Raw genomic sequence first — 68,991 nt, 5'->3', positions numbered from 1 at the left:
ATAAAGTTTGGAGTAAATAGTTAAAAATATGATATGATTAGTCACTATTTCTTTTCCGGTAGTTTAGTGGCTACTCACGGGAATGGATCATCTCCGGTGTGATTTCCACGGGAGGAATTAATGTTTTTATCTTAACCTTTTATCTCTTTTTTTATACTATGTATTTTCCACAACAACAACAAAAAAATTGTAGTTGAGATTTCACTAAAACCACTTTACAATGGAGAGGATCCTCTCCCGGCTACTCACATACAAAGAAGTAGAAAATTTAGAGTTCAAACTCCGGCCCCTCTAATAATGTTTGTAGTAGCTACTAATTAAGTTGCGCTTACGTTACAGATTAGTCACTATTATTTTTTTTGTCAAAGTTGTCTAGTGATTAGAAATGCGTCCCTGAAGCGAATAAGTGAAAATCTCGAATTCAAACACCAACCCTACATATATAATGCAATCTCTGTATTAACTGAATAAGGATCGATGACTTTAATACTATTTTTTCTAATTATTTCATCTATACATCAGAAAATTATGGTAATTTATTAACAGTAAAATATTTTAAAGCTCAAGTGTGTAAAAACTAAATTATAGCTTCCCACTGTATGGGACCCTATGCATAATACATAAAACTCCGCAAAAGACAAAAGTGTTGCATCACAAAGAAGAGGAAAGAGCACATTAGATTCCAGCAGCGAGAATCAAGAACCATGAAATTAAGATATTATTTTATTTTAACATAGGAGTGGGGTATAAATATTTATTATAAAAACATTTTAGAAACTATTCCACCAAATTAATGAATTGCTTCAAGTGCAGTAATAATTTTGGTCCCTTTGGTCAGAGATTTGATTGGTGGTTCATGTATATGAGAAAAATTCAGTTGGAAATGAAGAACTCATATTGTGTGTTAGTCATCGCTAGTACACAATTGGTATACATATTGAAACATTGATCCGTATGAATTTGATATTTCAAATTTGTACATATTTAAAAGTATGATTTTATACTATTTATCTATTTTACGATGTCATTGCATATTTTTTTATCTTGTTATCTTTTATTTCGTCAGAATTTGATTATATATCGTACCGTATAATGTATCTTCTTAACATGTGCCCTTAAGGGCACAAGTTAAGATTCTCCTTATTTTTTATATTCAATGTGAAAAAAGACAAGGTGAGAATGGAGTAGGAAAAAATATTTACCACAAAATAAATGAGTGAAGACAAGAGTATGGTGTTGAATCGACCAAGATAGGAATCAGCTAAGAAACCACCAAGCAAAGGGAACAGTGAAGAAACACCAACCCATGTGTTCACGTTTTTCACAGCTGTAGTTGTTGGTTCTTTAAGAAAATCTGTGAGATAGTTTACTAGATTTGAAGCCAAACCTTGGTATGCAAATCTCTCAGCAAATTCCACAACTATATAATAAAAGGACCATAATCAATTATTAAAAATTGGAAGGGGGGTGCAAATAAGAAATTTGGAGAAAATAATTGAGGAGAAAGAAGAAATGGGTGTTGGAGAAAATTGTTTAATAGAGAGTTGAATTGAAGTAGAACTTACATATGATGAAGATTGCAGCATTCCAACCACCCTTTGTGGTTGTGGTATGGTGGATGAGGGAATTGCTCTTGCTTTTACTTGGGCTATCTGCCATAATTTAGTTGTGAATTTTGTTTGGATGAGTTTGGATTATGAAATATTAGTGGTGAATGTTGATAATAATGTTAAGGGAAATCATGTTTTTGAAGAGGGTAGTTGGGTCTCTTATATATAGGGAAAATTATGGGAGTACTATGTTTGGATTTTGGTTTGTGGGGGTGAGAAAAGGGGCACTAATAGAAATTTGGGGTGGGGAATATAAAAATGGTTTGATTTGGTTCCTTCTCTTTCTATCTCTTTACTATGCTCATATTGGACTTAATTCATGAACATGATGAGTATGCACAATTGAAAAGAAAGGAAAAACAATAAAATAAAAATATCATAAAAGGGACTTGACCAAAAAAAAAATATATCATAAAAGGGAAGAAATTCTTAGACCATGTATAATGGTTACCAACATTCAATACTATTTTTTCACTTCTCAACACTTCATATCATTTTTTCTTTCTTCCACCTAATCATTCAACATACATTTAACTTTTATCTTCTCCAATAGTTTTTTTATTCAACATTCTACTCCAACACTTTCTCTACCCCGCCATTTTTTATTTCATATTCTTATTTAAATTTATATTTTTATTTTTATGATTACATAAAATTACAATTATCGATTAAAATTAAATTAAAATAATAAACATTTAACAATTTTTTTATTTTTTTTAATAAAAACAAAATTTATTTAAATAATTTATACAATACAAATCATTTTAATTTAATTTAAAATACAACACACAAGTAACGTAATTAGTACGATACAAATAATTTGAAATGCAATACAACACACAACCAAGATAATTAGTACGATACAAATAATTTAAATTTGCAATACATTTTTGTTGGGATTTTGATAATTGTTGGGATGATTAGAAGAATTTTGGGTGTTGTTGAAGTGATTATTGGGATCCATTTCACTAAAAAAAAAGACTAATACTTCAAGATTAACACTAATAGGAAGATAATAATAAGATTATTATAGTGAAAAAATTCGTTTTTTTTCTTTGTCCAAATCAAATTAACCAAGTCTCTATTTATAGAAAAAAAGATCATGAATTTTGGTAAAAAAATAAAAAATTATTTTGTGATAAAATAATTGAATTCAAAATATTAATGTGATAAGAAATCGCCCAGCCAATAAGATGTTCACACGTGTCCCTATCTTCTTCTTTCTCCACGTGAAATCGCCCAGCCAATAAGATGCTCACACGTGTCATTTTCAACACTCTTTTAAACACCTTATTGCACTACTTTTTATTGTTGAGTCTTCCTTCAACATGACCATTGTAAATGGTCTTATATGAAAATCTCATCAATATTATTGATTTTATCATAAATAAATAGTTTTAAAATGTTAATGTTTGATATTGGCTCTATTTGGTAAAAAAATAGCGGATAGCTGATAAGTTAGCTTATAACGTATGAGTTTAGAGCGAATAACTTATAAACTAGTTTTGAGCTTACGGTGAATAAGCAAGCTCAAAGCTAGCCGATTGAATTTGTAGTATTTGATAAAATTAGCAGTTGAACTAGTTTATTTATAATTTCAATTTTGAGTTTTTCATAAGGCTTAAATATGAAAAATGTCCCTGCAATTACGACTTGTTTTGATTTTAGCTCCTGCAAAATAAAAAGTTTGATATTAGTCTCTGCAAAATACCAAAACTTTTAAAAAGATCCTTGAGGTGAATTTTTGGCTCACATGTCAAGTAATTGATGATTTGGCAAATGCTGACTAGGATTTTTGACAACGTGGAATTAACATGTCATTTTCATTTAAAAATAGAAAAACAGAAAATAACATGTCAGATTTAAAAAAAAAAATAGGAATAGAAACTTAATATACTTACAAAAAAAATTAATATATTAGATTTAAAATATATTAGTTTTAAAAAAAATTATCAAATAGAAGAAAGAAATCACGCAAAGAAGAAACACACGGAGAAGAAAATGCAAAGAAGAAAGGGGCAAAAATTAGGGTTCCTGAATCAAAGTTGCGAATGAACACCAGAGTAAATCGCACGAACTCAAGAAGCAATCTCAGCCGTCGATTCCTACACGAAATCGTACGTGAAGAACATATTCAATCGCAGTTGTTGATTCCTACATGAAACAACACACGAAATTACGAAAACGAAATTGAGATGAACAAAAACAAACCGTAGAAGAATTCACGAAGAAGAACTCTGTGATTTGAAGAACATGAACAAGTTTTTCTTCTCTGCGTGTTTTCTTTCTTTCTACAATATTTGATAATTTTTTTTATATCTAATATATTTTTAAATCTAATATATTAAATTTTTTTTTGTAAGTATATTAAGTTTTTATTTCTATTTTTCAATTTTTTTTAAAATCTGACATGTTATTTTCTGTTTTTCTATTTTTAAATGAAAATGACATGTTAATTCCACGTCATCAAAAATCATAGTCAGCATCTGCCAAATCATCAATTACTTAACATGTCAGCCAAAAATTCACCTCAAGGACCTTTTTTAAAATTTTGGTATTTTGCAGGGACTAAAATCAAACTTTTTATTTTGCAGGGGCTAAAATCAAAACAAGTCGTAATTGTAGGGACTTTTTTCATATTTAAGCCTTTTCATAATAAGTAGCTTATTTATAATGGAGCTACTCATTTTTGAGGTTTTTCCTAGGTCTCACGTGTAGACATCAATCATTTATAATTTTTAATAATAGTACTTAATAAACACTGAATCTCTCCAACTCGACACCTCTTAAAAAATTCTAAGTGAATCTCAATAATAACTCAACATCATTATAGATGGGTCTTACTGAAACGAAAATGTATCAATGCTTATTTAAGAAGTAGTACCTATTCCGTCAAAAAAAAAAAGTAGTACCTATTAGTACCCAATTGTGTTTTGCTCTAATGGGGGTACCTATTAGGTACTAGTACTTCAAAAATATGTACCCACCATTGGAGATGGTCTTAAATATGAAATGACATAAAAAATATATGTTTAATTAATTATTATTTTTTCAAGTAAGATGGCAAGGGTAAAATTGGAAGAAAAAAATATAAACTATAAGCTACTTCAAAAAGCATTTGAAAAGTAAGCTATAAGCTGGTAAAATAAGTTATAAGCTCTTTTTGAAAAACGTTTACCAACCAGATCTTTTTTAGTCATATGAACTTAAAAGTTATAAGCTCAAAATTTAGCCTTACCAAACAGAATTATTGTATACTGACAGCAGTCTGGCAAGTGGACCAGTATGTCGTCGAGTAATAATTCACACTCTAGTGTTTAGAATGAAATGGTATCCACAGGGATCGTGCCAAGGCGACTAGTTTCGTTTAGGAATTAAGATAGTTTTGTTTTTGCTTTGTTTGTTTGAAAAATGTTGAGACAGAAGTTAGATAATATAAGACTAAAGATAAAAGAAAGAGTTCAAGATGATAAAAGTAGGTTAAGTGCTTTTCGAATCCCTCCCATATTCCTGCTCGGTAACTGGCGCTATATCTGCTTACTTTATTATCTGGTAGATTAATTTCTATTAAGATAAGTTCAGTGTTACCATTCATTACCTCTATTGCAATTGACTAAGTGAAATCAACCGCTGGTAGGTTTCCCCCTTGTTTTTATAGTATCTCTACCCTTAAGTTCAACGTTTAACAAATTATGTTTTTATAGTATCTTTACCCTCGAGTTCGACGTTTAACAAGTTGTCATGTGTTCTCCTACCTTGTTTGATTAACTTAATCATCCAGAATTTAATTATGTGCTAATCTTAATCACAAACCTAACCTCAGATACTGAATTTAATGGTCTCATGTTGGTTGGTTATATTATCTCTTTAGTTTGGAATCTCAGATGTGTCACGGGATCCACTTCGACTCTAGTTACTAACAAAATATGTGGTCATTTATATATGAAATTGTATAAATAAGCAGAGACAATAACAAATAATAACTAAAGAGTAATTGTATATAGTCTTGTTCAAATCAAATTACATGACTGAGAGACATTAGGGAGTTCATCTACTCGACCTAACCTAAAGGTACTTAGCTATTATTAAGCATATTGAAAAATAAAGAAAATATGCATAAAAATAACCTCGATTCCTTGCGGAGGAAGTTTCGTCTCCCGATGGTGGGGGAGAGTCTCCTTCCCTTGAGAGCTCCTTACCCCTCCTTGCTCCTCCTCCTTTGCTCCTTAGAGGCTTATAGCTCTCTAAACTTCTGAATGAATAATTGTGAAGGAGGAGAGCTCTATTTATAGTTTTTCAGCTGGGTTTGGGCTTTTTCATGCGACCCATCGTATCCACCGTAGCCACGATGGCGTTCAAATTCACCTCATCGTGGCCACGATGGATATTATCGTGGTACGATGAAAGATTTGCTTCAAATATTCTTTGTTGTTAAACCGCCTTTCATCGTGCTGCGATCAATCTCATTGTGGGCACGATAGTTTGTGCGTTTTCGGCTATGTTTGCTTGTCATCGTGACCACGATGTAATTGTAACCCATCGTAGCCACGATGGCGTCCATAACTTTATTTTTTCTTCAACACGAAAGTTGTAGCTCTTTCTCTTAGCTTTCCAACGCATGGTCACGGTCCTCAATCTGACAATCGTAGCTCCAGTTATGGCGTTTTTGGTACGATGTGGTTTTGAGCGTATTTCTTCCGTTTTTTTTGCCCATTTTTATGCATTTTCCACTTTTCTTGCTTCTTGGTCAAGTAACTTCGTAACTTTAGGTATTTGCTTGGATTTGGTCTTCAAACACTACTAAAACTAGTAAAAACTAGCGTAAAATACTAATAAAAACATCATATAATTGACTGCCATACATAATACTATAAGTGTCATGCTTGTTTAATACAAATTCAGAATCGCTAAAAATTTAAAATGATGAATTTGCAAACAAACTCACAGCACCCATGTTAATAACATACAACAGCAAAATGCCTACAAATGTGACAAAGCCTACAAATGTGACGAAATTGAAATGCTCAAAATACTTATGTCTCCTAGTCTGCCATGTTGACGACGTCGAAGTCATTGATTGAATATGCACTGAGTCGAATCTAATATGTCAATCTTAACCTAACAAACACCGCACCAAGACGCAAAAAAAAATAACGCCGCAACAAGACAACAACCAATACAACGTCACACTAATAAGACAAAATCACAAAAAGAAATATCAAATATATGTAAAAATCACTTATTTGATTGAAAGGAAAAACAATTTAGAGATGTGATTTTGGGTCAAAAATTGACCCTAAAATTATGGTAAGTTTAAAAAACAAATTGTTCCCCTGGGTACAGATATTCACTATTACATATTTAGTTGACACTAAAAGCGGTGAATCAACTCCATTATTAAATAGGTAATGAAAGTACCGATTATTAGTTGATCCAATAGTGATTGATGCTGAACTTGGTAGGGATAACCACGGTTCGATCCTTCGGAATTGAAAAACGTGGAAATGATAGTCCTTTTAAGATGAAAAAAATATTATTTTAAGTGAATTATTACACATGAAAAAATATCTTTCTTTTTTATAAAATTTCACATTAAGTGGTTGAACTTATGTAGTTAATAAGATGAGCACAAAAAAAAAAGTAGTTAATAACATTCACTAAAAACAAATCGTTTAAAAAAATTCGAGTTATATTTCAATTTATATTTCTGAGTAGGATAAGCTTTTGTCAAATTTTACTTATCTTTCGACCAAATGTAAATTACATGTGTCTCCTTTCTCTAAGAATCGAAAGGGTAACACCAAATAAATTCACATTATTATACAAATTTAGTGGTTCATGCAACATGGGTTCAACTCCCGAGGTTAGTGTAAATATATATATTTTTTTTTTACGGATTGTGAAGATTTCTTTAATGGGTGATTTGTAAGTATTTTTATAGCATTATTTCAATCTTGAGATTTATCCTAATTATGATGAATCCTGAAATTCAACTCATCTAAAAAAATTATTCCAAATAATATATTAAGTCATATTAACTAATTTCAATTGTGTGAAAAAATCTATTAATTTTTTGCCAAATTGACTTAAATTAGAAATAAATACTCAAATTAAAACATTTAACTCAAGTAGTTAATAAGTTTTACCCAACCCGAATCATTTGGAAAAATCATAGTTTGATTTCTAATCGAAATAATTCTTGACCAAAGTTTATTTATTTTATAATTGAACTTTAAATTATTGAGCTAGTGCTTCTTAAAAGTAAGAGTTAATTAAAAAAAATTACTCAAACCAAACACTTTGACTTTGGTATTTTTTTATTTTTTTATTTTTATATTTTACAATCTTTTAATTCTTGAGAGTTGAAACCATCATTTGTCTCCCAAAGAAGCCATGTAGGTGCTGCTAATCTCTATCCGACACAAGCTTGGATTGCCAGTTTTCACTGCAGGTAGTCCAGTGCACAATCAATCATTTATTTTTTAAATAAAAAATAAAATTGCAATAATAATAGTGTTTACGTGAAAATTTAATTGGTAAACAACCGCTAGTTTAAGTATTTAAACTCGCGAGACCAACTAGTAAATCTCAGGACAATTTTGTGTTTTGTTTACTTAGAAAAATGTTTGAATGTTCGCTTTAGGAAGAAAACAAACACTTAAAAGTTGAATCATTTTCGAGTAACACAAGAGAAACTAGTTCGAATCGCCTCGAAACAACAGTTTCTCAAACAAGTATTCAAATTAAACTAAAGAAAAATCGCTGGAAAGTAAATTGCATTGAATGTAAAACAATTACAAATAGATGGTTCACAAAACATACATTTCTTCTCAGGTATTCCTTTCGTTCGAACGCTGAGTACTTAGAATTTCAGAGAAAGTTTTATGCAAAATTTTGTGACCCCTGTTCTGAATGAAAAACTGCTATAAATACTACAACGAAGTGGTAACTACTTCTTGATCATCTGGACGCTCTTCGATCTGCCACGTCGACCCACGTTCTCCACTTTCATCTTTCATTCCTTCAGTGCGCGCACCAATCACTACTACAATTTTGACATATAATAGCGCTAATTTAATAGCGTTTTTTAATAAAACGCTGTTAAAAATGACACACATAGGCTTATAATAGCGGTTACTTTGTCGGGCGCTATTATATGGTGATAATGAAAATAAACGGATGAGTTTAATAGCGCTTTCTGTATAAACGCTATTATATGGTTACCTCTTTGTTAACGCTTTTTGTAGAATCGCTATTATAGGACTTTCTACCTAGTTAAATAAAAATATGGCCCAAAATATCTCGTCAATCTCGAACTACCTTCTACCCTCATCGAACTCACCACTATCTCGTAAATCTCCTTCTTTACCTTCTTCCCCCAACATGTTCACCTAAACAACCCTCCATTCTTCTCTCCGTCGAACTCAGAAACCTTCTTTCTCTCAATCGTCCCCTCTTTGAACCCTAGAACTCAGAATTTCCAAAATTCAATTGAAACCCTGTTACCGATTCAATCCGTATCAAACCCTAAAACTCAATTGAACCCAGAACTCGGAAATTGATTGATTTGTTTCCCATAAATTGAAACCCTAAAACCAATATATTTGTACAAATGGTTTAATCGCGCTTTATGCTCGGGCGCTATTAAAGATATGACAATAATAGCGTTTTTAAAATAAAGCGCTATTAAATCCCATTTCTGAAGCACTCTCTGGCAACGACAGTTTACATATGACAGCGTTTTTCAAGATAAGCGCTATTAAATGTCCATATTTGATAGCATTTTAAAGCGCTATTATAGCCACTCAGACATATAATAGCGGTAACAGTAATAGCACTTTTAAGCGCTATTAAAAGCCAAAACAAGCGCTATTAAAAGCCCTTTTTTGTTGTAGTGAATGCTTATTGGGCCGTTGTTGTTTCTTTTTTGGGCCTAGCCCAACTTGCCCTTCGACTCAATTTTGTGCTTTCGACAGGTTCCTGACAAAACCAAAACCAAATGTGCCTTCCAAAGCCTTCGAGGCGCTCCTTTGCTTCGATATAATTAGACCTCGACACATAATTTGAAAGTTTTATTTTGACAATATAACCTTCAAATAAATGTTGGACCCACCAATTATATTTAATTGATAAATACCAAATTTATATCCAACAAATAGTTATTGGATATTCATACATACAAGTAGAGTTTGAATTTCAACTTCAGTTATGACCTTTGAACCAACAATTTTTTCATTTTTACTAGTTGAATTAAGATTTATAAATAAGTAATATGTATTTTTTTTCTTATATAGAATTAGAATTAATCTTGTATTATCATATTATAAATATGTGCACCATATTAATTTTAGTTTCTAAAATATAAAACTGTATTTATAGACTAATGACTTGACAACATGAAAGTTTTATATGGATAGAAAATATAAGGGGCGTTTGAATTAGCTTAATTGAGTTTATGCAAATAATTTATGTAATTTTTATGTATTATTGTAAGTTTGTCAAGGTAGTTTATAACAATTTCTTGGTCATATTTTACTTACCTCGCGGCCGAACTCTGTAATATTAGGGTCTCTTTCCTCTAGGAATCAGAGGGTTATAAACAAAAAAAAATAGCTTATAAAAATACAATTTTCACTAGTATGAACTTATAAAATAGCATAAAACTTAATTTATATTGCATAAGCTCAAAAATAAGCTAATCCAAATAGACCTTTGATAATTAAAATCACTTTATTCTTTAACTCTCCATTTTAATCACCAAGTCAATTTTTTTTTTATAAACAAAAAACTTATTAGAGTATAAGAGATATTCTAACCCGAACAACAAAAATAAATTCGGACTCAACATCACAGTAGAAAAAAAAATATAAACACCTTTTATGAAGGGCTACAAGACTCCATCTTATCATGTGCTAGAAAATTGGATACATAATATACATGTTGTTACAAAGATAACCTAGTACACAAATATCACACTTTACAAAGAAACACCCCATGCTAACAAATATTTAAAGGGCCCTCCTCAAATCCTTGAACTACCACCAATATATTTGTATCAGCCCTTGTCAAATCCTTTTCCTCCAAAGTAATAAAGCCAATCCTAATCACCACATGTTCTATTTGACGCCAAATCTTCAAAGAACTTTTGTATTGAATAATCGTCAAAGTTAATTTATATTCCATGCACATGCAAATGTATCACTTTTAACCTCCACTTCAGTGATTTAAGAAAACACCTTAGTAAATTAAAGTGCCTTTTATAAATACACTATTTATTTTTAACAATTAAGTGGAAATTTAGTTTCCCTAGACAAGTTATAATTTAATCAAACTATAGGTATATTTAGCAACAAAAAAAATGTAGGTAATTTGATCTATAAGTAAATTAAAATATTAATCGATCCTAAAATATATTCTTTTTTCACAATAGTTTATATCAATTTTTTTACTCTTAATTTATATCAACTCAAATCTTCAAATATTTCCTTAAAACAGAGAAGATCTTAAAAGCACTTACAAATATATAATTTTATTAAATTGAATAAGACATATATAAGAGATGCCAAGACAAGAGAACTAATTTTATAAATAAAACAAGGCATAAGACATGCCAAGACAAAAGCAATGTGACTTTACATATATGTAATTAAGCACTTACAAATAGTACTACATAGTATATCTCCCTCAAAGATTCATTTTCATCAATTGTTAAAAGTCAAATCCAGTATTAATTATGGTCACCTATTAGAATGAAAAGTTGCATATTTTAATTAAGGTGGTGTTTGGCCAAATTGGTAAATGTCAAAACAACTTTAAAGTTAAAGCAAATTAAAATAGAACAAAAAAAAAAGTCAAAGTTGTTTGCAAATGTCAAAGAATTCTATCTTAAAATCAATTTTCAATAAAATGTTGTTTATAGAATATTACTCCCTCTGCTTGTTATTATAAGAACAAATTTATTTTTTAGATTCTTTTATAACTGATATAACTATTCTATAATATAGTTCAAATATATAGTATCAATTATGTAATTAATTTAAAAGTTAACTTTTTCTCACAATAAAAACTAGATGGAGTAATAAATTTTTGGATATTGCTAAAAATTACTTCAATTAAATATTTAAAAAGATAAAAATTCTCAAAAAGTACTATTACCAAAATACTATCATAAGAAGATTGAGAAATGAATATTTAGACATAAGAAGATTGAGAAAAAAATTCTCAAAAAGTACTATTAGCAAAATTACTTCAATTAAATATTTAGATTGAGAAATGATGTTTAGACATAAGAATATTGTTATCAAGTGTTTTTTTTTTGTGAGTGTATTTTAAACATGTGTGCAAAGTATATATAATAAAAATTAAGAGATGTATAAAAATATATATAGTCATTTTTTTATGTTCAAATAACTTTCATATAGTTGATTAATTGATTCCATACTTACCTTCTTTAATAAAATCCACTGAATGACAATTCTATATTGGGTCGATTCCACAAAGAAGCATATATGATATATTAAGCAAAACATTAATATTCCTTTTTCAAAAGACAATAGTAAATATTCATTTTTTGTTTGTATGAATTTTATTGGTGAGCAATATTCTGCAAGTATTTAAACCAAAAAAAAAAATATTCTGTAAGTATTTCTACTGATGTTTTCAATCTTTTAGCATGCTTTGAGCTTAGAGAAGTTTTAAAATTCAATTCACTTAAACTTTATTTTATATAAAAAATGAAAATAAATCATTCGTCTCATGGGAGCTCATGGTTTGAGCAATATTTGATCGCGAGATAAGTAAAATATGACAATGAATTATTCATACCAGGAATCGAACTTGAATTTTCCTAAATGATTCAACTCATATCTGTTTGTCATTTTTGTTTATAGACTTTCTTAGGGGTGTATTGAATTGAGATTTTAAAGGATTTTAAAAAACTCCCCTTATATCCTTTTTTTCCCGTGTCATTATTGATCGTTCTCTCTCATTCGACATCCTTTATCTCCACCTGAAGGTTGCTAGGGAAGTGACGGAACCCTTCCACCACACTTCCTTGACCTGAAGGTTGCCAGGGAAGGGACGTAACCATTCTTTTTTTCCACCTGAAGGTTGCGAGGGAAGGGACGTAACCATTCTTTTTTCTCCACACAATATTTCTATTCCTATGAAACTCAATTAATCAAAACGATTTTCTAATTATGGTTTTGATTGATCTTTTGTGCTGCCTTTTTTTTTTCTTCTTCTTCGGTGCTCCGTTGTTGCTTTTCGGAGATCTCAATCTTTGTGTTGCCTTTTCTTTTTCTCTTCGAATTGGTATTCTTTCGATTAGTAGATTTGTATTCCTTCGATTAGTAGATCTATGAGTCAGATATCAAGTCTTCAAATAAAAAAATTTGAGTCATTTGAAATTTTTAAAATCCATAAATACTTTGAAATCTGGACTTTTAAAATTCCTAATTGTAAACGGACTTTTAAAAATGTCTTTTAAAATCCCACAAAGTTAATATAATCTTACAAAATCTTTTAAAATCTTTAAGTTTTTTTTTTCAAAATAGTCTCTCAAAATTTCAATCCAATACACCTATCAGTAACATTTATATAAAAAAAAAAATAGTAATCATGTAAAAAAAACTATTCTCTATGACAAAATATAAGTAAAACTTACCTTTTTAAGTTTTTTGAGCGACAGAGTGTAAAACTTTAGAATCATTTACTTTTAATCCCTTCAAATATTCAAAATAGTAATATGACATATTTAAAATAAGATTAATTGTTTACACATTTCATTTTTTAAATAACAAAAGGAAAGTTAAAATAAATTTTTTTAGGTGTTATCTTATAATTTCATGTGAATTGAATATTTGAAGTGATTTATTGCAAGGGTCTGTTGGAAAGTGAATTGGTCTGTGTTGGTGGTCGCGGTTCATTTGCCTATTTTTATACTTTGGTCGGACTTGCCTCGTGCTTGACAATAATCTGTTAGACTCTATTAGATTGATTTCATTTAATTTGTGCTGATTTTTAAATTTATATCACCCGTTAGGGTTGACCTGCATTTTACTAGATCAGGTTTTATGAGACTATGGTAGACGATGAGAGCATGTAATTATCTTGTACTTTTTTTATTATTATTATATTATATATTATTATGAGATTATTGTAGACGATGAGGGCATGCTATTATCATGTAATTTTTCTTTTTTTATTATACTATTTATCTTGTCAAATTTTTTTTTATTATATTATATATTCTCTTAACTTATAAAAAGAGTAAAAAAAAAATATTTCAGACCAACAAATCATATAACATGCCATTATGTTATATCAAAAAAAAGTGTTATATTATTATTTGGGTAAATGATCATTTACCCCCCTGCAAAATAAGCAAATTTTCGTTTACCCCCCTGTGCATATTTTTTTTCTGTTTACCCCCCTGCAAAAAATAAATTCTCTCATTTTGCCCCCTGGCTGTACAGCAGGACATGTGACTGTGCAAATCTGCTGACGTGGCTTGTACACATGGAAAAAATCATTTATATTTTTTTAAAAAATTCCACGTCAGATATTTTTTTTTATAAAAAATAAATTTTTTTTCCTACAAAATAAAAAAACCAATTTTCTTATTTTCTTTTCCCAAAATTAAAAAAAATTCCTACAAAATTTTAAAAATTATATTTGTTTTCCTACAAACGAATTTAAAAAAAAAAAATTCCTCCCAAAATAAAAAAACGAATTTTCTTATTTTACTCCCAAAATAAAGATTTACTCCGAAATAAATTTTATTTCCAAATTAAATATTTTAAAGATTTATTTTCAAATCTCTTTAAATTAAAAAAAAAACATAATCTTTAATTTTTAAAAACAAAACTTTATTTTTTGTGTTAATCTCTTTGAATTAAAAAAAAAAATAGAAGAGGAAGTTTTATTTGTGTTTTCCTCTTCTACCAAAATTATATGTGATATTAAATTATGCAGCAAAAAAATTAAGCAAAATTATGCTTCAATTCTTATGTGATATTAAATTGTGCAGCAACCTTAGCTTGTACTATATCTGCAGCACTAAATTACGCAGACAAAAATAAAGATTCTATTTTTTTTAATTAAAAGATATTTGAAAATAAATCGTTAAATTCTTTATTTTGGGGACAAAATAAGAAAATTTAATTTTTTATTTATGCAAAAAAAGTTATTTTTGTACGAAATCTTTTTTTTTTTTTATTTTGTAGGAAAAAAATTATTTGTAGGAAATTTTATTTTAAATTTTGGGAAAAAAAATTCGTTTTTTTTTTGTAGGATTTTTTTTTAAAAAAAAAATTATGTGACATGGAATTTAAAAAATAAATATAAATGATTTTTTCCACGTGTACAAGCCACGTCAGCAGATTTGCACAGTCACATGTCCTGCTGTACACCTAGGGGGCAAAATGAGAGAATCTATTTTTTGCAGGGGGGTAAACAGAAAAAAAATCTGCATAGGGGGGTAAACGAAAATTTGTTTATTTTGCAGGGGGGTAAATGATCATTTACCCTTATTATTTTTAGTCTAAAAGTCTATGAGAGAGACTAAAACCAAATAACTATAACTTTGTGAATGAATTAATTGAGGAGTACCAAAAATATAATTAATTAGGTATTTTTACTATATACACTTCACTATAAAACATATTTACGTGTATATTCTTTAGATCCTTCTAAGATATAGTATACCATATAGTCATTGTCATGGGAAAGGGTCTTCAAGTAATGATGAAAACATCTTTACTTTTGGAAATGGGACAACCATATAGTCAATGCCTAAAAAATTTCTTCCATTTGCTAGCAATATGAAAGTCATATCATAAGTGCTTTATTAAAAAAATGATCATATATATTTAAATAATTTTTCATTACTTTTTCTAGATACATGCATGTAACTAACTCTCTTCATCTTTCCTAGGTTATGCCGACTATACACTATAACACAATATCCATAATTCTATTATCCACACACAACAAACACTATAATTACATATGTAAGCATTTTATATTTTCCCAATTAAGCACCAAAGAGATAGATGATTATCAATTCACCAAATTTTGCTGACATAACATGTTATTTGAAGGTTTTGCCGACTTTCACAATTTGCATCTTTATGATGTATAAATTAAGATAAACATACACTCATCAAATTAGAGTTTCTCATTAGGTATCCGACTCGACACATGTTATTACATTCAATTATTTCATTTTTTAAATTATAATTTATGTCAACATATCAATATATGATGGATGCGTCTGAAACTTCGTAGCTAATGATAATAAACTTAGCATATCCCACATGAGTTGGTCAAGATTAGAGACTTTGGAGTGTGTTTTTTTCTAAGGTCTCAGGTTACAATTCTTTTAATGTCATTTTTTGTGTTGTGTCAGTCCATAAATGAGTCTTAAAAAAATAAGAAACATGGTGTTAAATAAATCTCTCATCGCTTGCGAGATGACCTGAATAAGTGTTTATAAAGTAGAGACAATTCTCACCTTATAAGCCGATTTTGTAAGGATGAGTTAGACCTCATACTCAATTCTAAGACATGGTGATCCTCACACGCTCTAGCCAATGTTTTAGAATTTGGATGCAATTGAACATTTCGAGTAGTTGAAACCGTATCAAATACAAGTGGAAATGAGTGTGCATGCAAATCGAGAAAATATTTGGTCCGATTTTTTTATTTGTAAATTTTATTAAGACCAACTAGTATTCTCTAGAAGCAACCGCACTTCACACACTTCTTCTGGCTCAGTTCCAAACGTACCACTTACACAACACTACCACCACAGAGTACTAGATATTGAAATTAAGTGGTAGTAAGTGAGCACCTGAAGAAAACTCTGAATAGGGTCCATCTTTCTCATAATGGGGTATCCAAGTTCAAAATTTCAACAGCTTTTGTGATATATATATATATATATATATATATATATAGAGGATGTATATTATGAGAATGATAAAGATATACGAGAATATGAGAATGAATAATAGACCATCAGATTAAAATTAAGGGTTGAGATTAAAACACTTTTTAATGTGTCATTTTCACTCAATTACAAACCCCTCTAACTTCTCTCTTCTTTCTTCGCTGAATCTTTCTCTCTCAGACCTTACCATCGCCGCCGATGTTCATCTCTCATTCAACCATCAATCCCACCTCCTCTGTTTCAGTTTCACACCCTCTTGATTCAATTGTTTATGCACACATCGACAAACTCATCTTCCTCTTGTCCAGCCTTCACCCTTTCATCTTCTTCGATCCACATCACATGTACTGTTCAACTTCCTCTATTGTTTTCCTTTCTTTCTTCTCTATGGTCACGCGTTTTGTGGATAACATCAAGGTCCGCCGTTACCACCCATCTTCCCGCGACGGCGTTTCGTGGTTCTGGGTTTGATTTTTTCTGCGTTTGTTCATCGACCTCTGTTCTGGGTTATTTTAATGTGATAGAAATTAAACTCTTTTAATCAAAGGCAGATGACGATGACGGTCATGAATTTGAGACGGCGACGGTCGGTGGAGGTTGCACAAACAATTTCCGCCGTGAATTTGTTTATTATTAAATAAATTAAATTAAAAATTGATTCTTTCATCATAGTTTAAGATTTTTCCAATGGAGGAAACTGAAATTAAAAATCAAGCTTGTAATTGGAACCAATCAACAAAAAGGAGCGGAAAAAACAAAACTTTATCTCATAAACTCATTCACCTGTTGTTCATCTTCTCCAACTCACTGATTTTTTCTGTCTAGAATTGGAATCAATCTCACATCAAAGTTAATCTCATGAGAAAGGAAAAGAAAAATAGAAAAGATTAGATGAAGAAACCCAAGGCTGTTTTAGTTTATTGTTCAAATTGCATAACCAATTGAAACTCAAATAAATAGATTGATTTTAATCTCCTTGATTTCAAGCACCATTGTTGATGGTATTGGTGGGTGTGGCGTCATAATGGGAAGAAGGCGGTGGCCGGAAAGCATACGACGGCCGGAAAGGAGAAGGAGCTGGAGAGACGGTGGGAAGAAGCAACACGCTGAATCATTCTGATGATGGTGTGGAGGAGAGAGAGATTTGAATTGAAATTATAATGTCACGTGACTCGGTTAATGATGTTCTAATCCTACTCCTTCATTTAAATTTAATGGCTACGATTAATTCTCATATTCTCATATAACTTTACTATTCTCATAGTATACATCCTATATATATATATATATAGGGGTTTTCTAACATAGACCCTAGTTAGGTCTAAGTTAGCAAGGTGCACCTTTTCAATTGGACCAAAATACCCATTCTTTTAATTTTTGAAAGAATAGAGCAACAGGGGCATTTCTGTAATTTTACACCAACATTACACGCGCCCCACCTTCTGAAACCATTAATAGACGCGGATCCAGTGTCGCGCGCGTACCGAAGGACCATGGTTACAGATCGTTGATTTTTATCAGACAGCCAAGATCTGATCTCATCAAGACTGTCTGATCAATCAGACAGCCCAGATCATCCTGATCCATCAGATTCCATCGCCTGCGCCACACTGGATTACAACCTGGAGAGAGAAAAATTTGCTTTTAAAAAGTAGGACACGTGTCACACAATGGTTGGCTGGGCGTGATTTTTGTTCATTTAATACTTTGAACTCAATTATTTCGTTGTAAATTAATTTTTTATTTTTTTATTTTTATACCAAAATTCATAATTTTTTTTTGTCTACAAATAGAGACTTGGTTCGTTTGATTTGGACACCGAAAAAAAAAACGCAATTTTTCACTACTTAATCTCATTTTTTGTCTACTAAATACGTTACTTGTGTGTTGTAATTTAACACGCACCACTCAACCAACTCACTGAAACCATTATACCAGGAAAATAGTAGATAATATTCTGGAACTTTTGGTATATTTTATGAAATTTTTGGAGACCTGAAACTATTTTTAGTTAATTAAATGAGATAAAACGGTAATTAAAAACTAATGTTTGCTTCTGAAACCATTTTACTGGTAGAATGGTTGCACATAGTTGTATTCTGAAACCATTTTACTGGTAGAATGGTTTCAATGAGTAATTTATTAATTGTGTTTGCTTCTGAAACCATTTATCTGGTACAATGGTTTCAGAGAGTTGTAATCTGAAACCATTTTGCTGGTAGAATGGTTTCAGTAAGTTGATTATTAGTTATTTGCTTCTGAAACCATTTTACTGGTAGAATGGTTGCACATAGTTGTATTCTGAAACCATTTTACTGGTAGAATGGTTTCAATGAGTAATTTATTAATTGTGTTTGCTTCTGAAACCATTTATTCGGTACAATGGTTTCAGAGAGTTGTAATCTGAAACCATTTTGCTGGTAGAATGGTTTCAGTAAGTTGATTATTAGTTATTTGCTTCTGAAACCATTTAGCTTGTAGAATGGTTTCACATAGTTGTATTCTGAAACCATTTTACTGGTAGAATGGTTTCAGTGAGTAATTTATTAATTGTGTTTGCTTCTGAAACCATTTATCTGGTACAATGGTTTCAGAGAGTTGTAATCTGAAACTATTTTGCTGGTAGAATGGTTTCAGTAAGTTGATTATTAGTTATTTGCTTCTGAAACCATTTAGCTTGTAGAATGGTTTCAGAGATTTGTACTCTGAAACCATTTTTCTGGTAGAATGGTTTCAGTGAGTTGATGTAAGGGAGTGAAAAATGAGATTAAGGTAGTGAAAAATTGGGTTTTTTTTTCTGTGTCCAAATCAAACGAACCAAGTCTCTATTTGTAGAGAAAAAAAAATTATGAATTTTGGTATAAAAAATAAAAAATTAATTTACGACGAAATAATCGAGTTTAAAGTATTAAATGGAAAAAAATTAACGCAGCCAATCATATGCTGACACGTGGCCTGCCTTTTCAAAAGGCTTTCTCTCTCCGCGTTTGGCCTTCACCCACGCGCGCCTGTCGGCGCGTGTGATGCACGCGCGTGATTTTTGTCCAATAATAGCGTGACACGTGTCCTGGGGGGTGGGAAAAGAAGGTGGGGGCGCGTGTACTGTTGGGTAAATTACAAAAATGCCCCTGTTGCTCTATTCTTTCAAAAATTAAAAACATGGGTATTTTTGTCCAACTGAAAAGGTGCACCTTGCTAACTTAGACCCAACTGGGTCTAAGTTAGCAGCCCCCATATATATATATATATATATATATATATATATATATATATATATATATATATATATATATATATATATATATATATATATATAGAGTCAGGATCCGTTGACACCAACTAGTTTGACACCAAATGTTACACCTCTCAATAACGTTTTAACCGATATAAATTTTATAAAATCCACCGTTGGATTGAAAGTTTACATCATATAGATCATTTGTGTAAAATTTCAAATAAATCCAAAATCATTTGATATGTTATTGAGATACATCAAAATTAACGGTTTTTGTATTTTTTTAAATGCCGTTAATCTTTATGTGTCTCAATAGCATATCAAATGATTTTGGATTTGTCTGAAATTTTACACAAATGATCTATATGATGTAAACTTTCAATCCAACGGTGGATTTTATAAAATTTATATCGGTTAAAACGTTATTGAGAGGTGTAACATTTGGTGTCAAACTAGTTGGTGTCAACGGATCCTGACTCATATATATATATATATATAGGGAGTGTATCTGGTGAGAACTGATAATTATTGTGAGAAATGAGAACTATTAATAGTAACCATTAGATTTAATTGACGTATCAGATTAAAATCTTCCCACTCGCTTAAAATCTCATGTGATTTTATTTGTGCAGATTGAAAAATCTTCTTATATATAATCTTTCCTAATTCATTTGCAGCTCTCTTCAAAACTTACATGAATAAATTTTTACTTCTCTGTTCAATTTTTTAACACAACAATGCCGTTATACAATTTTCTCTTAATTTCACGAATATAATTTTTTTTTTATAACCAAAAGCATTACGCTTAATATATATACCACCGGTTCTTTTGCAAAAAATTATTTAGAAACACAAAACATCAAGTTAGGAGTGCAAATCAAACAACATGCAACCAATTAATCAATTCCATACCGTCAACAACTTTGTCACAAATTAAAAATTCACAAGTACTTGACTCGATGCCTCTCCTCAAGAAAGCACCAACATGACTTATGTGTTGCTGTATTTAATTAATTGTTATGGTAATTTTTCATTTTGCTTAGCTCAACAAATGCACACATCTTCTATCTCAAAAACCTCAAACATGAACACAAAAAAGCCAAGAAAAAAAACTAGAATGGCAAATATCCAATATTTTCTTAGAGGGAATTGAACAAGCCGAATGAATGATCAAGTGTTAGAATAGAATTAGTGAACAGTTTGAGTTAATAATAAATTAAATTAAGAAAGATTATAGGAATAAATTAGGAAAGATTATATCTAGGAAGATTTTTCAATCTACATAAGTATGATCACGTGAGATTTTATGTGAGTGAGAGAATTTTAATCTGATACGTTAGTTAAATCTAAGGGTTATTATTAATTGTTCTCATTTCTCATAATATTTTAATCCAAATTCAAGTTTGAAACTCATGTAATTAATATCTTTTCTTCTTGTTAACTCCAGAAAAAATGGAAGATCAAGAGAATTGACTGGTGAGCCGTATGAGTCAGGAAACTCTCAAGTACGGTTCTAAGGGAAGGAATTGACTCACCTATTCCGACCGCGGAGAACAGGCCATTCGACAGGGAGATTCTGAAATTGCAGAATCTTGGTTTGATAAAGCTTCTGAATATTGGAAACAAGCTATAGCCCTTGATGTTGACTCAAGGGGAAATTATTACGGAATCTTACTGGGACTCAATTGCGGAAGAGATTAATGAGAGACTTCAAGAATGTAGTCAGATTGCATTGACGGAACTCGCGGCGCAGTTGAATGTTGGTTTGGATTTGATTGCTTCTGTGTTCGAGCCGCGCCTTGGAACTATAGTGAGCAACAATGACTTTGTCCTCAACGCCGCTTTGATTTGCCGGAATTAGTCACTTCAACAGTCTTCGATGGTTCTATGGGTATCCAAAATACGAACGAGATGGATGTTTATTGTCCCAACCATTCTAGTTAGTCCCAATCCCGATCAGAAAGGAAGGATTTTTTTTACAAAGTTTTCTCGTGTTGTTGATTCCTGAACGTAGTGCTTCTTCCCCCACGCGGCCTATTGGTACTAGTGGAGTAGGATTAACCTAACCCCATAGGTATAGGTATAACCTTTCGCTTAATACTAAAAACCTAAATGGAAGCATATGAGGCTGCATTAATCGGGAATACACGACAGAAGGGATTAATTACTTTATTTCCCAATTTCACCTTCAGCAAGCGTAGGTTTTTTTTTTCAAAATTTTTTGCTTTCTCTCCGAAGAATGTATTTTTCTCCTAAGACTGAGATCGGTAAAAAAAAAAAGAATCAAATCGCACCATCTCTGTAATAAGTGAATGCCTCCCTTTCTCCAGAAGTTGTCGGAATTATTCGTAATAAGATGTTGGCTACAATGGTAAAGGTCTTATCAATAAAATTTCCATTTATCCGAGATCTAGTCATGAGTAGCAATCCATTCTATAATTTCATTTTTTTTTATCGCGTGATAAAAGAATCCCCAAACAAAGGAATTATACAATACAGTACGAGATAACGTAAAAATGGACTTATTAATCAAATTACTTTATCCTACGGCAGGCCTCGAAGTAAGGGTTTAAAAAAAAAAATAATTTCTTTCTTTTTTTTAGTTTCAATTAAATTAATTGAGTGCGCCTACGCAAATGGAATAAGAATGCCTCGCTATTGACTTGGTTTAGGGACATAATCATTATGTAGGAGAGATGGCCGAGTGGTTCAAGGCGTAGCATTGGAACTGCTATGTAGGCTTTTTGTTTACCGAGGGTTCGAATCCCTCTCTTTCCGCACCCTTATCAAGTTCATCAATGTTACTGACCTCAATGTTTGAGATAAAAATAGATACCACTATTCCAACTTTGGTATGGATTCTCTATTCCAAATTTTTTTCTTTAATATAGAAATATAGAAATTAACATAGAAAATAGTGGAATAAAGGGGGCAAGGAATAACCATTTTCCTATACCCATGTCTACCTTTCTTTTTTTTAATGAAAGATGAAAAAAAAATCCAGTGGATTGCAAATTTATGCAAAATGCTTGTCGATTTGTAAAATGTTTAATATATTTTGAACATCTTCTACGCGAAAATGTTCAATTTTCATAAGGTCTTCTTGACTCTTATTCAAAAGTTCCAATAATGTATGTATATCAAACTTTTTAAGACAATTATAGATCCTGGGAGGCAATTCTAATTGGTCAATAAAAATGGATTTCAATCCAATTTCTTTTTTTTTTTTTTCCTTAGTTTATCCTTAACTAATCTATCATGAAAAGTAAAAAGGGGTAAAGTAACTTTGTGTTGATTGTTTTCAAAATTCAAGTTTTCTTCTTCTGCGTGTAAAAAAGGAATAAACAAATCAATCAAATTCCGGGAGGCTTCATAAAGTGCTTCCTTAGGGGTTAAACTTCCATTTGTCCATATTTCGAGAAAGAGTATCTCTTGTTTTTCATTACCGTTCACATAAGAATGAATACTATGATTTGCATTTCTAACAGGCATGAATACGGCATCTATAGTATAACTTCCATCTTGAATGTTGTCTATTGTTTTTATACGATATCCCCGCTTCCTCTCAATTTGTAATTCAATACACAAATTAATAGGTTCTGTTAGGTTAGCTATATGTTGTGTATTATCCACGATTTCCACCGAAGGTGGTAAAATAATGTCTTGAGCTGTTACATATCCAGGACCTTTGAAACAAATGGACGCGTCTCGAGTTCCATACAGATTACTTCTCAATACAATTTCTTTCAAATTCATTAAAATTTCATGTATTGATTCTTGAATACCTACTATGGTAGAATATTCATGTGGTATTTTCTCAGATTTTGCACGTGTGATACATGTTCCCTCTATTTCTCCGAGCAAAATTCTTCGCATTGCAATGCCTATTGTATCTGCTTGACCTTTCATAAGTGGAGACAGAATAAAGCGTCCATAATAAAGACGCTTACTGTCTACCCTTGATTCAACACACTTCCACTGTAGTGTCTGAGTTGATACTTTTACTTTTTCTCGAATCATAGTAATATATTTTTATTAAACTCGTGATTTAATTGTTTATTTCTCTTGAAATATCTTTCTTGAATGTTTATTTATAGTTTTATATACGTCTTTTTTTAGGAGCCCTACATCCATTATGTGGCAGAGGTGTTACATCCCGTAGAAACTTTAATCGTATACCAACTAAATTAATGAGCCCTACATCCATTATATTAAGCAGTTGTATACTCCTGCTTATGTTGCTCGTGTTAGTGCTATGGTTCGAGGTGCTGCGAGGGGAATCACGGTTCCAACGAATTTGACAGTGTTATGGAGTTCGTTGCAGAATTTACTGCAAGAAATGGATGGAGCTAGTGGTGTGGCTGTTGACGGATCTTTCTTCCAGTCTTTGTATTTTCAACGGTGCTTCCTCGTATTCGTAATTAATTCAAAATGATGAGGGTTATGGAGAATTCTAAAAGAGTATTTTATTGAAGAATTCAGTTATTACTCAACAAATTCAAATTTTGATTTTTAAGGGATGAGATCAATTCAGAAGTGCCTTATTGTATCTTTTATGTTGTATCTTTTATTAAAATGGATTTCTCTTTCTTATTTAGTTATTTCTAGAACAGACAAAATTGAATTGGTCTAATTCAGAACCGTTTGATAGATTTTAATCTTCTATATCTTAGGGATATATCAAGAGATAAATAATCGGCTCGGTCCTTAGATTTACTTAAGGCTTTCCAGGAGCCGTATGAGGTGAAAATCTCATGTACGGTTCTGTAATAGAGATGGGAACAGTAATGTTATCACCGACTAGGATTATCTGTAATAGAGGTGTTATATCTTTTTGATTTTAATATATATTTCAACCAACTCATTAATTTAGTTGGTTGAAATATAGTAAGATGGGGACCCACCACCCACCCTAGAGCATAAGCTCTATTTTATCGGATTCTACGTGCATAATCCGAGGCTATTTTCCAAATAATCAAGCCTTCCTCACTACGAGTGCTAGTCATCATCTTATTGATCAGCTTAGTACTAACTGGACTAATTTTAGTACTAACTAGATTCCAAAGCTTAGTACTAACTGGACTAATTTTAGTACTAACTAGATTCCAAATTTTACAAATATCAATTGTGACTGGCTGAAAAATGTGAAAATGGAAGTTCCCCCTAGAAAAGAATAGGTTGACGAAGATATGGAATTTCATTTTTTTCCTCTCCTTTTATTTTTATTTAGTTTATTCCAATATCTTTTTGTCATTTATCCCCACGCGATAAATTGACAAAAAGATACCAAGTATCCTGGAATAGGAATAATTAATTGTTCCGATGGAACAAAGATATTATTAAGGAAGCACCGTAAAGATCGATTTCATATATCATATATACTTTTATATATATATGATATATCCATTTCTATAGAATCCTTGAGAAAGACTTTTCTTATGAAGAAAAGACTTACTATCTTTGGGATCTGATACTATATGAGAAATGAGAACAATTAATAATAACCCTTAGATTTAACTAACGTATCAGATTAAAATTCTCTCACTCACATAAAATCTCACGTGATCATACTTATGTAGATTGAAAAATCTTCCTAGATATAATCTTTCCTAATTTATTCCTATAATCTTTCTTAATTTAATTTATTATTAACTCAAACTGTTCACTAATTCTATTCTAACACTTGATCATTCATTCGGCTTGTTCAATTCCCTCTAAGAAAATATTGGATATTTGCCATTCTAGTTTTTTTTCTTGGCTTTTTTGTGTTCATGTTTGAGGTTTTTGAGATAGAAGATGTGTGCATTTGTTGAGCTAAGCAAAATGAAAAATTACCATAACAATTAATTAAATACAGCAACACATAAGTCATGTTGGTGCTTTCTTGAGGAGAGGCATCGAGTCAAGTACTTGTGAATTTTTAATTTGTGACAAAGTTGTTGACGGTATGGAATTGATTAATTGGTTGCATGTTGTTTGATTTGCACTCCTAGCTTGATGTTTTGTGTTTCTAAATAATTTTTTGCAAAAGAACCGGTGGTATATATATTAAGCGTAATGCTTTTGGTTATAAAAAAAAAAAATTATATTCGTGAAATTAAGAGAAAATTGTATCACGACATTGTTGTGTTAAAAAATTGAACAGAGAAGTAAAAATTTATTCATGTAAGTTTTGAAGAGAGCTGCAAATGAATTAGGAAAGATTATATATAAGAAGATTTTTCAATCTGCACAAATAAAATCACATGAGATTTTAAGCGAGTGGGAAGATTTTAATCTGATACGTCAATTAAATCTAATGGTTACTATTAATAGTTCTCATTTCTCACAATAATTATCAGTTCTCACCAGATACACTCCCTATATATATATATATATATATATATATATATATATATATATATATATATATATATATATATATATATATATATATATATATATATATATATATATATATATATATATATATATATATATTCATGTATATGAATAAATATGATAGTGAAATTTAAAACAAGGTTTTTAGTCTTTGATAAAAATGGAATCTTCTCATGAATGAAAAGAAGGGCAATAAGAACATGAAAACATTCTAGGCCTTGTGTTGTGCCTATAAGCCAAAATAATGTGTCTAAAATTCAATGACTCGATTGTAGGATTTTATTAGAGATTGATAAGGACATTGTGCTCTTTGTAGCCTTTTTAACAAATATCAAAAATTTGATTTGTTATAACTTATAAGCAATAAAATATTGAAATTTATGGCTTTGAAGAGAATAAAGGGGGGCCAAAAAAAAAGATTTGGAGTGTTCTATAACACTACAAGAATTCTTTGTATTTCCTACCTAAAATCTTGTAGGAAATGAGCACAATTTCGTAGGAAATGTTACATTTCATTAAAACTAAGTTTCGGTTAGACTGTTATTACTATGTCTATCCATTCGGAGTCCGATCATCAAAATTCTTTTTTCCGTTCGTTTTTTAAGTGCACATATATGTGTTAAAAGCATGACAATTTGTAATATAAACTACTTCTTCAATTGGTCCATGGTAGATCAGTAACTAAAAAATATGTAAAATATTATCGATAATTTATGTTTATGTTTGAAACTGTAATTTAATGATTATTTTCATTTTTATGATTAAAAAATCATTTAATTAACACCGATTTAATTAATACAATATATAATAAATATGTAACTCGTACTAAATTGACGTTAATAATGTTTTTTTTATCCGAAAAAATGTGAAGAGTCGTAATTTTTACTTTTAAAAAATATTATTGATAATCGTTAGAATTTCTGATAATTTTAAGCATTGTTCCACGGTCGACCACTTATTAATCCGATGAGCCAGCATATATTTTAAACTAAAAATTAATAATATAACAACTATTTTAATTGATGAGAAATACCAATATTGATCCTCTAATAGTGGAACTATTAAATTTCCAATTACATGTGTTAAGAGCATATTCCATGAATATCCTGTTTATTGTGCTCTCTCACCGTACGGTAACCTTAACTTTTATATATACTGCTTGTGATCGTTGCTGGTTACTTTTTTGAAAAAAAAAATTAAAACATTTCCTACCAAACTTTCGTATGAATTGCTTCCTAGAATACCACACATGCAGAACGGTCACATGAAAGCCAAAATTCAATGGTCAACAAACGTTTCCTACCAAAATTTCGTAGGAACTGCTCCCTTGGACCCCACACGTCAAGAGGGTAACATATAAAAAACCTTTCCTACAAATATTTTGTAGGAAATGCATTCTTGGGTGACGAAACCAATTTTCGTAGGAATTGTTTGTCGGAAATGCAGAGAATTCTTGTAGTGTAAAAGCATAAGTGTTTTTATAACTGATCACACTTTGTGATTAGATTGAGAAAGAGTACGTGTTCCTTTATGTGGTGGTAGAGAGGCATGCAATACTCAATAGTAATGTCATAATGTGATGTATTATCAATCAATATGAGAATAATTAATAACTTTTAAAATTTTGGAAACTGGAAATTATCAAGATTGAGAATAATTTCTTTTATGGTATGAGATAGATACAAATTTCTTTAGGTATTCTTGAATTACTAAAGATAAAAAAAAATTTAATAAATTTCTTTCATTTGAGATGATTTGGTTTGAGACCAATGCAACCTAATTTATTTCGAATCACATCGACATGTATTATTTCGAACCACACTGACACCAATGCATGAATGAATGCGCTTCTCTAGGTCAATCACACCAGGGATTTCTCGTACTGTGTATCCAATTTATTCGAAACCTCTCTAAATCCACCTGATTAAGAGACAAGATTTAACACATTTGGTAACGAGTTGAGATCCTAATAATTTATTTACTTAAGATATCACCTAAGCATAAAATAAAGAAGTCATATAATAAACTCACAACAACCATACCAACAACAAAAATAATACATATTGCAAGTAGGAAAACACGTGGTATTCGATTTTTGACTAGATAGCATGCATCAAAATGATAAATATATTATCAAAATGATAAGGGAGATATACAAAAATGAGGGGACTAGAACAAAATCTCTCTAAATATTCACAGGTTAAAGTTTGGTTTACCTATCTTATTAGAGATATAAGTTGTCTCTAATTTTGTGAGGAAGACTGACTCGAACCAGGTTAAGCTATCCAGTGAATCGGATACTTGTGGTGAACATAAAAAACAAAGAATTTGCGATCATAAGAAAATAGGAGTAGGCTATCAAAATTTTGTACAATATTATGAGTATATTTTAGAACTAAAGAATTTGGGAAAAGTGCATGGCAATGACTCTTGTTCAATTCCAATACTCTAACTCAATTCATGGTTAATAGTCTTAAAAATTTGTTTACAATATGGTTAGATTTTCATAGACCAAAACTGATTTCCAATAATAAAATAGTAGTGATGAGAAAAGAATATGAATAGCAAGAGTAAAAGTATTCTTATTTGCATATTGTGGTGATGAACTTTAAAAGATGACTCCTTTAGTTTCCCTTGATTCACCTCTTTCTTTCTAAATTTGTTTACAATATGCTTAGATTTTCATAGACCAAAACTGATCCAAAACTGATTTCCAACAATAATAAAATAGTAGTGATGAGAAAATAATATGAATAGCAAGAGTAAAAATATTCTTAATTATTTGTGGTGATAAACTTAACATGTACTCAAAATCGAATATGATAAAAATCACGCAGAGCCAGGGACAGAACCAGAAAAAATCATCGAGGGTAGCGAAAATATAACGCTTGATAAATAACATCAACCATAACTAACTTCTACTATTTAATAATTGCATACACCTTAGTTTAATGGAAAATTAAAAACATATATCTTAAAAAAGCATATACATACCAAAATATAGCCATCGAAATAATAATTATCTTCGACTTTTTTTATAGAACACTTCCATAATTTCTTAAGTAGTGATTGTCTTTGCAATATCTTTTTCTACATAAATAGTCAAAGTATCTGCAAGAAAATCATCTTCCATTTTATTGCGAAGCCTTGTTTTCACAAGCTTCATGGCTGAAAATCATCTTCCATTTTATAACCTATAAAACAACAATGATACCGGACCAAACACGGACACTGACACATCGACACCGATAATCATTTAAGTAAAAAAAATAATTCGATGTAATTATAAGTGTTGGTGTCGGACACTAACCATGTCTAATCTAAAGAGTGTCATGTTTTTCATCGATTATAACAGATTAAAATAGAAATTAGAACAAATTAAAGTATTGTATAGCCTTATGAAAAAGAAAGAAAAAAATCAGTAGATGAGAACAAAGGAAAAAAACTAACTTGTAGTCAACAAGAGTCTGGTGCTGCAACGCAATAAGTGTCGTGCAATACAGATGCTTGAGAAATTGAAAATCTTGGTTTGAAATTGCGGTTGAATGAATTTGGGGATTAGGTTTTCCCTGTTTATCTTTAAGAGAAACTAGACTACTTGGTGAACAAGTTGGTTACTATTTATTTACTTTACTTTTAGTGAGTTAAATTAAAATAGTTAATAAATATTATTATTTTATAAATATATACTAATATAAATCTTCATAAAAGATTGAGTTGAGTGGACCAAACAGAACGTGGGTGGCAGACTATCATTTTTTTATTAATAGCAAGGGTGACAATATATGTGATACATGACGTTAAAAAAAAAAATGTGATACATAGGATTGTATACTAGTACTATATATATGTGGGTGGCGGCCGCCCCTTTTCCACTGTAACATCCCAATTTTTATTATTAGAATATTTATTTATTGTGGCGTGTAACTTTCGTAATTGAATATTTCGGTATTTATGAGTTTAGACTTAAACTGCTAACTAGAGTAATTAATAGATGAGAATTTCTTTATGGAGCTTTAGGTAAGTTGTGCCTAAAATAAATAGAATGAGTATTATGTTAGTAAGTTAGTAGAATGGGGGGTGTGAATTGGAATTTTGTAGAAAACCTAACTATAAAAGCTAGTTACTAAGAGAAAGAGTCATTATTCATATTTCTTAGGGAAGTTAGAAAGAGAGGCTCTAGAAACAAAGGGAGGAAGAAACGAAGAAGTGAGAACCAAGCTCAAAGAACAACCAAGCTTCCATTTTTCAAGCTTCATTAGAGGTATGAGGGTAGTTTTATAATCTTTGAGGTGAATTAATGGAGAGGAGAGAAGTATCCTTCTCTAGCTCAAACTCTTCTCATCTCTTTTTCATTTTGGGTTAGTTATGGGATTTGGGAATATGTTAATCATGAAATTTATGTTATGATATATGATTATCTATGTGTGTTCATGATTTATAAATGAAATGATTTGATAAATGATGAAAATCCATGAATAAGTGCTTATAATTGATGATTTAAGTTGATTTAATCATGTTATAAGTGTGGTAATTGTTTGACATGAATTTATGGGTTTAAATAAGTGATTTTCGTAGCTTTAAAGTGCTTATTTGGACCAAAATCGCACCAAAACGCATCCTGCAGAATTCTGCAGTATGAACAGTGCGCTTGCGACGCAATCTGGCCGACGCTATAGTCGACGCAACCCCTTATGTTGACTATTTTGACTTTTTGTTGACTTATGCACCCGGAATCTATTTTGCTCATTTTTTCGTGTAGATTCCGATTACGGAGTTTGTTTTCTAAGATGATTGTTGGTTGTTTGTGTTTGCATATAAAGTATGCTTAATTAGTTTTTATTAATTGAATTAAATAACTAATTGTTGTTGATTAGTTTCAGTATCTTTTGAGTATGGAATAAATGTATTTTCCATGAGTTGATGATGATAGTGATGTTGTTAAGTCTTGTTGATACATTATGTGTTGTTGATTAATGATGATGATTAGGCTTGTTGATAGATTATGATAAATTATGATGTTGATTTATTAATGATGATAAATGATAATTTATCATGAGTAGATGTATTCTAAAGACGATGATTTAGAATATTTGGATTATGTTATCCATATTATGTTGATGTTATAGTTGAGATAAAACCATATGTTTGGTATATGCACATTCATGCATTCATAAGTTGTGTCTATTGATGAGTATCCTAGAGACGATGATCTAGTTTACTGTTATTCTAGAGACGATGATCTAGAATGTTTTAGAGACGATGATCTAAAACACTTGGATTAAATTATCCAAAATTATGATGAAATGGTACCACATGCATTAGATGTGTCTAGGTGATATCACATCTATGTGACTTTAGAATACATTAGGAATTATGTGTTGTTCCTAATTGTTAAATGATACCTGACATATATAGAATTCATTTATTAATGTTGATGATTAATACCTCTCAAATGTGATGTATGATTGATAAATGAATATAATGCGTTACCTGATTATTATAACTCGTTAATAACATGTAGTTATGTGATATATGTTATCTTTAACTCATATATACATATGTCTGAGTATGTCTGATATATGTGTGTGGATGTCTGAGTTGTATCTATGTAATTGTTCTTATTTATTTAGTGTCGGATATTCGTTATATTCGATCACTAGTTATGATTATATTATCTAACCCTCTGTTTTGTGTTTGTGCTGAACCGTTGCGGGTTCAGATTATCAGGTTGTGTATGTTTGTCGGTGTTCGAGTTGTTGGTGAAGCTCCGCTCTGATTATGACACGGGGAAGGGTTTATCGAGTCTTGTACTTGTATTCTTATTTTATTGTAAATGTATTATTTTAGAAAATAATTTTTATTAAGCGAGGTTTATGCTAATTAGCAATGTTCTTGAAGTATGTAATACCTTAAACCACTATTTTATATTTTAACTTCGACTTCGAGTCGTTTTAATTTTATTATCCGCTGTGTATTTTGAAAAAGAATTTTCTATAGTTGGATTTATTTAAATATTGGGTTTGGGTGTTACATCCACTATACCTAGTTCCGTCCATGCGCAGAGCATACTAACCATTAGTAAATTTTATTTTATCTATTTTTTTTACTAACACTTCAAATTAATTTTTATTTGGATCAACCAAAAGAATGTGACGATGAATTTGCATATCAAAATCATCAGTAAATAGTCACATTTTTAAGCAGATTAGGTGGGACAACTTAAGATACCGAGCCGAAAACCCCAACTCAACCCACAAAAAATGGCAGGTCAAATGAGTCGGCCTGGCAAGCCCAACCCATTTTGCCACTCCTAGCTATAATGTATCAGACTAAGACCGTATGATATGATGATGTGTTTGTGAACTAGTATTAAGTTTCAAGTTGTTATAACAAACAAAATTGTTTTCCCATCATAACAGACAAAATTGTTTTGTAATTTTAATGTATCCTAGTCCGATTATTTAGGTCTCAGTTAAAGTTCTAAATAATCGGGCAAAAGCCCTCAACTGTACAAAAAAAAAGTTCTAGATAATTTAACTTGAAGTGTTATACTAAAGTTACTAAATTTCATCCATCTCAAAGGTTAACGGAGTTTTATTACATATAATGAACATTTAAAAGTGAAATAAAAGGTCAAAAATTGTTATTTGCTTCAGCTGGGTCTGCCACGGTAGTGGCCAATTCCACACAGGCTGTAGCAGTGTTTTAAAAACGAGATGGATGCTTACGTTTGTCCTGACACGACCTTGACCAAGTTTGCTGAAAACAAAATTTGACTTTTCACAATTTCTTTAGCATTTAGTGATAATTTTCTTTGACTTATGACTACAAACCAACTTTAATTGCATTTCTTTCTCATCATTTCTTTCACATCAACATTGTAAAAACCATGCGAGCTTTTTTTTTTAACTTGGTCAAATGGAAATTCAAGAAAAGACCGCGATTTGTGCTTTTTGAGAATAATTAAATTAGAGAAAAATGAATATGCACTAACAGTGTAAAATAATTTTTTTTGGTTACTTCGCTCTCCGTTTTTCAGGCCTAACCGGACCGGATTACTCCCCGGTTCACGGTCCGACTGGCCGATCCGGTCCGATTTTACAACCTTGGGTACACCAAAGAAAGAGAGAAGAGAGACTAAAATGTCACAGGCCCACATTTTTTTTCATCACCTCAATGGTGCGAAGAAAGACAAAAGAGAACCACTTTTTTGGGTTCTTTCCTTCTATGCCCTGACATTGATAACATCACCTAACTAAAAAAGGCAAAATTACATCAGAAATCCTTTATCTTATTTATTTGTAACACTTTGGTCCTTTATCTTTTATTTGTAACATATAAGTCCTTTATCTTATATATTTGTAACACTTCAGTCATTTTTTCCATTTTTTATTAAAAAATACTAACATGACTTGCCACATCAGATAATTTTATTTTTTAAATATATTTTTTAATAAAAAATAAAAATAAATCCGAAAAAAATTCTTTAAAATTTGCAAATTTAATCATCTTCATCAAGTTCTTTACAATTTTTTCAGAAAAAAATTTGCAGATTCAAGCACCAAAGTACTTAAACATTCCTCAATGTTTTATTGACTCGTTTTGTTTCATTTCATTTCCACAACACTTTGTTTCCTCCGTCCTTCCTTAGATCTTAGATCTCTTCTCTCTAATGGCATCCATTACAGGAAGCTCCATGTCCCTTCTCCCAAACCAATCTATGGTAGTATGTATTACTACTAATCACCAGTTTTCATTTTCTTGATCCTTTCACTCATTCATTACTTAAACATTGTTTATTGGATCTGTTAAATCAAATTTTGTCATGTTGGTCAAATGAAAGATTTGATTTTTATATGATTTTGTCATGTTGCAGATTCCATGAACAAATCTCTCTCTAACTATTCAATTTCACTTTCAATTTTTTTTCTCAAAATGGAATCTACATAGATTTGAAATTTTTGTTCCCAAAATCGAATCAACATTTGATTTTTATATGATTTTGTCATGGTTGAAGATCGATGTATATGTCATAAAAGTCAATTTGGGTTTTAGTGATTTAGGGGTTTTGGTATTGAAAAAATTTGGGAAAGGTTTTGAAGGAATGATGAACATGATAGAGATGATGAAGATCTTCATCTTTTTCTGATAACATTTTTTAATTAAAATATATTTTTAAAAATAAAATTATCTGATGTGGCAAGCCATGTCGGTATTTTTTTTAATAAAAAACGGAAAAAATGACTGAAGTGTTACAAATATACAAGATAAAGGACCTATATGTTACAAATAAAAGATAAAGGACCAAAGTGTTACAAATAAATAAGATAAAGGACCTCTGATGTAATTTTGCCTTAAAATTAATAAATATTTTTAAATCTAAAGGACATCCTTATACTTTTATAAATAATCTAAATTTCGTTCTTCTATATTTTTTCTCTCATTTTCTTATACCAATCAACTCATCAAATCTATTCAATTTCTCACTTCTTTCTCTCTTCTCACACTCTTTCTCACCTTTTTCTCTCTTATCATTTTCTTCCCACAACCAATCACACCCTTAGAGCGTTTTCTCCCTTGTTTCTTTGCACTTATGTGCAGATTCTAAGAACCGTGGGACCCACATGTTTTAATTCTCTCTCGCCTATTTCTTTGCTCTGCCAAACCACAAAAATACACGGTTTCTCTTCTATCTCTCTCGCTTCAACTTCTCTCTCCCCTAAATCACTATACCAAATAAGCCGTTAGTGTTATTGATCACTAGAGAGAACCCATTTTAAAAATGGCTTCCTATTTAAGTTAAGTAAAAGTTTACCTAACCAAACTTAAGTTCAAACTTGGATACAACCGTTTGATTCACACTCAATAAAAACACCATCAACTAGGGATGGGCATAAAAACCAAAAAACCAAACCAAACTTGTGAACTGAACCAAACCAAACCTTTTAAAACGGAACCAATTTTTAAAAAACTAAAACCAAACTGTTTGTGACAACACGATTCGGTTAACTATGTGAACTGTTAACTGACCCAAAAACCAAACTCTAAAACTAAAACCCAAAAATCATAATTTGAAAACCATACCAAATCAAAACCTAAAATAAGTCATCTACACTTCTCCTCTGCCGTCACTGACCTCCATCAATAGAAGTTTTGTGTTCTCTCTCTGTTTAATAATGTTACTTTGCTGCATCATCAAAACAATATCAAGTGATTCTGCCTTTTTTGCGTGAATGATTATTAGGTTGTGATTTTATTTGAATTAAATTTTGATGGGTTGTGAAAATCATTGTTATTTGATGGGTTTTGTGTGTGATTGGCGGATTGTAAATTTGAGCTTTGATGCAAAATGATTAGTTTGGGGTGTATGAAAATACTACAGAATGTGTCAGTTTCTCATATAATTGCTGATTAGTTTGGATGCTGAATGAGTTTTTTTTTAATGAAGAATCAGTTTTTTTAATGCAGAACCGGTTAATTAGTTAACCGAACCATTTGGTTCAGTTCATCTTCTACAATTGCGGTTCGGTTTGGTTTTTCCGAACTAGAAAAACAATTCGGTTCGATTTTCATGCAATTTTGATTTTAAACCAAACTTTGCCCACCCTACCATCAACATCCCAATTTTATCCACCTAGTCACAACTATCCAAAACACTAAACCAAAAAGTCAACAAGGGCAAACTCATCATTAACCATCAAAACCCCTCTACCAAAAACCCGGTACCTTGCACAACCAACCACAACACACGCAAAAACAAATATTCATTTATTTTTTTTATCGGAAACAAAAATATATTTAATTGATATGTACCGACGACGTAAAATAATTTTACACTGTTAATCAATATTAACCATGTTTTCCGCCACATCACTCTACTTTCTTAACATGACATAGCAAAATAATGGTTATTTATTGGACGACCGAATAAAATTATTTTACACAATTAAACTCAACAAAAATTTCATTTTTCATTTCATGTGAAAAAACAAAACAAATCAAAACCCAAATTCTCACTCTCACACACTTCACTCTCTCTATCTCTCTCTCTCTGAAACTGAAACTGAAACGCTCTCACGCGCCTTTTCATCTTCGATTAAACCCTAACGGTACATCACTTTTCTCCCTCAATCGTTCTACATTTTCGTTTCATACAAGAATTTCACGCTCTCTGTTGTTTTTCATCACCGATTTTGCGGTTTTTCGTTCTCATTTCCGTTTTTTGTTTTTCACAGTCTAGGGTTTTTGAATTAGCTACCATCGACGCACTGTTTCGTGTTTTCTTCAGCTTGATGATCAACGTTTACGACTAAGTAACTTCGATTTTGTTTGTTTATGGTTCTGCATTTTTGTTTCATGCAAAGACGCGACTCTCTATGTGTGTTTTGGTTCCAATTTTTCTTTTTTTGGTTCTGATTTTTTTTGGTTCTGGTTTTAGGGTTTTGTGTTCAGCTAGCTGAGACGGTTTGATTTAACAGAGATTTCTCTTTGAGATAAGAAAGGTTGAATTTTTTTTATTTTGTTCATGTGGTTTTTATTTTTGCTGGATTTTAGTTTGACTTGCTTTATTTTCTTTGAAGATCATCATTTTGGGGAAAAATTTCAAGGTCATTGACTCATTACACATATTTTCTTTCTCACAATTTTTTTTTTAAAAAAATTTCTAGAAAACTTCACACTAGTTCTGTGTTTTATTTTACTTATTTTTTTTTTTTAAAAAAATTATTTGTAAATAAATTCTTCTAACGTGTTCAAATGGAGGTGTGATGGATAGTGATTTTTTATTTTTAATTTTGTTAAATAATTATTCAATGTAGTTTGGGAGTTTTCCTTTTTTAGCAATTTAAGGAGTTGGGTTAAATGAAGATAAGCATGCATGTCTTTTTTTTTGGGTTGGGGTGTGACTTTGTGTTCCCTAGAGAAATATATGAGTGAATTTATGTGTATGTAAAACCAATTAGTGTCCTGTTTAAGACACAATTTTGTTATTAGGAGATAATCTCTCATCAGTAATGGTTGTCACTTGTCTGTGATTAGCACGTTGTAGTTCATAATTATAAACGTGCCATTGCGTTGTCTGGTTTGAACAAACAGTTCGGCATAATTTCTCTATTTTTCAAGTGCTTTGATGTATGACTTCTGAGTTGACTGTTTCACCCTAGTGTTTTTTGGGTTATGGTACATCCGTTTAAGAATGGTGGAACCAACTATTCGTCAAGGTGCTTGATCCGAAAAGATTTGTATTAGCTGTGCAATGTGATATCTATCTTGTCATCCTTTCAAACATCTGTGGTGGTCAATGATTATTAATTATGGATATGTTAATTGGATGTATTTTTTTTATGTTGCCTTTGTAGATTTGTTTTATTTGCTTAATTCTGTGAAAGTAAGCAAATAAAAGTTAGATTTTGACAAGCCCACCTTTCCAGTAATTTTCTGTTCCATTGTTTTCTTATATATGCTTTTCTGCCTTAGTTCTGTTGAAACTTTTAAGGTTTACAAATAATGACTCATGATTATGAGTTATCTGTTGACAGGGGCTGTAGATTTACTAAGGTAGTGATGGAAGATAATCCTACTTCAAGTCTTTTGGAAGGGAAGGTGGTTGGGATCCGATTCAGTATGGCTACACGCCAGGAAATTGTAAGCACTTAATGTTTTCTTTTCTTTTTCCTGTTAAATTTTATGACTAGAAGATAGATGCAGCCCCTGTCGGCAATAGACTTTTGTGGTACTCGGTTGATGGAAATCATCATCTCTTTGCGAAATGACTCCAATGAGATAAGCCTGTATAAATTTGGACAGTTTTTGTGATCATCGCCAAGGATGGTGGATTGCATACTTGGGTTTTAGGATCCTTGCTAAAACTTTGGTGGTCTCTTCTGCTGGGTTCCTTTAAGAACCTTAGTTTGAGTGTTTTTATTTTGTTAGTGATATTCCTTGAAATTTATTGGTGTCAATATAAATGTATGGTGTGAGATGTTGGTTTTTGTTTTATCTTTTTTTGAAAAGAACTCAAAACCGGCAAAGTTGTATTTTGGAGTGTTTATGCATGCACCTATTGCTGCTTACCAGTCACGGTTTTGGTTTTTAATTCTCATCAGTAAAAGAAGTTTTTAATTTCAGTGTATGGTTACTAAGCTTTGTTATGATGTTATGGTCTTTTCAATAATTTATTAGATTTGATCAATATAATGGAAAATTTCCTGGTTTCTTTTGTTGATAGAGTACTGCATCAATCAGCGATTCCCAAATTAGCCATGCTAGTCAGCTGGCAAATCCCTTTCTTGGGCTTCCACTTGAATTCGGAAGATGTGAATCTTGTGGCACTTCCGAAGCTGGCAAATGCGAAGGTCTTTTATTGGAACTTTTATTGTATTGTTAATTTGATGTAAAAAATTTATATTTCAAAAGAATTGGGGCTGAATCAATTTTACTTTTCAGGCCACTTTGGTTATATTGAACTTCCAGTGCCAATATACCATCCTAGTCATGTAACCGAGGTGAAGCGAATACTGAGCCTAGTCTGCTTAAGCTGCCTAAAACTGAAGAAAACAAAGGTATCACTCAAATGGAACGTAAACACATAGTTCTTTAGTTTTTTAATAACTCGTGAATGATATTTAGTGCCAGACTTTTATTTTCACCTTTACCTATTTGTTTAATTATTCAAATTATAAGATTCAAGAAAGGCTATTTGCCTTTGAGATACTTATCTTTTTCCATGCTCTTTCTCTTGTCATTATTTTGAACCACATAAATGTCTTGTGCATTGTTACCAGAAAAAAACTGTTTGGATTTGAGTGAGAGTAGTGAGATAAACCCATTTTTTGTTTGTTCAATGTTTTTTTATTTATTTTGAGGAATTGTTCAATGTTTTTCTTAATTTCATGTAAATCCCATTCCCTAAACCAGAACTAAGTGGTCTCATTTTTTAACTGTCAAACTCATTCTTATATTAATAATAATATAATTTTAAAAATATCTCTTTGATTTAATGATAAAAAAAATTGTGAAACAAGGTTTACTATAAATAAAGTTGGTTACTGACTGGTAATAAGTAACCATCAAATTATGCTGTGACAATTTTATATGATTGCATGAAAAATGATATTATTGTAAAATCAATATTCAAATAATATTGTCATGCTGTATTATAAATAGTAAATAGAATTAATGATCAATTTGGTGAAGCAGTTGTGTTGACATCAATATCATATGTAAACAGAAACTGTGAAAAATAGTCCGGTTTCTGAGAAGGCTTCTTAACGGTGATTGCGGAAATAAAAATTCTTATAAATGGGTTTACATGTGGTGGGAGTATTTTATGTAAATATTTTATGACTTGAGTACTCAGTTTCATTTTCATTAGCTATTTTTTTTGGCTTACAATGAGCTGGGGATCGAACCCAGGACCTATAACGTACTACCCAAACCCCTCACCACTTGACCAAACCTAGTGGCTTTCATTAGCTATGTTTTTTTTAGTATTAACTCTAATAATTCCTAACTATATCAAAATATCCCCTGCCCCACCCTCCCCAGTTTTAGGGTGACTGACAATATAGAGTGCTCCTCAACTCTAAATTTCGGGTTGGTAAATATGCAGCTGATTTGCATTGCAATATAAAGCTGTGACTTCATTAATTCAGATCCACATGGAAAGGACATGCTTTTGAAATTTAAATCTATAAATTTATAACTTATTGTTAACTTAGTTTTTTTCCTTTTCTTGTTCTCATTACATTGACCAAACTTGGTAAATAAGGTTTGGTTTGTTAATTATGTTATCCTAAATTGATAGTAAATCCTGCTATATGCACTCTATCTATTAGATTTAGATACAAGGATGCAACCTTCTTCTCATTCCATTTTGTGTGTTTGATCTTACTGGCTGTAAGAGAAGACATTTTCTATGTAATAGTTGCACTTGTTTATTTCACTACACTAGTCTATTTTCTGTTATCAGTTAGTGCCAACTGGTATTACAGATGTCAGATAACTGTTTCTCGTAGGCAGTTGAAACAGCCCTAGTTTGTTGAACTAGACTCTGCATCTATAAATAGATTTGTGTGGCAGAAGTAGATCAGTTTTATCGTTTTCAGTATCGATGAATATTCAGTTTTCTCTCACTCTCCATCTCTAATACTGGCTCACAACCTTTCAGGTACCTTCTTCAAGCAGTGGTTTGGCACAGAGATTATTATCTCCTTGTTGTGAGGTTAGTATGAACCAATCATGTGATATCCTTAATAGATTAGGTTTTAATTTTAAAATGAAAATTTACGCCGATAAAAAAAAAAATTAAAATGAAAATATTCAATATGTTCTTACTTATTTGTTGTCTAAAATTGGTTAAGAAAATATTCAATATGTCCTTTTATTGGATTATGCATGTATTAAAACTGACGGATATTTAGAGGGTCATGCTAACAAGTGCCTAAGGGCACTAGTTAAGAAAGAGAAAACATAGAAATTATGCATTGGAAAGGACAATTTTTAAAATTCGGAAAAAATTGAAGTCACCATTTTCCAACACAATATTTCTATTAGTTTCCTTAACAAGTGCCCTAAAGGCACTCTTTAGCATTTTCCATATTTAGATATCATCTGAGAAGTGTGATAAATGATGATGATGATGATGATGATGATGATGATGATAATAATAATAATAATAATAATAATAATAATAATAATAATAATAATAATAATAATAATATTAGTAGGCATGCACATGCATGTCACATGCCAAACTTGTCGTGTATATAGTTGACCTGGAAATCATTGGTCACAGTTGCAACCTCTACTAGAATCAATGATAAGAGCAATGATTTATAATACTGTCTAGAGACACAAGTGGTGACACCATAAATGTTGAAGAAATGCTGAAAAGTATGAACTATGTTTAAAAATAATTGGGCAGGTCTAAACATCCTGTATTTTGGCAAACAATCACCAGAACGAGTGGTAACCAATGTAGTTAGGTTCGGGATCCTACGTAGGATCGGTAGGCTGGTGGAGGGTCGTAAGGTCGGGATCGTAGCTCGATTCGTAAGAACCTACTTAAGGGTAAAATGGTAACTTCACATATATACATATAAACAGAACCACAAAATAATAATAATAATAATAATAATACATGAACACAATAAACTTAATTAATATTTCATAAATATCATTCCAAATATTCATAACCAATGTAGTTAGGTTCGAGATCCTACGTAGGATCGGTAGGCTGGTTGAGAATTGTAAGATCGAGATCGTAGCTGGATTCGTAAGATCCTACTAAGGGTAAAATTGTAACTTCACATATATATACATATACACATAAACACACAAAATATATAATACATAAACAAAATAAACATAATTAATTAATATTTCATAGAGATCATTCCAAATGTTCATAAATTCATAACAGAGGGTTGGAAGAAGCAACAACAAGGTTAAAAAAACAAAATGAAAACCGAGGGGTTTCATGTAGGACAGAGGTTTGAGTGAAAGAGATGGTTGAAAGTGAGAGAGGAGTGAACCAAAGTGAGAAAGGAGTGAGAACAAACATACACTAACCGCCGTCGAGGTTCACAACGACGCCGTCTAGAGCTCAGGTAAAGAAAAACCTCTGGGATCGTAAGAACCTATGACCCAGTGCGAGAACCTGACTACAGACAGGTCAAAAAAGGAACCTACATGGGTTCTAAGCTCGTTTGGCCTTCACGAGCTCGTAGGATCGTAAGAACCTAAGACCCGGTGCGAGAACCTGACTACATTGGTGGTAACATTTAAAATTGCCAAGATAGGAGCTTGTATACATATTGGTGGTATTTACAATTATGATACATGTTTCACGTGTTTAAATCACAATCCCGATTTAGGATCTTGATTTTGACTTCCTTGATAACTAATTTTGGCACATGATTGCCCATTTGCATCCCAATGGTGATGTGTTTCCTCTACTCTAGTTTATTAAGGTCTCACATAATAGAAATCCAAACAAATTTTTGTCGTGTGTTTTTTTTTTTTTTTTTTTTTTTTTTTTTTTTTTCTTTGTATGATTTTTTCTTTCTCTGGTTTGCTTAATTGTGGTTTATTCTGTTCTGTATTTTCTTTGTATCATACACTCTGTTATAGATGGGAACTTGTTATTTCCATAAATATTAGTGTCCAAGGTTCATGATAGTTATATTTTCCTTTTTAGGATGTTAATGCTTCACAAGTTTCTATTCGGGAGGTCAAAACAGCTGATGGGGCTTGTTACTTAGCACTAAAGGTGCCAAAGTCAAAGATGCATGACGGATTTTGGAGTTTTTTAGAAAAATATGGCTATCGCTATGGGGGTGATCATACTCGAGCTTTGCTTCCTTGTGAGGTGTGGGTTTTACTGGTTTCATTGTTATTTTGTGTGTGTGTGTGTGTTTGTGTGTTACTGTTTATGCTCTTTATAATTGAAGCAATCCTGTTGGTTATTAAAAGGAATGTAGATGTATAGAACAAGAGAGAACACAGAGTTTTATTTTTGTGGAAGGTTATATTTTATTGAATTGCTCATCATACATATTTAAAGAGCAATAAGAAGACCAAAGAACATAAAAACTGCTATTCAAAACATAACAGATGCCTATGTAGTTGAACAGCTATTTGACTCTTTATTTCCTAATAATTATGAAAATTAAAACTTGATCTGGAAGCTTCACATGTCATTACAATTAACACTCCTCCTTGACATTGAAGCTGCATATCCCAAGTCTTTTCCTCAAAAACTCAAATCTGCCTGTTGGTAGGGCCTTTGTTAGGATGTCAGCATTTTGATGTTCAGTTCTACAATAAACAAGCTGAACATCTCCATCTTTCTGAACTTCTCTTAGAAAGAAAAATTTGATCTTGAAGTGTTTTGTTCTGCCATGGAACACCGGATCATTAGCAATAGAAATTGCAGCTTGATTGTCCACCAATTTCCAAGTCTGGTTTTTTTCAATCATCTTGAGCTCCTCCTCCATTGCATCTATCCATTTTTTATCATTTGCTGCTTCTGCATATCCAGCAGGTTCCATGATTGCAACATTACACCTTTGATAGATATCAGAAAGTGATCTTGTTCCTCTGACAGATTCATCATCTATGGCCTCATTCTCCTCCTGAAATTCAATATTCTTGTCGTCTTTCCAATTCCAGCTATCCAACTCCAAGAATTTCACATCCCTGCTGACAATTACTTTGTCATTGTGCGGTATATAGATCCTGTAGGCCTTTGAGATTAAGCTATAGCCTACAAAGATTCCAGGTTCTGCTTTCTTGTCTAGTTTGTCTCTCTTAACCTTAGGAATGTAAGAGAAACACAAACAACCAAATATCTTCAAATTAAGCAACTCAGGTTTGTAACCATACCATGCTTCAAATGGTGTCTTTTTTTGCAAAGCTTTTGTTGGCAGCCTGTTCAGCAAAAAAACTGCAGTATTTGCAGCTTCCGCCCAGAATTTCTTTGGCAGTTCTTTTTCATGAAGCAAGCACCTAGCCATCTCCATAATTGTCCTATTCTTCCTTTCTGCAGTGCCATTTTGTTGAGGTGAATACGGTGCTGTCAACTGGTGTTCTATGCCTGCATCTTCACAAAACTTGTTAAATTGTTCACAGGTATATTCAGTTCCATTGTCAGATCTGATAACCTGCAGTTTGCACTTGCTTTGGGTTTCTATCCAAGCTTTGAACTTCCAAAAGATGTGAGCAACTTCAGATTTAAACTTCATAAAATAAATCCAACACATTCTTGTGTTATCATCAATGAATACAATATAATACTTACTCCCATTCAGTGATGGTGTTCTCATGGGTCCTCCGACATCTGTGTGTATTAATTGCAGCCTTTCTGTAGCCCTCCAAGCCAATTCTTTTGGAAAAGGGAGTCTTGTTTGCTTTCCATATTGGCAGACATCACATGCTGAAAGTTCTTCTTCTAATTCAATGGAATTCTTTGCAAGGTTGTTCTTTTTCAAATACATTAGAGCATTGTGATGGAAATGCCCCAACCTCTTGTGCCAAAGTGTTGTACTGTTGACCTCTTTGTGCACTGCAGCTTGCTGCTTGTTCATAAAATCTAAGGCAAAGCTTTTGCCTTTCATTTGAACATTGAACACCTCTCTACCTTCTGAATCTTTAATCATGCAATTTTTGTCTTCAAACAACACCTTATAACCTTTTTCTAGTAACTGAGGAACACTCAAAAGGTTCTGATTGATTTCAGGGACATACAAAACATCAGAAATTAGTTTCAAACCTGTGTGACCTTCAATTGCCACTGTTCCTCTGCCTTTTACTTCAATATATGCTCCATTTCCAATCTTGACTTTAGAGAAAACAGCTTCATCAAGCTCTCTAAAAAGCTCACGATCATAGGTCATGTGGTTTGTACAACCACTATCAATAAGCCAACTTTCTGTAGAACTATGTGTAGCATAACATGATACTGCAAACAATTGCTCCTCCTGTGATAGATCCTCAGCAACCTTGACTTCTTCTTGCTGTTGTTGTGATTTGCATATCCTTTCCATGTGCCCTAACTGACCGCACCTGTGACACCTTGCATCTGGCCTCCACCAACATTTTTTTGGTAGATGATTAGTTTTTTTGCAGTGAGGACATGGTGGATATATGTTGCTATTTTGATTGTTGTTTTTATTGTGAGTAAGAACTTCAGGTTTGTTGCTGAAACTTTTCCCATTATTGTTGATCTGCAACTTGGCTTGAAATGCATTCTCCATAGATCCCTCTTGCCTCATAAGCCTTCTCTGCTCTTGTGCCTTCAAAGCATGCAAAACTTCTGCCAAAGTTATGTTGGATAGATCCTTTGTGTTCTCCAAAGTTGTTATTGTGGATTCATATTTTTCCGGCACTGTCACAAGAATTTTTTGTACAATTCTTGAGTCTGCAAATTCAGTGCCTAATAATCTCACCTTGTTAGCAATGGCAAGTAGTTTGTCTGAGTACTCTTTGATTGTCTCAGATTCCTTCATCCTTTGCAATTCGAATTCTCGAATCAAATTCAGAACCTGCATGTTCCGTATCCGATCATCTCCTGCATACTCCTCCTTCAGATAGTTCCAGATTTCTCTTGCAGTTTTAAGACTCATGATTCTTGTGAAAATTGTTTTTGAAACTCCAGCAAATAAACAAGATTTTGCCTTTGCCTTTCTGATTTTTTTCTGTCTGTGATTTTTCAACTGGGCCATTGTAGGATTGTCTGGTAGTGGAAGAATTTCAAAATCCTCCTCTACAACTTCCCAGAGATCTAAAGCTTCTAAATAGGTCTCCATTCTTACCGCCCAAAACTCATAGTTTTCTCCATCAAATATAGGAAGCGCAGCCTGTGAAAAACTTGCTTCAGCATCCATGACAAACAGGTCCCGTAAGAAATCTGCTCTGATTGCCAATTTGTTGGTTATTAAAAGGAATGTAGATGTATAGAACAAGAGAGAACACAGAGTTTTATTTTTGTGGAAGGTTATATTTTATTGAATTGCTCATCATACATATTTAAAGAGCAATAAGAAGACCAAAGAACATAAAAACTGCTATTCAAAACATAACAGATGCCTATGTAGTTGAACAGCTATTTGACTCTTTATTTCCTAATAATTATGAAAATTAAAACTTGATCTGGAAGCTTCACATGTCATTACAATTAACAAATCCATATATACGCATCTTTCATTGGTATATGATAGTTGCATTCTTTGTTTACCATTTGCTTAGAGTTGGACATCTTTTTTTCTTTTTGAATTTCAAGGATGTCTGTTATCAGACCCCAGTAGTTGCTCAGCCTTTTTAATTGGAAATTTATTAGTTAGGTTAGAGAGATGCTACGTTATAAATAATAGGGTGAAAGGAATAGCGGTACTTGAGAGATTGGGAGGTACATATCCTGGAGCTTTGGGAGACTCTTATAGTATCTATCCTCTAATGTTATTCATCGGTCCTTTTGATCCTGAGACCATATTAATTCAGTTTCAGGGAGAAGAGTGATAGGTGCCACAAATTCGAAGGGTGAACCTGAAATGTACTGATAATGAATTATGGGTTTATGGCTATCTTAGAGATATAAGCCTCTGTCACAGTATTACAATCTCAGAAAATTAAGCCAGAATTTTAAATGGAGAAATGAATAGGAAATCTGTGTTAACTCTCTCAATCTCAAGGATTAATTCCTCTAGATTTACAGCTGTTATTCTAATAATATTCAATAAAGTTAATCTCTTTTTATCTGCTCTTTATTTTTCAAATCAAGTTTCTGTCAATGTCCCGTAGATAATCTGTGTTTCTTATATTTTCGCTGGAAGAGGAATGCCATCAACAAACTCTCAAACTAACATTTAATATTGTTTCATCCCCTAATAATCAACACATTCTTTTTAGAAGGGTTAATTTATGAGGCAATCAAATGGACTTTTTTAAATGAATCAAATTATAGAATCTCAGAAGCGTTTGCCTGCATCCCCTTCCCATAAATGGCAGAATGCTCCTATTGGTTCACTCTGCTTTATAGAGGCATATAACTATTTCTTGACCTTATATTTTGAGTTTCACTGTTGGAATTAGTATTTGTTTTTTCTGTATGATTGGTATTTCTAGTCAAAATGCATGTGTTGACTGTCACAGGGTTATAATTGTTACTTTCAGGCTAATTATTATATGCTTCTTATGTTTATATGTTCCGGTTGAAACTTGTAATTGGATTTTGATTTATGTTTGTTCCGGTTGAAACTTGTCATTCGATTTTGATTTATAGTTTATTTGTCAAATATCTACCAGGCGATGGAAATTATGAAGAGAATTCCTCCAGAAACAAAAAAGAAACTTGCTGCAAAAGGATATTTTCCTCAAGATGGATATGTTTTGAAATACCTTCCGGTACCACCAAATTGCTTGTCTGTGCCAGTAGTTTCGGATGGTGTCAGTATCATGTCTTCGGTGAGGAAATGATAATGTGATTTGTTGCTTGATTATAATATTATTTTGTAGTCCTTCAGAAGGTCATGTATCTCTCTCACATTGCAGGATCCTGCCATGACGATTCTTAGAAAATTGCTTAGGAAGGTTGAAGTCATCAGAAGCTCTAGATCTGGTGAGCCAAACTTTGAGTCTCATCAAGTGGAAGCTAATGATTTGCAATCCGTAGTTGATCAGTATCTTCAAATTAGGGGTACTTCTAAGGCCGCACGTGATATAGAAACACATTATGGGGTCAATAAGGAGCTGAATGATTCCTCAACAAAGGCATGGTTAGAGAAAATGAGGACTTTATTTATAAGAAAGGGTTCAGGGTTTTCTTCCCGGAATGTAATAACTGGAGATGGCTATAAGAAAATAAATGAAGTAGGAATACCGCTTGAGGTTGCCCAAAGGATAACATTTGAGGAGAGAGTAAGCATCCATAACATCCATTATTTACAAAAGTTGGTGGATGAAAATTTGTGCTTGACATACAAGGAAGGTTTGTCTACTTACTCACTTAGGGAGGGCTCAAAGGGGCACACTTACCTTAAAACAGGTCAGATCGTCCATAGGAGGATAATGGATGGCGATACGGTCTTCATCAACAGACCGCCAACTACCCACAAGCACTCCTTGCAAGCACTTGTGGTGTACATCCACGACGACCACACAGTCAAAATTAATCCACTTATATGTGGACCCCTCGGAGCGGACTTTGATGGTGACTGTGTCCATCTTTTTTATCCCCAGTCACTTGCTGCTAAAGCTGAGGTTTTGGAGCTTTTCTCTGTTGAGAAACAACTTCTCAGCTCTCACAGTGGCAATTTGAACCTTCAGTTATCCTCTGATTCGTTACTGTCACTAAAGATGCTAGTCAAGAGTTGTTTTTTGGATAGAGCAACAGCTAATCAAATGGCAATGTTTCTTTCACTGCCTTTGCCAATGCCTGCTTTGCTTAAGGCTACATCTGGTGATTCTTTTTGGACATCTATTCAAATGTTGCAGTGTGCTTTGCCTTTCTCGTTTGATTGTACTGGAGTACGATACTTGATTAGGCAGAGGGAAATCTTAGAATTTGATTTTACCAAAGATGTCTTGCCTTCAATTATAAATGAAATAGCAGCCTCAATTTTTTTTGGCCAGGGTCCTCAGGAGGCACTCAATTTCTTTGATGTGATCCAGCCCTTTCTGATGGAAAACATATTTGCCCATGGATTTAGTGTTGGATTACAAGACTTTTCTATATCCAGGGCAGTGAAGAGAGTTATAAATAGAAGCATTGGGAAAGTTTCTCCTTTGTTGCGTCAGCTGCGGGACATATATGAAGAGCGTGTGGCTCAACAACTGGAGAATGAAATTCATGATATTGAACTTCCAGTCATAAATTTTGCTTTGAAGTCAACCAAACTTGGAGATTTGATTGACTCAAAGAGTAAGTCGGCGGTTGACAAGGTGGTTCAACAGATTGGCTTTTTAGGCCAACAACTCTTTGAGAGAGGAAAATTTTATTCCAAGGGATTGGTTGAGGATGTAGCTTCCCATTTTCATGTGAAGTGTTTCTATAAAGAGGAAGATTATCCCTCCGCCGAGTTTGGTTTGCTCAAAGGATGCTTTTTTCATGGTTTAGATCCATATGAAGAGTTGGTGCATTCAATTGCAACGAGAGAAATAATTGACCGCTCTTCTAGAGGATTATCTGAACCAGGCACACTATTTAAGAACTTGATGGCCATTCTCCGTGATGTTGTTATTTGCTATGATGGAACTGTGAGAAATGTGTGTAGTAATTCCATCATCCAGTTTGAATATGGCGTACAATCTGGAGACGCAGCACAACACTTATTCCCTGCTGGTGAGCCTGTAGGTGTCTTAGCTGCAACTTCAATGTCAAACCCTGCTTATAAAGCAGTCCTTGATGCTAGTCCTAGCAGTAATTCTTCATGGGGATTTATGAAGGTAATAAGTTCTTTGTAAAAAATGGACATCTGTTTCTCATATTTCAGTAATAAATTTGTTTTATTTATTTATTTGTGCCTTTTATCTTCAGGAAATACTCCTTTGCAAGGTGAACTTCAGGAATGAATCAAATGATCGCCGTGTAATTTTATATTTAAATGATTGTGATTGTGGTAGGAATTATTGTCGAGAACGTGCTGCATATTTGGTTAAAAATCAATTAACCAAAGTAAGCCTCAAGGATGCAGCAGTAGATTTCATTATTGAGTAAGTTTTCTGTCTTGGTTTACTTTTTTGCTATATTAAGCATATATTTTTTAGTTAATAAAACTTTTGTGGTGCTTGTAAGTGCTCTGATACCGGTGTTAGAACCGGTACAGTAATATTTTGTAGTGAATGATGATGTTTTATTGAGTTGAAATGAAACAGAAAAGTTACAAATGATCACAAAGTTGTTCGAGAGCCTGCCCTCTACCCAATAACTACTTAACTGAAAAATATAATTGGATGCCTCAAACATCCATTTCCCTACTCTATTTATTTACAAACAGATGGGTAGTTACAACAAAATACAGACTAACATAAACAGTCACAGACAAACAATCATGAATCTAGGAAGTTACAGACCAATGATATTGGGCCAGCATTAATATTTTTTAAATTTTACGCCTCATATAAGCATGCTTAATTAGAGGCTTGTTGCTAACATGGATCAATCACTGTGAATTGGTTACTCTGTAGATTAAAGTCTGATTTGTCTTTATCTATGTTGTCAATTGCACTTATGCCTGTTAACTTTTGTCTTTGGGGTTGAGGTCTGGGCTTCATCTAATGTCTTCTCCGTAGTTTTGTCTGATTACATTTCGTGTTGACAAGCTTGAGAGAGAGTTTGTGATGAACCGTTTTTTTGGTCAAGGACTAATTTTTAAAGGCTGGGCTTCATCTAATGTCTTCTCCGTAGTTTTGTCTGATTACAATTCGTGTTGACAGGCTTGAGAGAGCGTTTGTGATGAACCATTTTTTTGGTCAAGTACTAATTTTTAAAGGCTAAGCTTTTAGGTGGGGGTTCATGAATGATTTTGTCTCTGTAATATGTTCCTCTGGACAAAGAGCTATTTAAGCTTGAAGCATGCATGGCTTATCCTCTTCGTTTATGATGATACAATTCCTCATATGTAGTTTTCTGATATACTTGCTATGTACTCCGTTTTTTGTTGGGGGTAAACCATTTATTCTTGTTAATTGAATTAGTTGGTATTTTGTTTTTTTGTTATTTGAAAAGTTGTATTTATATTCATTTTTAATTATTTGGAACATTTGTTTCATCTGCAGATACCAGCAGCATCGAAGACACAATGATGGTACTGAAGATGCAGGCCTTGTTGGTCATATTCATCTAAATGAGGTTTCTTTTTTATCAAGACATGTTTAGGCAACCAGTTCAATTTAAAATTTTATAATAACTGTAGAAAATAATAAGTGAATACTGTTATATATTATTCCTCAGCTCAAGGCTGGTTTAAATAGGAAGAGTACAAAAATAAAAGGAAATAATAGATAAGCTTAGAATCTCCTAGAAATAACAAACTAGGAAACTAAATATTTTCCAACACCCCCCTCAAGTTGGTGCATAGATATCTATCATGCCCAACTTGCCTATCAAATGCTCAAAGGTGGGTCTTGCTAAGCTTTTGGTCAAGATATCCGCAGTTTGCTGACTCGAAGTTACAAAAGGTAGACATATGATTCCGGTGTCTAACTTCTCTTTTATGAAATGTTGATCGATCTCAATATGCTTGGTTCTGTCATGTTGAACTGGGTTATGAGCTATGCTAATAGCGGCTTTACTATCAGAGTATAATTTCAATAGAAGCTCAATTTTCATCTTAAGCTCTTCCAGGACTTTGTGGATCCATAATCCTTCACAAATACCTTGAGCCACAACTCTAAACTCAGCTTCTGCACTACTTCTTGCTACAACTCCTTGTTTCTTGCTCCTCCATGTCACAAGATTACCCCAAACATAGGTACAATATCCAGATGTTGATCTTCTGTCAGTGACTGAACCTGCCCAATCATCATCGGTAAAAATAGACACATTTCTTTCACTATTCTTCTTAAAAAATAACCCCTTTCCAGGATTTGCTTTCAAATATCGCAGTATCCTATAGACTGCCTCAAGATGTTCCTCAAAAGGAGAATGCATAAACTGACTCACTACACTAACCGAGAAAGCAATGTCAGGTCTAGTGTGTGACAAATAAATCAGTTTCCCAACCAATCTCTGGTACCTTCCAGTATCAACAGGAACACTACCTTCTTCCCAAAGTTTTGCATTAGGATCTATGGGAGTATCTGCTGGTTGACATCCACTCATTCATGTTTCTTTCAATAAATCTAGAATGTATTTTTGCTGGGAAACTACAATACCATCTTTTGATCGAGCAACCTCCATACCAAGAAAATATCTCATGGATCCCAAGTCCTTGATTTCAAAGTCTAATGCTAATTTCTCTTTTACTCTTGCCATTTCAACTATATCATCTCCAGTAAGGATGATATCATCAACATAAACAATTAGGACAGCAATTTTTCCATTTTGGGAGAACTTTGTGAACAAGGTGTGGTCAGCTTGTCCTTGAATGTACCCTTGTTTCTTCATGGAATAAGTGAACTTTTCAAACCAAGCTCTAGGAGACTGCTTTAATCCATACAAAGACTTATTTAGTTTGCATACATTTGATCCAAACTTGTCTTCAAAGCCAGGAGGAATGTCCATTTATACTTCTTCTTCTAAATCACCATTGAGAAAAGCATTCTTAACATCCAACTGATGTAGGGGCCAATCTAAGTTAGCAGCAAGAGACAAGAGAATTCTAACAGTGTTCAATTTTGCCACAGGAGCCAAAGTCTCTGAGTAGTCTATACCATAGGTTTGAGTAAAACCCTTAGCCACCAACCGAGCCTTGTACCTTTCGATTGACCCATCTGAATTATACTTCACAGTAAACACCCATTTGCATCCAACCGTCTTCTTGTCATCCGGTAGTGTCATAACACTCCAGGTTTTGTTCTTTTCAAGAGCTTTCATCTCCTCAAGTACAGCTTCCCTCCACTTTGGAACTTCTAGAGCAACCTGTACATTTCTTGGAATCTCTACACTAGACAATTTTGAGGTGAAGGCAGAAAAAGACGAAGACAAATATGAATATGATATAAAATTGGACAATGGGTATTTAGTGCAAGATCTAACAGGTTTTCTAACAGCCACAGGATCATCGATATCAGGAAACAAAATACGACTCTCGGAAACAGATATAGACTTACCTTTTCTTTTTTTAGGAAGTTGATCATCCCCCGGTTCAAATTCATGACAGTGTTGAGATGTGGACTCATCACTTTCTTTGTGATTCTTTCTCACAAAAACCTTTCCTTTCCAAGTCTTGTTTCCTGCTTCAAACCTATTATCTTTAAATGACTCATTATTTTGTGGCATTTCAATTAGATCATCATTATCATTGTTTTCAAGATTCTCATTGTTTTCTTCAGGAGAAAATGTAGGCTCAGATTCACCAAGTTCACAACTCATAACAGGAGTAAGATTAGATAAAGAATCATGGCCATTTTCTGTTGGTGCAGAAGTATAAGTCTTAGAACTTTGTGATACTGGCAAAGATAAATTATTAAAAAAACTCATGTACTCAGTTTGAAACGAATCTTGATTTAAATTCCCCCCTGAAGATGCGTGTCAAAAAAAGGTTTGTTTTCAAAGAATGTAACATCCATGGTGAAACATTTTCTGGTTTTTTGGATCAAAACATTTATATCCCTTCTGGGTTGGAGAGTAGCCAACAAAAACACATTTTATAGCACGCGGTTTGAGTTTGCTAATATTCTTATGTTCATAAACAAATGCAGTGCAACCAAAGATTTTTAAAGTCAAATCATTTGAAACACGATCATTAGGAAAACATTCTTTGAAAATATGAATTGGAGTTTGAAAATTAAGAACTTTGGAGGGCACTCTGTTAATTAAGTATGCAGCAGTTAAAACCGCTTCACCCCACAAATAATTTGGTACTTTACTTGCGAAAAGTAAAGCTCTAGCCACCTCCAACAGGTGCCTATTTTTTCTTTCGGTAACTCCATTTTGTTGGGGAGTGTTAGGACATGAACTTTGATGCACAATTCCATTTTCACGAAAAAAATCACTCAACATTGTGTTAAAATATTCTTTGCCGTTATCACTTCTAAATACTTGAATATTTGTTTGAAATTGATTTTGCACCATTTTAATAAAATCTTTTACAACCTGACAAACGTCAGATTTCCCCTTTAACAAGTACACCCAACAAACTCTTGAGTGATCATCTATAAATGTGATAAACCATTTTTTATGAGAAAGTGTACTCGTTCGGTTAGGGTCCCAAACATCACTGTGAATAACAGAAAAAGGTTTTGATGGTTTGTAGGGTTGTAATGGAAAATAAGAATGATGATGTTTTGCAAATTCACATGCTTCACATTTAAACAAAGACAAATCCTTATTACGAAATAACTTAGGAAATAAGTGTTTTAAATAAGAAAAACTAGGATGACTTAATCGTGAATGCCATAACATAACATCATCATCATTATTATTCAGAACTAAAAAAGATTCAAAGCATGAACTTATTGGTTTGGAAGGTAGTTGTGATTCAGGTTCAATGTCGAAGTAGTAGAGTCCTCCACTCTCCTTAGCACTACTAATTATCTTCCCCGTGTTCAAATCCTGAAAAACACAATGAGTACGGAAAAAATTAGTTTGACAGTTTCTATCTTGGGCTAATTTACTGTCAGACATGAGACTACAAGATAGATTTGAGACATGAAGAACATCTTTAAGGGTTAGACTTGGAGACAACACAACCGAACCTTTACCCGCAATGGCTGAAAAGGATCCATCTGCAATTTTTATTTTATGGTTACCTGCACATGGACTATAAGAAGAAAACAGAGTAGAATCACCTGTCATGTGATCACTTGCACCTGAATCTACTATCCAAGCACGACTGAGACTGACACTAAAAAGGGTAGAAGTACCTTTTGGGGCAACAGAGCCAGAAAAAGTGTTAGATTCAAGAATTTTGTACAGTCTGTCTAGTTGTTCCATCGTGAATGAAAGCTGAATTGAAGAAGACCGTTGTGCTTGATCAGAATTACTGGCTTGGAATGTATGACCCTCACCTCCACCTTTGTTCTTCTGATTTGAAGTTCGCAAAAGACCATGTAATTTCCAACATTGGAAAATAGTATGTCCCAAACGATGACAATATTTGCATTCACGACGATATTTGAAAGTGGATGATCGTCGTCGAGAATAAAAAAACGGCATAATTAATAATCTTAGCCAACTAGCATCGGAAGCAGCAAAGAAAAAGTAACGCCGGTGAACAGTGTACGTGAATAGTATTTCTGGTGAACAGCACGAACGTGAAACAGTGCCGTTGATGAACAGTGTTACCGAATGAACAGTAGCGTATGAACAGTACCACGGTGAACAGTGCCACACACAATCAGTTGTCGTGATCAGACCGTAAACACGACGGCGGCTAGGGTTTTGCGGAAGCGAGACCCCCAAAACCAAGAGCTCTCGATACCATGTAGAAAATAATAAGTGAATACTGTTATATATTATTCCTCAGCTCAAGGCTGATTTAAATAGGAAGAGTACAAAAATAAAAGGAAATAATAGATAAGCTTAGAATCTCCTAGAAATAACAAACTAGGAAACTAAATATTTTCCAACAATAACCTTGGTATTGGCTTGGGACCTGGGAGTGTGCTCCTCTTGAGCTCTGAGATTCGATTCTCTCTGGTGCCAATTTGGGTGGGCTAATTTAGTTTCTTCAAAAAAAATTTTTTTTTATAATAACCTGTCTCTCTAGAACATTTTTCAGATATGCCTCTTCCTAAAAACAATAACGTTTTTTTAATGTCTCTGCATTTTTTGTTTTGTTTTCTTTATTATAGTGAGGTTGGAAAGCACTTTTAGCTACTATTCCTAATTATTTTTTTGTCTTCCTTTGTTCATAGGATATTTTTATTTTTATAATTTCCTTCACATTTTCTACCAAACGGCATTGAACTGAAGTATGCATAATTGGTGACTTGTTTTTTAGATAAATTAACTTATCATTTTGTTTGATACACTGAACTGTAATAGCACATCATAACTTGTTCGAAAATGTTTATTTTTTTTAAAAGATTTTTAATATTGAAATGTTAGTTTTTTTTTAATATTTGATTTTGAATGTATTTACCAATTCTATTATTTATTTTTTTGAGCTGCTAATCTATATGTTTTTCCTACTGTTAACTCTCTTTCTCTTAATATCGGGAGCCATATAAAGAAAATTAAAGGCACATGATATTGGGAACCTCTATAAGTTTTTTCATATAAACTTGGTGTAGCTTTTGATCTTTTACTTGGTGCATAGTAGCAGTTCTATAGTGGAAAATGTTTTGTTCAAACACCACCGTTTTGTAGGTTTGACCACATTTTGATATTCTTAGTTTAATGTTAGGTCTAAACCTACTCTGACCTCCGTTTTACTGGATTTTGAGATAATCTGTCTGTTTGGGTTTGTTAATTGTGTTCTATTTTTTTTTCTTTCATTTTTTCTCTATAATTATTAGCATTGAGTTAGTATTATTTTGAAGGTCTGAAATTGATAGAGAGATCAAAGGAGATATAAAAGGAGATCTTTATATTGAATGTTGGGTAATAAAAATTGTCCAATAAGTGTATGTTTGAGTTATGAGAATGTTGTTATGGATGAGTACAAAACAAAGATAAGAAACTAGCTTTATATTAAAAGGAATAGTTGTTGACTGAAGAAAACCTTGGGTGAAGCCACTGGTAAAGATATTACTCTATTGGATTTATAGTACCTGATTTTTCTAGTACCTGCCTTATTGTACGTCATATGAAATAAGTTGATCTGACCGGCCACATATGCAGTTACTGGTCTGAGCTGAGTTTATTAACATTCATTGATAGTGGTTGTTGTAAACTATAAGTTAATGATAGTGGGAAATAAATACAACAAAAATGTATAAGTTTGAGATTATTTAATTAAAAGACTAAATTATATAATATAATACATATAATTTTCTATTCTTTCATTTGAGGCAAGTGTATTTTATCTTAAAATAAATGTCATTATTGTGTTAAAATGCTTTTGGTTATTGATTTATCATTTTGAGCAGGCGATGTTAGAGAACCATAAGATCAATATGACTGAAGTTTACCAAAAATGCCAAGAGAGACTTGATTCTTTTAGTCGGAAGAAGAAATACCCAATTTTTAAGAGAACCGAATTGTCTTTCAGGTTAAAGTTTAGTTCTGCCATATTCATTTGATATACTGCTATAAATTCGTTATTTTCTTGCTTACCTGAAGTAATTAGTTGCTTTGGATATGATTCATAGTAATTGTAGTCATAGGAGCTCATTGACGTCCTTTTATGATTAGATGCTGTTTTTCTTGTTTGGCTTTCAATTTTATTCTTTTTTTTTGTTTACTAATCTTTTTGTTATGACTAATTTTATTACTTTCTCCAAAAAATTAAGTTGTAGAATATTGTAAAACAATTACTGATATGAATTGTTTCTTATAGAATTTAGGCTTAACTACACATTTGATCCTTTACGTTTATTTTAGGTTTCAATTTGGTCCCTTACGTTTAAAAAATATCAATTTGGTCCCTTACGTTTATTTTGTCACATGTGGCAGTCAATTTGCATATGTGGACAGACACGTGACACTTATACACGCTGACACGTGTACTGTTCAAACGGTGTTAGTGACAAAACTAATGGAAATGACTAACTTGAAACCTACAATAAACGTAAGGGACCAAATTGATACTTTTTAAACGTAAGGGACCAAATTGAAACCTAAAATAAACGTAAGGGACCAAATGTGTAGTTAAGCCTAGAATTTATTTATGGGGCTCTTGTGTTGCATTTTTCAGAGGGTTTTCATTCTATAATAGAAATAGAAGCTTTGTTAGAAATAAATGAATGCAAGTTCAACTAAAGAACACAACAGTAGCAAATCCCCATAATAAACTAAATGAATGTATTAAAGGCGCACATTTTCTGAGCAAGTTTGAAAAGGCAGTGCCATTGAAGCATCCTTCTATAAGGGATGGTCTCATATTTCAGTCCTGTTTCATAATAAGTTTATTATTGACGTGCTCAACCTTATTGTATCTTGCCGAGTCTTTGATTGTCAAGTTGTACCTTCTCCATTCCTTGTAAATATGGTTTCTGTTTCTGTATCTGTTTCCGAGGTAATGCACAATAGAATCTTCTATTGGTTTCTAATATCTATTCCCGGCTTTCTTCCCTACGTATGAAGTTTCTTGTTTCAATGAACATCAGCAACATATGGTTTTCCCCCCATTCACGGGGGTTGGGTGAATGGACCAAAAAACACCACATTATATTGTCTCCCAAAAACAAGAGGAAAAACAAAGATAAAAGCTGATGTATATGGAGTGCTTTTCTTTAAACATTATAATCACGTGTTTTTCTTTAAACCATAACGAGTTACATTAGTGTTAAATTTTGTCTCTGTTAACAAACATGCAATTTGTTTGCAGTTTAAAACTTGCCGTCTTGTCTAATTTTCTTTCTTTGCAGTGAGTCATGCTATTCTCCAAACTATGCTGCCCCTTGTGTAACATTCCATTGGCGGGATGGTGATGATTTGGACCAAACCACTAAAGTCTATGCTGACATCATCTGCCCAGTTCTGTTAGAATCCATAATCCAAGGTATTTTCTTTTCCACTCATGTTTTCAACTAAGAACTATATATCTGTTATTGTTAAATCAATATATGGGATTTAGATGGGGAAGATAAAAAAGATATTTAAGGTAATGCTGGATTCAATTAATACTTTCTTGTTATACTCTGATAGAAACCGTAAATGGAATGAATGGAAAATTGAAAAGGAAAAAGATGAAAAAAACTGTGATGCACTTCAGAGCCAACAAACCCAGCAATCACAACGATACCCCCTCTCTCCTACCTCATCATTCGTTACAACCGAATTCCACTCACATGGTTCATCCCTCATACTCCCATCTCTCTGCAACATGCCATCTCTCTTTCTTACACTTTTCCATTTTTCCTCACATATACACTCCACACACTGTGCTTGGACTGCTTTTGGGTTAAAAACTCATTTGGACCTCCCTTAGGTTTCTCAGCATCAATGGCCCCGTTAGATACTATGAATTAATGAACCTATATATTCCAATAATGAGGAGTAATCATGTACAATTGAAACCCACTAATAGTAGTAAGACTTGAAACCCTAATGTGCTGTACAATTGAAACCCATTAATAGTAAGACATTTGGTGCATATATCTATAGATATATTATTATATTTTGTTGGTAAACTTTCCATTTGTATCTTAAATAGGAGACCCTCGTATCAGCTCGGCAAGTATAATTTCGGTTAATCCTGGAACAAACACATGGGTCCGTAACCCGTCCAAATCTTCTAATGGTGAATTAGCACTGGACGTCATTCTTGAGAAGGAAGCTGTTAAACAAAGTGGTGATGCTTGGAGGATTATACTTGATTCCTGTCTTCCTGTTCTTCATTTGATTGATACTAGGCGTTCTATACCTTATGCTATTAAGCAAATTCAGGAATTACTGGGAATATCATGTACGTTTGATCAAGCGATTCAGGTAAACTTTTTATATTTTACATAATGTTAAAGTACGAGCTTTCTGCTTTTCTTCTTGTAAACAAGCACCTTTAGGAAGCCAAGATTTATGGCATTATACAATATGTTTGCATTCCTCTGATGTTTGCATTTGGAGCATCATGCTTAGATCTTTTACTAGGTTTGTTGTCCATTTATAGCTGGGTTCATACTTCTCTGCTTTTTGCTCCTTGCCGCATCATGAATGTTGGTAACATGTATTTTTTGAGAGACTGATTTTAGAAAGACTTTTTGCATGCATAGTTTTTTCCCCACCATTCTTTTGGTTGTATGCTTCCTTTTGTCTGTTTTGTGCTTTCCTCTTGTCTTTTATGATATTTTTCTACTAAAAGAATATGGCTATGATATTGTCAGTTATTGAGCTTAGTTTGATTAAAGGGCCTTGATCATGGTCTATTCGTTAGTAGCCTCAACATTAGAGGTTTATGTTATCTTATTTATCCTTTTGTGCTGCGTGCAGCGTCTTGCAGCATCAGTAAGAATGGTGGCAAAAGGTGTTCTCAGAGAGCATCTCATTCTCTTAGCAAGTAGTATGACTTGTGGTGGAAATTTGGTTGGTTTTAATACAGGTGGTTATAAAACGCTGGCTCGTCAATTAAATATTCAAGTACCATTCACCGACGCAACACTCTTTGTAAGTACCTTGCTAATTTTTGAATTACAAGATGTATCTTGTAATTATTTTCCTTACTTTCCAAATGTGTTAATGCAGACTCCTAGAAAATGCTTTGAAAGAGCTGCTGAGAAACACCACGCAGACTCTTTGTCTAGCATTGTTGCTTCCTGTTCTTGGGGTAAACACGTGGCGGTTGGTACAGGATCAAGTTTTGATATTGTATGGGATCCCAAAGAGGTATTTGATTATATACTTGGATTTAATACTGGAGTTGATTATTTCTGGAGTTGGAATTCTTTTAACGTTGTTTTAAACTTTAATGTTGGATATTTTTGCAGATTAACACAAACGAAATTGAAGGGATGAATGTTTACAAGTTTCTTCACATGGTCAAAGGCCTTGCCAATGGGGAAGAAGAAAACAATGCTTGTTTGGGTGAGGACATTGATGATTTGCTCGATGATGAAAATGTGGACTGGGATATGTCCCCACAGCATACCTCTGGATTTGATGCTGTCTTTGATGAGACTTTTGAACTACCGAGTGACCCAACATCAAATGGTTGGGATTCAAATAAAGACCAGATTGATCAGGCCAAAACAAACTCGAATGATTGGTCTGCTTGGGGACAAAAAAAATCTGAAATACAAGACTCTTCAAAGTCTAGTGGCTGGGGGGCTGCCACAAATCAAAATAGTGAGTCTTCCTGGGGTAAAAGTACACAGGGAGGTGAAGATGATGCAGTACAAAACTCCCAATGGGAGTCTGGGATTCAAGAAGACTCTTCAAAGTCTAGTGCTTGGGGGGCTGCCACCAATCAAAATAATGATCAGTCTTGGGGTAAAACGAAACCTGTAGCACAAGATGCAGTACAAACCACCCAATGGGAGTCAGGGATTCAAGAACAGTCTAGTGCTTGGGGGGCTGCTTCAAATCAAAACAGTGACCAGTCTGATGGACCTCAAAAGGCTATGTGGGTGTCTGGGAGCTCTCAAAAGTGGGGATCTGGTGTTACCCAAGAAGACTCATCAAAATCTGGTGCTTGGGGGGCTGCTACCAATCAAAATAATGATCAGTCTTGGGGTAAAACGAAACCTGTAGCACAAGATGCAGTACAAACCACCCAATGGGAGTCAGGGATTCAAAAACAGTCTAGTGCTTGGGGGGCTGCTTCAAATCAAAACAGTGACCAGTCTGATGGACCTCAAAAGGCTATGTGGGTGTCTGGGAGCTCTCAAAAGTGGGGATCTGGTGTTGCCCAAGAAGACTCTTTAAAATCTGGTGCTTGGGAGGCCAACACAATTCAAAACAGTGGTAAGGCCTCTTGGGGCAAAAATAAAACTGTAGTGCTAGATGCTGGAGAGGAAAGGGCCCACGAAGAGTCTGGGAGCATTACAAAATGGAAAGCAGATAGTATCCAAGAAGACTTGTCAAGCTCAGGTGGTTGGAAAGCTTGGGGAAAAAGTAAAACCAATGTACACGAGGGTGAGTCTACAAAAGTACAAGAAGATTCTTGGAACTCCCAGAAATTGAAAGCTGGAGCTGATGTTACCCAAGAAGACTCTGCGAAGTCTGGTTCTTGGGGTGCAATCAAAGATGCAACAAAATCCAAGTCGAATGATTGGTCCTCGTGGGGAGGGAAAAAAGATGAGATACATAAGCCGGACAACGTTAAGGACAGTTGGGATGCCAAATTGCCAGTTGCCAATAGCTCTTGGGGAAAGCCCAAATCACCAGAAAACCAACCTTGGGATAACAAGAATGAATCAAATAGCTCTTGGGGAAAACCCAAATCACATGAAAACCAGCCATGGGATTCCAAAACTGAGCCAAATAGTAGCTCTTGGGGAAAACCCAAATCACAAGAGAACCAGCCTTGGGATTCCAAAACTGAGCCAAATAGTAGCTCTTGGGGAAAACCCAAATCACAAGAAAACCAGCCTTGGGATTCCAAAACCGAGCCAAATAGCTCTTGGGGAAAACCCAAATCACAAGAAAACCAACCTTGGACCAAGAATGACTCGAATCAAAGTGCAAGTTCACGTGGATGGGACTCACATGTTGCTTCTGCTAACTCTGATGGCGACCGAAGTTTTCAGTGGGGAAAACAAGGAAGAGACTCATTTAAGAAAAATCAGTTTGAAGGTTCACAAGGTCGGGGTTCAAATGCTGGGGACTGGAGAAATCAGAATCGCCCTGTCAGAGCACCTGGACAGAGGTTCGAATTATACTCTTCTGAGGAGGAGCAGGATATTCTCAAGCATATTGAACCTATTGTGCAGTCCATCAGAAAAATCATGCAGCAAGAAGGGTAAGTTTCCGAAGGCAGTTGTCAGTGGGTGCTATAACTTGGTTTTTTTTTTTTTTTGAACACTAACTCATGTTTAATTATGCCTTCATGTGGCTAAATTAAATCATGATTTCTTTATGCCTTTTCCTGATGTAAAAAAATGTCACCCATATTCTCTGGTTATGCTTGGCCTTTTCATGTCATATCTGTTTTACTCTACACATAACACATTGAAAAGTGGAGGAGTGCTAGCAACACACTCTTTAACACTTTCCAACCTACTATTTTATTTTTAAAATTCATATGGGTCCCACCAAATCATGTTAGGTCCCATATTAATTTAGAAGGACCCATATTAATTTTCACCCATAAAAGAGTGTTGAGAATGTACTGCTAGCATTATTCTTGCAAAATGTCATTCCTTCCTTTCGAGGAACCTTTTTACCTCTTTGATCAACTGTTTTGATCCTCCCTGCCACCATAATTTTTCTGCATGTTAATCCTCCTGAATAAGATACCATTATGATAGCTATCATTACTTAATTATGATACTTCCTTGTGCTGAAGGTTGCATTATGGATTATGGTTAATTATTGTTTTTAAATTTTTCTACACACAGTCTTTGCAACATTCGTTCTTTACCTATCACACACTTCCTTTGCTTTTTATAACAAAAAGCTGCTACATTTTTATCTTATTTTTCTGATAATAAATTCCTGTGTGAAGATACAATGATGGGGATCCACTAGCTGCTGATGACCAAAAGTATGTTCTTGAGAATGTCTTTGAACATCATCCAGATAAAGAAACAAAAATGGGTGCTGGAATTGATCATGTCATGGTATCCTCTAATTCTTTAACCTGGCCTTTCAGCTTCCATCAATATTTATAATATTTTTCATTATATGTGCCATAGATATATTAGTTTCTTTTCCAAACTGGATACGGGGTTATTTTGGTTCTTCCTTTAATGCAAAATCTGTATATGTTACAGTTACACATCTTGTCTTGGTTGTGTATAATACATTATGTTGAGATTTTCACCTGTCCATCTATATATTTTTCCTTTCTTTAATGTTTGGAGGACTTGTGGTGACAGGTTAGCAAACACAGCAATTTTCAGGACAGCAGATGCTTGTATGTGGTTTTAAAAGATGGTAAAAAAGAAGACTTTTCGTACCGTAAGTGCCTGGAAAACTTAGTGAGGAAGAAATTTCCAGAAACTGCCGAATCGTTCTGCGGAAAATATTTTAGGAAACCCCAACCCCGTGTAAAGAGGGACCAGACTCCAAACCCAGCAGGGGAGCAGACTGCAACTCCAAACCCAGCAGGGGAGCACACCTCTAACCCGAATCCAGAAAGGGAGCAGACCTCTAACCCGAATCCAGCAGGGGAGCAGACAACTACTTCAGCCGGTGATCAGACTTCAACACCAAATCCAGCGGAGGACCAGAACACAACTCCAATGGCTATGGAAACCAATGAGTAGAGAAGTTGAAAGTTGTGTCCTTAATTTTGTACAGACAAGGGCACAGTTGAGGCAAGCTTTAGTCATATTCATTTTATCTAACCCTTCAACCTCATTCAGCTTCTAGAAAATGACCAAACCACTACCAGAATGGAAACCTTTTGATTTGTTTCATGAATCAGCTTGTCTGTTATTCTGTGAATAGGTTATCCAGCATTCTTAATTTATCTGTATAGTGGTGGATTTTGTGGTTAAATTTTTCTCATGTCTCATCTGTGCAATACAAAGGAGTATCGAGTGCCATTTAATTTCTTGTTTGTAATCATTGTTATGTGGTATGCTGATATTCACCAAGAAAATATGCTTAGGTTATGCAATCTTGTATTAATTTTGCGTGTAATTAGACACCTGGTGACAATTTAGAAAATCAGTGTAGGTAGGTGGCTTTTTGTCGTAGCAATCTTTTTTGGGTTTATTGGTAAGAATGCAATTAGTTTTAATCCGTTTGGTGCGAGGATAAGTAGACAGGATATGATAAAATTATTTTATCATACTTAAATCCAGTGTTTTAAAAACCGGACCGGACATCAAACTGGTGAGGGTACTGAGTCACTGTTTCATTGGTCGAACCACCGGATCACTGGTCGAACTGCATGATAAACTGGATTAAACCGGTGGAATGAACCGGTCTATATAATAAAACTATATAGTTATTAAACTGGTTGAATAAGATAATTCAGTCTTTGAAAAAAATATAAAAAATTAAAAATGTCATAAACTCATAATTTCAAAAGTTCTTAAATATAAATCTTAACCACTGTCATCACACATATTAAAATAGTACAAAATACAAATCTATATAAATTTCAAACTTTAAACACAAATAAATTTTAAACAAAATGTAATTGCAACATAAGTTTTATAATAATAAGTTTTAGAATCATTGGTGTAATTGCAACATAAGTTTTGGTTTTAAATAAGTTTTAGAATCATTAGTTTTTCTTTACCGCAAAAACATTAGTTATTATAAGTAAAAATCAGAGTTGAAAATTAAATTGACATAAATAATAAATAAAATATAAAGTTCATAAAATAATAATAAACAAAATCTAAAGTCCATAAAAAAATGAAAAAAATTAAATGTGCTTTTGAAATAAATCAATTGTGGGAATATAAAGAATACATACAATATATAGAATATAAAGTAAAAATATCAACAAGTGAGCAGCTTAGCACAGTGGTAGTGTGATTTAACTATCCTAAAGAGGTTCGCCGTTTAATCCTTGTTGATGACAATTTTGTTACATTTTTAAATATTTAAAATCTTAAACCAAAAATTCAACCATGTTACACCAAAAAATAAAACGCCTTTTTAAAAATAAAAAACTGAGCGAGTTTTTCCATAAAAAATATCAATCCAAAAAAAATAAATCAATCAAGTTTGCAAATAAACCGTCCGGTTCAAAAAACCGCCGGTTCACCGGTTTTGTCCGGTTCGAGCGGTTTTCACCGGTTCGTTAACATGTCTGATCCAACACTCAAACCAGTTGACCTCCAGTTTCCGGTCCAACTGGTTCGACCGGCCGGTTCAGTCCGGGTGTTAAAACACTGCTTAAATCTCTTGTTTGATGCACCAACAAGATATGATAAATTAAACATATTACTAATCCTACCCTATTGCTCATTTGTTATTTTAATCCTTATTTTAAGTTGGGATAGCAACCTGATAAGAATAACCATTGCTAGCGTCTTTTGCTTGATGTTTTCTCTTTAGGCCCTTCATGTACGGGGTGTCTCCAACGTTTTGGAGATCATGTGCGATTATTAAAAATAGGCCCTAATAAAAGGAAGAAAAAAAACAAAACAAATAAAAAAAATTGTCATCGATTTAATTTCAAATAACATCAATAACCCTAAAAAATACTCATTTTTTCACTAATATAAAAAAAGTTTGATGAATAAGACAATTTCTATTACACGTGTCTCCGTTTGATAAAACTATAGTATAACAATTAGCTATAAAGCGTCTAAAAAATTTATTCACTGTAAAAAAATCTCTTTTAGGAACATTTTCGTTTCTTCCTTTTATATTTATATATTTATATTTTTATATTTGACAATAAAAAAAATCATCAATAAGCACTGTTTGGTTAGTCCAATAAGCTAGCTTATAGCTTATTGAACTAGCTTATAAGCTTGTTTGAAAAAAATGTGAAGTGTTTGGTAACGAGCTTCTCTAACTAGCTTATAGCATTTTTTGAGAAGTTATTTCAAGTAGCGTATGAGCTTATAGCTTTTTCATTTTATTCCATATTTACCCTTATTAATTTTATTTATTTATTTTTTAAAAATTATAATAACTACCCACTAACACTTACAAAAAAAAAAAAAAACTACCCACTAACCATGTATTTTTATGTCATTTTGTATTTACAACAGCTAAATTTGCCAAACACTTTAATTTTATTCTACTAGCTTTTCAGTTATCAGCTATAAGCTATAAGCTATCAGCTATAAGCTAGCTTATCAGCTATCAGCTAGCTTATAGCTTATTTTTACCAAACAGAGCCTTAGCACCGCAACAATCAACAAATACCTGCTCCCTGAAGTAACTACAGGAAAAAATTGGTAATTCTTTTCTTTATATTTATTAATATGATATTTTATCCTTCAATTTATCTTTACCTTTCCTTCTTGGCTTAAATGCAGTTTTGACCTCCTAAGTTTCACAATTGCTTGATTTTGGCCCCCCACGTTTCAATTGCTTGATTTTAATCCCCTAAGTTTCACAATTGCTTGATTTTAGCCCTCCAAGTTTTAATTGCTCGATTTTGGCCCTCCAATTTTACCCCCTTTTGCATTTGCTAGCCCCCTGTTGAATTTTTTGATTAAAAATTGATTATGTGACATTTTAAAATTAAATAAGTATTTAAAAATATATAAATAAATTACAAATTGTTTTTTCAAAACTAAATTATAAAATATATTTTTTATTATATGTAGTTTATAAAATAATTTTGTTATATAAAAAAGCTAAAAAAAAAATTATGAACTATTTTTTAAAAACTTTGTAAACTTTTTTTTTAAATAAAAAAGAATTATTCAACCTTTTATTAAAAAAACAATTTTTAATACATTTTTATAAAAGCAAATATTATTATTTTTTAATTTTTTTTATTAAAACATCTTTTAATTTTTTTTTAAATGTCACATAAACAATTTTTAGTCAAAAAAAGTCAACAGGGGGCTAGCAAATGCAAAAGGGGATAAACATGGGGGGCCAAAATCGAGCAATTGAAACCTGGAGGGCTAAAATCAAGCAATTGTGAAACTTAGGGGGTTGAAATCAAGCAATTGAAATGTGAGGGGCCAAAATCAAGCAATTGTAAAACTTTGAGGACCAAAACTGCATTTGGATGTTCTTTTTTTTGTGGCTAAGGAATGTTTTTCTTACTTTTTTGGTTTGGTGTGTGGTAAAAAAAAAATTGATTTAATAATTGTTTTTGTCTAGTAGCCTAGTGGTTACCAGCAAAATATGATAAAAAAAAATAATTTATTGATTTATTTTATAAACTATATTTTAAAATAAAATAATAAAAATTAATAAATAACAATAAATTAACTTATTATTAAATTAAAAATAAAATAAATATTTTTTAAATATAAACACAATTTTATAACACGGGTAATTTTGTAATTTACATAATATATAAAATCAAAATTCTACTAAAATTACAACATTTAAAAGTAAAATAATTATTAAAAATTACAAAATACAAAATAGGAAGATAAATTTAAATTTTATAACAAGTTAAATATAATTTCCATGCAATAAGTTGTTTTTTGTTTCGAGATGAATAATAGTTTTATTATTTACAAAATAATTAGTTTACATGAATAATTCAGTCATTTAAATATGATATATGTATCTCATCATATTATTTTGGGTCAAACTAGCAAATTGTGTTCATCGGCTTGATTTGTAAAAAGTTGTAATATTTTTTTGGGTTAAATATATTTTTAGTCCCTACATTTTACTCTATAGTCAAGAATAGTCCATAAATTTTTTTTACTCTACGGTGAAGAAGATGATGGTTGTGTTGAAGGAAGAGAGATGGAAGAAAAGATTTGGTGTGAATAGGTGCACCATAAATCTTGTGGGAAAGGAACGTGTCACAATTTTATTGGCTAGCTATGCCACATAAGCATTCTGTTAAAAAGAAATTAACGGCATGGACTAATTTTGATAACGGAAAAAATTGTAGGATTTTTTTTCACCATAAAAAAAATATAAAGACAATTCTTGACTATAGTGTAAAATGTAGGGACTAAAACCATATTTAACCCTATTTTTTTCTTCATAAATACATCTACATGTCCTTTAGGTTTTGCATTGGTAACGGTCAAGTCTTTAAAATTTTTAGATAATAAATAAGTCTTTTAAGTTTCTAATTTATTGTACCGTTAACTTTCGAGTTATTCTCTTTTAAAAAAATGTTGAAGTAATTTAGTGAGGTGGTAATTTTTAAGTCCCGAGTGCATTATGCTTCTTTTTTTAGCTAAAGTTACACAAGATTATTAATATTTTATAGGCCAAAACTTAAAAGAACTGATTTTGTTGAGATTAAAAATGAATTTAGATTCTCTCATTTTTTTTTTCTTTTCATGTTATTCATTCAACACCAATATCAACCATTTATTCATTTTTGAGTTATTTTTCCATTCCCATTCTCCTTTTCTAGTTTCCAATTTTATTTTACAAGAAAATCAAAAGGTCTCATCTAATTTGATTTTCTTTTCTTTTCAGGTTTTGATCTTCTATGTGTATTGTTCCTCTATTCTTTTCGCATTTGATCTGTTATTGATAAATTTTTAAGTATTGAACATTTTTGTCTTGTACCACGTTTGATGGATAAAAAATTATCTTGACATTTTAAATAACATGTAATTAAGACAAAAAGTTGTCGGTGATTTAACACGGTATAACTGGAGTTTAATTCTTATATTATAGGTCAGATATATAAGTTATATAATGAATCTGAAAAGTGAAGTTTTATTTATAATTATAGCGGAAGGAAGTATGAGAAAATATGGTGTGTGTTTCCTTGACGGGGGGACAATGTCAACCCGGTACTTCCCCTCTCCGGGGGGCTAGGGGGTACCTGGTGGTGTATATGCCTGACTAAAGAGAACCCTTTGTAACAAGTGAACTAGCACCCCAACTCCTCTGATGAGCTCAGGGGTGGTAGAGAACGATAAGGGGAGCGGGCGGGTTGGGGCAACCACCCCGCGTGGAATGAGCTATCGTTATTTTGTTAGGCGAGTATATAGGGATGACAGTGGGTAGGGTATTGGTAGGGTACTATAATACTCACTCCCATACCCGCACTTTAAAAAAATACTCGTACCCATCCCCATACCCACATGGGTAACAATATTTGTACCCGTCCCCATACCCTATGGGAACCCAAGTACACATACTCGTATCTGTTACCCGCACTTTTGCTAAAAGTAAATAGATCAATTATAAAATATCATATTATTATAATAAAATTAAAAAAAAATAAAGATTTTAATGATGACTCATGAAAATTATAAACAAAATTATTACTGGTAAATTAAAGTTCATATTTTTTATGACATACTCACATTTTGTTTGCATTGTGTTATAAATAAACATTTTTTATTAAAAATATGTAATA

At 32.6% G+C, this 68,991-nt stretch overlaps 3 protein-coding genes, 1 long non-coding RNA gene, 1 other non-coding gene and 1 pseudogene across 7 annotated transcripts in view; 3 read left to right on the top strand and 3 right to left on the bottom strand.

Moving 5' to 3' along the window:
• The window catches only part of LOC123893763 (protein NRT1/ PTR FAMILY 5.4-like), an 8,171-nt gene extending 6,099 nt beyond the window's left edge, over nucleotides 1-2,072 (bottom strand). Inside the window, exons 1-2 of the mRNA XM_045943561.1 lie at nucleotides 1,566-2,072; nucleotides 1,203-1,420 (exon numbers count right to left, since the gene is read on the bottom strand). Coding sequence (XP_045799517.1) covers nucleotides 1,203-1,420; nucleotides 1,566-1,659 — 312 coding nt within the window. The 5' untranslated portion in view covers nucleotides 1,660-2,072. The remainder of the gene's footprint in view (nucleotides 1-1,202; nucleotides 1,421-1,565) is intronic.
• A 19,587-nt stretch (nucleotides 2,073-21,659) lies between these two features.
• Nucleotides 21,660-21,932, bottom strand: LOC123896000. The gene is given in 3 exon segments (XM_045946460.1): nucleotides 21,660-21,776; nucleotides 21,778-21,841; nucleotides 21,886-21,932. Coding segments are annotated over 3 exon segments (228 nt in total).
• Nucleotides 21,796-23,973, bottom strand: LOC123893762 (annotated as a pseudogene).
• On the top strand, nucleotides 22,489-22,576 carry TRNAS-GGA. Its single transcript has one exon. It is a non-coding gene; the product is annotated as a tRNA-Ser (tRNA).
• Nucleotides 23,974-30,267: 6,294 nt separating the features above from the next.
• Nucleotides 30,268-32,145, top strand: LOC123893761. The gene is made up of 2 exons (XR_006803541.1): nucleotides 30,268-30,443; nucleotides 31,902-32,145. It is a non-coding gene; the product is annotated as an uncharacterized LOC123893761 (long non-coding RNA).
• Nucleotides 32,146-36,164: 4,019 nt separating this feature from the next.
• LOC123893760 (DNA-directed RNA polymerase V subunit 1-like) lies at nucleotides 36,165-63,745 on the top strand. 3 transcript variants are annotated; one of them, XM_045943558.1, is made up of 20 exons: nucleotides 36,165-36,291; nucleotides 36,418-36,495; nucleotides 36,621-36,684; nucleotides 37,720-37,825; nucleotides 38,409-38,535; nucleotides 38,627-38,742; nucleotides 40,350-40,403; nucleotides 42,381-42,551; nucleotides 46,985-47,143; nucleotides 47,231-49,123; nucleotides 49,215-49,390; nucleotides 50,456-50,528; nucleotides 56,375-56,496; nucleotides 57,815-57,948; nucleotides 58,603-58,877; nucleotides 59,376-59,549; nucleotides 59,628-59,768; nucleotides 59,870-61,842; nucleotides 62,548-62,662; nucleotides 62,921-63,745. In XM_045943558.1, exons 4-20 carry the CDS (start codon nucleotides 37,745-37,747, stop codon nucleotides 63,308-63,310), a joined length of 6,174 nt encoding a protein of 2,057 aa, XP_045799514.1. In that variant the 5' UTR covers nucleotides 36,165-36,291; nucleotides 36,418-36,495; nucleotides 36,621-36,684; nucleotides 37,720-37,744; the 3' UTR covers nucleotides 63,311-63,745. The 3 variants fall into 3 exon arrangements, with proteins under 3 accessions (XP_045799514.1, XP_045799516.1, XP_045799515.1); XM_045943560.1 differs by lacking the exon at nucleotides 36,621-36,684; XM_045943559.1 differs by lacking the exons at nucleotides 36,418-36,495; nucleotides 36,621-36,684 and having other exon boundaries at nucleotides 36,177-36,291.
• The last annotated feature ends 5,246 nt before the right edge of the window (nucleotides 63,746-68,991 follow it).

Source organism: Trifolium pratense, linkage group LG7 (assembly GCF_020283565.1).
Source record: "Trifolium pratense cultivar HEN17-A07 linkage group LG7, ARS_RC_1.1, whole genome shotgun sequence".
NCBI lineage: Eukaryota > Viridiplantae > Streptophyta > Magnoliopsida > Fabales > Fabaceae > Trifolium > Trifolium pratense.
The sequence above is the reverse complement of the archived record's forward strand: the minus strand, read 5'-3'. Positions and strand labels throughout refer to the sequence as shown.

Coding starts and splice junctions, on each gene's coding strand:
- LOC123893760 (XM_045943560.1), top strand. CDS start 37,745: ATGGAAGATAATCCTACTTCAAGTCTTTTGGAAGGGAAGGTGGTTGGG. Junction 59,550..59,627: donor TCACCGACGCAACACTCTTT/GTAAGTACCTTG, acceptor GTGTTAATGCAG/ACTCCTAGAAAATGCTTTGA. Junction 62,663..62,920: donor CTGGAATTGATCATGTCATG/GTATCCTCTAAT, acceptor TTGTGGTGACAG/GTTAGCAAACACAGCAATTT.